Below are 60,948 nucleotides of genomic sequence, written 5' to 3'. Positions count from 1 at the left end.
GTTTTTTCATGCCTCACAACAGCACATATCGCACATCCTTTCTCCTCCGCTAATTTTATTCCTCCCTAATATTACTCACGTGATCGTCCAGATTATCAAGCTACTTAAGTCTCTCTTCGCACAACGTTAGATTGCAATCGCTTTACATGGAATGTTATTGGCAGCCATTGTGTATCAACGCTTTTAGAACTTGCACTGAATAGTCCTTAACCAGTGAAACTGGTTCGTTACACCCTACTTTACGTAATGTACAAAAAGGGCTTTCTCAATGATATTGTGAAAATGTGACATTTAAAAGTTGCCTTCTTTAAACGCAATTTGCATGCAACTATTTATTGTAAGCTCCAGAGGAATACATGCCAAACAAGAAGCTGTTGAGGTTTGGACATTCCTGTGCGGGAACCGAAACGTCAAGAATTTTTCTCCTTTGATTAGTGTTCCCTTCCCCTTCATATCAATCCGCGTTCAGGCAGGTATCCGCCATGCCTTCGATTTCAATTATGTACAGGATTCAAGTTTAGAACAGGAGTAAGAGAGGGGTCCGGCTGCCCTACTTAATATTAACGGAATGAGGTCTCCGCCTCCGCCAGCAGTCTCGTGGCGGAGACGGAGCGGTTGCTTCAGGGTGCCTGGTGTGGGGAAGAAGTTCGCCCTCGATCCTCTCTTGTTGAGTGAGGACGAATGTGATGATAGGTCCAAAAAAAGCAGAATTTTTTTCCAACTCATTCGGTTGGCATTGAAAAGGTGCTCGGGACAGTCAGCATGCAAGAGTTTCCCGCCTGACATGAGCACGATGGCAAAATATAACTCTCGCAACCAAAGGCTACAACGAGCAAGAAGCACCGTTATATTTTTACGTTCGCCAGCCAACAGAGGTGATGATCTCTAACAGCTCGAAGCAGGCGTACTGTACACGTACAAGGAAGAACTTTCATAAAACAGCCTACACAATATGCAGGCATACCTTTTTCGCACTGGCATAATTGTGTTCGAAATGCGGAAAATGCGATTCACGTATGCGGTCTCGCATTTTATACCATCGTCCTACTGAACCAGGTCCGCACCAACGTGAATATTGCTGCCATCTCTGTGCAATTCCGTTTCAAGCCTCCTGGTCGGAAGTGTCTGAGTAGAAGCCTACATTGCAGATGGGTCTTGAGTTTTGTGAGCAGTTTTTCCATGTTGCGGCCAGGTGGCTCAGCGCGTTAGCGGCTCAGTTAGCTTGTAGAAATTTGGAACAAATTGCCGATAATAGGTGCAGAGGCGTATGAAACGAGTCAGGCTAAGTTTATCTGTTGGCACAGAGAACGCGCCAACAGCGGCCGTATTTTTGTGGTCTAAGCTAACGCCTGAACCCTCACGGTGTGGCCTAAAAAGTTTAGGATTTAAATGTAAAGTGACACTCTAAAGACGTAAGATAATGACCGGCTAAAAAGGTCTGCCTCAGAGACAGCTCGCAATTGTTTCAGTTGCTCTTGAAATGTATGGGGAAACCCACGACTTCGTTGAGATCGAAGCAAGACTGCCGTTTTAGGTCAGTAGCATGGTGTCCATCATGCATTATAATATCCCAGTGACTGAACAGGGGCAGACGAAAGCACCAAAAACTCTTACAAACCGTCCTGAGTTACAAGGCGATCTCCTCGTGGTCGCGTTTGTCTGCGTCCATTTGAAAATAACCACTGCCTAGCCGAGTGAAGAAGAGTAGGTGGCGTGGATTAGCTGGTGGACTGACTCATCAGTGCACGGGTGTGAACACACACCCTATTTTAGTGACGTTGTTGTGGCGTCTACGCAAAGCCGTAGGTGCGACCTCTCTTTACGACGCGAACTGGCGATGCCAGGAACCTCTGGACGTTTTATGACGTCGTCCTGCTAATTGGCGGCGGATAGCTTCATGCTCCTTCAAGTAAGCGCGAAAATGAGGTTGACATAGTCGTATTTGGTCGTTTTCAACTATAATTCAGTGCTTAGCGTCGCCTGGCGGTCGTCATTATACGGCTTGCCAAGAAGCGTTTCTGACAGGTTCACGTCGCTTTTACGGCTACAGAAGTCGTCTATCTCGACACAAATTTGCCGAGCGACTAGCAGCAATATGTTGGCTTTAACAATGCCATGAGTGCCGGAGCTGTTATTCCACTCCACAGTGAAATATAAAAATTGCTGATGGCCTATCTCTGTTAAGCATGGATATACATAGCTAAAGCGCGGCGACTTCTGCATCGGAAGAATTAATATACGAAACCCGTGCAGTCACTATATGTGCCTTTATTCATGATTAAATTATGAGAGGTCGTGGCAGAGTGGTAGCGACTCCGCCTAAAACGCCAAAGGTCCTGTTCTATACCTAGCTTCGACACAGGCTTTTTTTTTAATTCAGGGAGTGTGCGGGGGTTTCAGGGGCTCCCATAGGTGCCACCACCGAATACGTTGGTCAACGCTTAAGGGCGGGTAAGGGTAAGGGCGGCGAGGCGCGCGGAGTGACGTCATGCGCCGCGCCCGGCATCCGCCCAGCTGCGGTGGTTGCTGAACAACGACTCAAGGTCTGTCTCTGTGATCAAGGCTTCCGTATGGAAGCCGAAACGTCTTCGTTTTAAACAACAACCTTTTGGTCGGCGTTCCTTTTACTTCATTCATGCTTCATCTGACCGCCGCCGCAGTGAAATCGCAAGTTCGTGGCAGTATAGCTTGGCTATAAAACTGGCTTGCTCTTGCTGGCGTCTGACTAACGCGCAACTTTGCTCTGCGCCGCTTGGTGCCAGTATCGAAAGCTCGCTGGGTTAACCACGATGTGCCACGTAGTTGTGACGGCAGTCCAGCAAGCAGGAAGACAGCGCAAAGGCTTCCAAAAAAACTTTATTCGGCGGACCTGCACCCACAATGAAAGCATGCTCGGCAGTCGTTGAAAAAATGCCTGAAGTTCTTGGCCGGGCTTAATTTAACGCTGACAATCAACCTCCGAAACAGGAAACCAGATGCAACTACAGCAATCTGGGAAAATGTGGAAGCTGTTTCGCGTGGCCACAATCAATAGAGATAAGTCTGGTCGCATCTTGAGTCGCAAAAAAAATAAAGCGTGAAAGAACAAACAGCATAAAGACGCGCGGCAATATCATGTACCACCATCAGCACGATTAACACGAACGCTCGAGCGCGCGTCTTCCATTGACAATAGGGCTGCTGGGGCTGGCCTGAGACAATATTAGGGTGGAAGCACGGCTGTCTCCAATCGCCACAAACACGCCTTGCAGCATGGTCTCGCACTCGCCGCCCAGTGTTGAGGGGTTGTTATATCAGGGTAGGACTCGAACATGAGCGTTCGTGTTGAGTGTGCTGACGGCGGTATTCTTGAAGGTCGATGATCGTACCAAAATCTGTAAGGAAGTCCATGCCGAGAATCGCATCTCTGGAGCGCCCACGTAACACAGAAAACGACACCGCGAATTTATGCGCATATTCCACAGTTGCAAATGTCAGTCAGCGGCGCCGTATGTCCACTGCCTGTGAGAATATGCGGTCCAGACAAAGATACCAGAACCTTTCTGAGGGTCGTGGCTAGCTGGCTGCTCATGACAGAAACATCAGCGCTGATATGAAGTGCAATCACGTCGTAGCTGCCGGCAGTGACTAGAATTTCGGCGAAAACTAGTTTTTCACCGCACGTCGGTGAGGTCGTCGGAGGGGATGACCTGATTGACGTAGCTCCGGAGTCGGAGTCGGCAAGTTAGCGGTACTCCTAATTGTGTTGTGGTCTCTCACAGTGGCGGGTAGAGGTGCGCCCAATCAAAATCCTCTTCAACCCATCCCCAGAATGAGCAATAGCGAAGGAGATGGCCTGGCTCCTCTCAGATGTAGAAGAGCGGCCAATTGGTTGACGTGTGCCACGCGCGCTGTGCTTATATTGACACCGACAAACGTAGCAAGAAGCCGGAAACACAGCCGTTTACTAGGGCGAGGCTTGCCGAACCGCCGCACTCATTCGAGACAGAAAAAGACGTTCGGACACGCGCTGGGAAACAGGTTCGGCCACCATGTGGCGCCGGCAGATTGTCAGCAGTGTGGCATTGCCCCCCTCCCTTTCAAGAGGCATCAACTCGATGCCGCACGCGAGGGGGAAAAAAACGTAAGGCGGAAGGTACCAGCACAAGTGTCTTCTCGGAAAGGAGCTAACGGGAGTAATATGGCTTCATTCGCGCCACGTGCACTATACTTCGGACGTCGGTTGTCGAGACGACCGGACAGTTCCTTGAGGGAACACATCGTAGGTCACCGCGCTGAGGCGACGTAAAACCTGGTATGGACCAAAGTAACGGCGAAGAACCTTCTCAGAGTGCCCTCGCGAACGGATTGGGCTCCATACCCAGACTTGGTCACCGGGTGTATAAATCACCTCCATGCGACGGAGGTTGTAGCGCTCGGCGTCGCGTTGTTGTTGGCACCGGATTCGCTGTCGAGCAACTTGGCGAGCGGCTTCGGCGTCACGAACAAATTGTTCAGCGTTCACGACAAAAGAGGGAGTAGGATCCGGAAGAAGCATGGCGTCCTGCATGGTCAAAGCTTCGCGACCGTGCACCAAATAGAACGGAGTGAAGCGTGTCGTTTCGCGGAGCGCAGTGTTGTATGCGAGCGTGATGTAAGGCAGTATCCGGTCCCAGTTCGTATGGTCTTCGTCGAAATACATAGCAAGCATGTCGGCAATTGTCTTGTTAACCCGCTCAGTGAGTCCATTTGTTTGCGCATGGTAAGCTGTAGTCTTGCGATGGCTGGTGCCACTGAGTCGAAGTACCTCGCTCGTAAGTGCCGACGTAAACACGGTGCCCTTGTCAGTTAATACGCCTGTTGGGGCTCCGTGACGAAGCACAATGTTGTGAAAGAAAAATTGTGCAACTTTGGCGGCGGTGCCACGGTGAAGGGCCTTGGTCTCACAGTATAGCGGCTGAGATAGTCAGTGGCAACAGCAATATATCGGTTACCCATGGAAGACTTCGGAAATGGACCCAGTAAGTCCATGCCGACCTGTTGAAATGGGAGGCGCGGGGGATCGATAGGCTCCAGGAGCCCGGCTGGTTTAGTCGGCGGCGTCTTCCGGCGCTGACACTCACGACAGGTTCGCACGTAGCGGTGGACAACCGCAACAAGCCTGGGCCAGTAGTACTTGTGGCGTATGCGCGCTAACGTGCGGGAAAACCCGAGGTGGCCCGGGGGAAGGTCGTCGTGGCACGCACGTAGAACTTCGTCACGAAGCGTTGTAGGCACTACAAGCAGATAGACAGTGTGTTTCTTTTTGTAGAGGACACCATCGCGCAAGCACAACGATGAAAGTCCGCGCTTTAAGAGTCGAGGTGGTGATGGAGCGGTTCCCTCGAGGTACTCGATGAGGGGCAGCAGCTCGGAGTCGTCCCTCTGTTGGTGGCCAAGGGTGGGTGTGGTGAGAGCTCCGAAAAAAGCGGAATCGTCGTCGGACTCGTCCGTGGGGCCGGGAATAGGAGCGCGCGAGAGACAGTCAGCATCACTGTGTTTCTGGCCGGACTTCTGCACGATGGTGACATCAAATTCTTGTAACCGAAGGCTCCATCGAGCAAGCCGCTCCGAGGGATCTTTCAGGTTCGCCAGCCAACACAGTGAATGATGGTCGCTCACGACCCGAAACGAGCGGCCATACAAGTACGGTCGAAATTTCGTAACTGCCCACAGCACAGTCAGACATTCCTTTTCCGTGGTTGAATAATTGACTTCGGAACGGGATAAAGTGCGACTGGCGTAAGCAATCACGCGTTCAAGACCATCCTGTCGCTGAACAAGGACCGCACCGAGACCAACGTTACTGGCATCAGTGTTCAGTTCCGTGTCGGCCTCTTCGTCGAAGTGACCAAGCACAGGCGCACATTGGAGACGGGACCTGAGTTTTGTGAAGGCTCTATCCTGGTCCTCGCCCCAGAAGAAGGATTAAGCGTCTTTCGTCAGGCGGGTCAGATGCTCTGCTAGCTTGAAGAAATTGTAAACAAACCGGCGATAGTACTCGCAGAGGCCCAAGAAACGACGTAGGCTCCGTTTGTCTGTTGGCTTGGGGAAAGCAGCTACGGCGGCCGTCTTTTCGGGGTCCGGACTAACACCTCGAGCGCTCACAATGCGACCAAGAAACTTTAACTCGTGAAACGCAAATTGACATTTTCCTGGCTTGAGAGAGAGACCAGAGGAAAGTATGGCCTCGAAAACAGCACGCAAACGTTTCAGATGCCTATCGAATGTGTCAGAGAAGATCACAACATCGTCGAGATATACCAGGCACGACTGCCATTTCAGGCCAGATAGCACAGTGCCCATCATTCGTTGGAATGTGGCAGGGGCAGAGCACAAGCCAAAAGGGAGCGCCTTAAACACGTACAAACCGTCGGGAGTAATAAAGGCGGTCTTCTCTCGGTCGCGTTCTTCGACCTCTCTTTGCCAATACCCACTGCGGAGATCAAGGGATGAAAAGTAGGTGGCATGGCGCAGGCGGTCTAGGGAGTCATCAACGCGTGGCAGAGGATACACATCCTTTTTCGCGACGTTATTGAGGCGTCTGTAATCCACACAGAACCTGAGGGTGCCACCTTTCTTCGTGACGAGGACAACAGGTGATGCCCAAGGGCTCGTGGATGGTTGTATGATGTCCTGAAGCATTTGAGTAACCTGACGCCGGATGGCGTCACGTTCTTTTAAAGTCACGCGATAAGGGCGCTGGCATAGTGGTCTTTGGTCCTCAGCAACAATAATTCGGTGCTTGGTAAGCGGCGTTTGTCGTACCTTGGAAGTCGATGCAAAACACACGGAAGGAAGAGATGAGGTTTTCCACACAGCGTTTCTGACTGGCCGAGAGGGGCGGGTTTACGTCGGTCTGAATGGCTTTAGCCGTCGTCTCGTCGAAGTCTGACGTGGTGGACAAAGAGCACTGCCTGGTATACTCTCCAAGTTCGTCAAAATAAGCGATGACCACTGTCTTCGTTAAATGCCGTGGTTCACGGGTAAAGTTGATTAAGATCTCGGTGCGACCGTTGTCAATTTCTACTAGGCCTTGAGCGACACAAACTTGCCGAGCGAGTAGCAGCGACACGTTCGCTTCAGCGATGCCAAGAGCGCCGGTGCTGTCATTACACTCGACTGTGATGAACTTGCAGGCTCGCGGAGGGATCGTTATGTGGTCGTCACAGACACGCAACGTTAATTTGGTGGGCATGGTGTTGTTGTCAACGGCTCGCTGTGCGGAAAAAGATACCATGAGCTCCCGAAGGCCGATGACCGCGCCATACTCTTGAAGGAAATCTATGCCCAGAATGAGGTTTTTCGAACAGTCACTTAATACGGCAAAGGAACCAGTGAAAGTAAGACCGCGGATCTGGAAGCGACAGGCGCAGACGCCAATCGCCGTCACTACATGGCCACCAGCGGTGCGGATCACGGGTCCACACCAAGGCGTCAGACCCTTACGGAGGGTTGTGGCGAGCTGCCTGCTCATCACAGAAAAATCAGCGCCGGTATGAACGAGTGCGGTCACTTCATGACTGTCGGCGGTTACACAAAGTTCAGCAGCAACTAATCGTTCGCAGCACGTCGGATCGGGTTGTCGCCGCTCGGGCCGTCGCGTCAAATCGTCGGGTGGAGGCTGTTGACTCTGTGCAGTGGCGGCGGCCCTACCCTCGGAGGACGCCGTCTTCAGTTTTCCCGGCAAGGGGACGTGCCTCTGAACTGACCAGAGGATGAGGGATGACTGGGCGAAGCAAAGCGCCTTGGGGACGGCGATCGCGATTGGCGCCTCTGCGACGTCGGGGGCAGCACCTGAGTAGTCAGGTACTCCTCTATGTCCTGCGATCTTTCACCATAGCGTGGTCGACGTGCGTCTGGTGGGAATCCTCTCAAACCCAGCCGCCGGTACGGATAATTTCGCAGAATATGGCCATGCTCCCAGCAGTGGTAGCAGAGCGGGCGATTGTTGGATGTTCGCCATACGTGCGCTTTGCTGAAAGGAGGGCACAGGTCCTGCTGCTGCTCGACGGGACGCAGGTAACGATGGGGTGGTCGTGGTTCGGCAATGGGGCGAAACGCTTGCGGCGCGGGGGCAGCTCGGCGGAGGGCATCGCTGTAGGACATCACGTGCAGCTCCAATAGTGGTGCTGGTGGTGGCTGCGCCGCCCGCCGAATTTCATCATGGAGGACATCGCCTGTAGAATGTGTGCTTGCCGACGGAGCATCCAAGTGGAGCTGTCGCAGTTCTTCGCGGACAATGCTCCGCACAAGCTCTCGCTGCGCCTCATCCCCGGAACCTGGTAAGGACGTGCAGTAGTGAGCGGCCGCTACATTTGCCTGACGGCCGTATTCGGCACTCCGTTCCTGCAATGAACGCTCCATGGTCGTAGCTTCCTTAGCGAAGGCGGCGACGGTTCTCGAAGGGTCGCGCATGAGGCCAGCAAACAGCTGCTCCTTTACCCCACGCATTAGGTGCCGCACCTTTGTAGCTTCGGGCATGGTCGGGTCGGCCCGATTGAAGAGGTGGGTCGTGTCCTCAATAAACATGGCCACACTCTCGTTGGACTGTTGTGACCTGGAGCAAAGGGCAATTTCAGCATTTTCCTTTCGCTCGTTCGAACTGAATGTAGCGAGCAGCTCACGGCGAAAAGCTGCCCAGTTGGAAAGGGATGCCTCGTGGCTCTCGAACCACGTTTTCGCCGAGTCTTGCAGTGCGAAATAAACATTCATCAGCTTCCGCTCGTCGTCCCATTGGTTGAAAGCAGCAACCCGGTCAAAACTGGCCAACCAATCTTCAACATCCTCGAACCGGTCGCCGTGGAAGGATGGTGGCGACCGAGTGGCGAGAAGGACGAACTGCGGGGCACTGCCAGAGTACTGACCTGTCTGGCTACCAGAGGTGGAAGTCATAGCTCGCACAGGCCTTGTCACTGGCTTGAACTCAGGTTGCAGGCCTCGTAGGCGATGGCTGCCTTTGTGAACAGGTGTGGCGTCCGCACGTCGGGGAGAAGCGTCAAGGATTTCGACGGGGTCAGCGTACATGGGATGTTACCGAGCAAGGCTCCACCAAATGTCACCGACAAACGTAGCAAGAAGCGGGAAACACCACCGTTTACTAGGGCGAGGCTTGCCGAACCGCCGCACTCATTCGAGACAGAAGAAGACGTTCGGCCACGTGCTGGGAGACAGGTTCGGCCACCAGGGGGCGCCGGCAAAATGTCAGCAGTGTGGCAATATAAAGCAAGACGTTGGTTACTCTTAGAGGCGGAGTGCAGGTACCACTGGGAGAATTCGTATGGACTGCAGGTCGGAATGCTTGCTGCACGAGCGCTAGGCTGCGTAACGTGTCGTGTATCTATAAATCATGATACAAGGCTCTGGCTGGTATGCTGGCGGTAGATGCTTCGCTCCCTGGATATCGCGACGGACGACATCGGCTAAAGCAGCAGTGCTTGCCGGCGGAGATTTAAAGCGGAGTTTTTGCAATTCTTCACTTACAATAAAGCGCAGAAGCTCTCGAAGCCCCTCGTCCCATATGGCTGGCACTAAAGCTCAGTAGTGAGTGCCCACTTAATATCCTTCAATGGCTGTACTGTGCACTCCGTTCCACCAACGAAAGTTTCGTGGTCGTGGCTTCTTCGCCTTCATCGGCGGCAGCTATTGGAAGATCTTTGTTGAGGCTTGAGGTGGCGAGCCTTCTTGGAGAACCTTCTTCGTCGCGGGCATGGCAGGTTCGGCCCAACTTAATAATCTTGTCATGTCCTCTATAAACAAGGCGATGCTCTCGCTCGACTGCTATAATCAGGAGTGAAGGAAATTTCACTCTTTCCCTTTCGCTTGGTCGTGCTCAATATGGGTATCAACTAAGAACAGAAAGCTACCTGGTTGGTGAAATAAGCTTCATGGTTTTCTATCCATGTCGTGATCGAGTTCTACGGCGCAAGACAAACTTCCCTCAGCTTACTCTTGTCGTCCTCATGGTTGAACCCGGGCACGGGGTGAAAACTGGCAAACCAGTATTCCAGATCCGCCAACCTAGCGCTATGTAAAGTTGGCGGCGAACGAGGCGGGAAGAGTACAAACGGCAGGACACTTCTGAGGTGCTGAAATGCCCAACTTGCTGTTATGGACGTCATGGCCCGTACCGCCGTTGTCATTTGCTCAAAGTCGGCTTCCAGGGTTCTCAGGCCTCGCGCTATGGCGGCTCGCCTTGTGGACAGTGTTTTGTCCATGCGTCAGGATTATTGTCGAAGTAGTCTTCGGGGTCAGCGTTCATGAGATTATACGGTGCGCTTCCACCAAATATGTAACCGAAAAACGTAACACTCAGCATGAGGGGCGTTTACTCGCAAGACATTGCCGCATAACAGCTCGCTCCAATGAAGAAGACGGCACTACGCAACGCGCCAAGTCTTACAAATCTGCCGAACAATGTTCCCGGCAGATTGTCAGCAGAGTAAAAATACGCCTCCTTTTGTAATGGGCTGAGATTTGGTTCCTTGGGCGATGCTTCTTAAGAGGAGGAAAGCCCAGATAACTCGCGAAGGAGGTCTTTACCGAACGAGCACGAAAGTATTCTTTCACTGAACTACTAAAAGCAACTAGTGTCGCAGTATTCATTACTGCGTGACACAGATGTCAAACATTCGACGTCTGCACAGCATTAAAATTATACTTTTGAGAGCTGTAAATACATGTGGCCCGTTCAGTAGTCAGTGGACTCCGAGTGGTCATAGACCACTCTGGGGACCGATATTCCACACCTTACGTGTCACATGGCCTCAGCAAAGCACTCAGTTCATCACCGGTGATGACGGCGTCTTGAAAATGCGCTCAGGCAAGAAAATGGTTGTTTTCAACGCGCCCTAACGATACAGAATTGATCTGGCGCCAACGGCTATGAATATTTTGCTGTTTCCTGACTCCATTCCGCTCTGTACCAAACAGAGCATGTGCGTCTGCCCGCCCTTTGCGCAGACGGCCGTCCGAAAGGCATCCGCTGTGTCGTGGCTGGACAAAATAACCCGACGGAATGCGGCCGAGAAGATCAGGAGCGTTCGCACCGTGCTGTGGCCAGCCAAGAAGTTCCTCACGGCGCAGGGTCTCGAAGAGGCGTACGCCAACTTCACAGACAATGCCTCTTCTTTCGCCAGCTTCTGGATCGAGACACGACGAAGCCTGCGCGCTCTCGTCAGTACTGACGCCGGTTTGCAAGAACTGCTAATCGGAGACAGCATCGCTCAGCCCTATGCCCAGTACGAGCACGTGATGAACCGGCTGTCCCTGTCCCTGGGAGCTCTGGTCCCGCCACTCTACTACAAGTCCGGCACAAGAGCCATGCAGTACGGAGGTTTGGGCTACTTCTACGCCAAGGAGCTGGTCGGAGCCGTGGACACCGAAGGTGTAAAGGTACGCCTTATGCTGGCATGAAAATACCGTTATCGTATCGCAACCACGAGGAGCTGGAACAAGACAGGTCACAGAAAAAATCAATGCTTATTCTCGGGGCACAGCGAAAGAACCTTAGGGGATTTCGATGAATGAAGTTTGTCAAATGCCATCAGAAGACAAAATCCTTGCCATAGGTGTGTACGTAGCTATTGAAGGAACCTCCAAGAAACCAACTTCAAAACATCTGCTTCGGCACCTTTTGAATTAAGAATTATAGCCCAAGTACCCCAGAACTTATCACAATTTCCAACTTGTGTTTATGATACATCATATCCCTTTACATTTGCGCTTGTCCGTTTACTCAGTCTAGTGTTCTCGAATGGCTGAAATACATAAAATACTGCCTGCCGATTTGCCGGAAACATACTGTATATTATGTGGTTTCAATGACCCGATCCGACACATGTGCTATGAGGGACGGAGTAGTGGAGTGCGTCAGAATAGATTAGAACGGCTGGGGTTCTCTAAAGTGCGGTGACATCACAGAGCAGACGCCCGCTTTGTATTTCGTATTTCATTTTTGTATTTCGTATTTCGCCTGCATCAAAACATGGCTGTCGGCTACGGGATTCAATTTCGTGACTTTGGGCTCAGCAGCCGAACGCTAACGCCCCTAAGTACGTAAGCTAGTATAGGTTGCGAACTGCACCAATATGAACGGTTGGCACTCACCTGGATAATGATTGGCTAGTATATGAGTGGAGGAAAATATTTTTCAAATACGGTTATCAGTAAAAGCACACAGCTAAGCAGGTTCGCGAATTTTGCTAATATTAAACGGGGTTCTAGCGTGATGAGACGACCGAAAAATGTACAATAGGGTCCAAGGCTTATGCTAATTTTGTTCCGTGCTCTAAACCTTTCTACTCACCAGGCAGCGCCACCTTTCTACTCACCAGGCAGCGCAGTACACGCCATGTGCACTAAACCAATCCCAGGACTAGAAGATAGCAAACAAAGAAACAGCAAAAGATCTCTCGTTTTCTCTTTGTCGCTTAAATTTTTCCCCTATCTCACAAGCCTGCAGTGCATGGTTAGCAGTAAGTAAACGATTTTTTTCCTTCGGTACTTCAACAGCAGGATCATTGACGTAGTTATCTCTTTCGCCGGAGATCAAAAATACGTCAATATTTTTCAGGCTTCTCCGCTCACCGAACCTACGCTACATGCGTGTGCGGTCAAAAAGGGGCTTGCAAGATGGCTCGTGCATGCAGCGGTGCAGTGGTCAGCCATAATGCCTTCTCCAGTCATCAAATGTAGTAGACTGCAATGCTCTCACAAGAGCTCAATATTGCAGCATTCTATCTGGTTGAAGGATTTGCCACGGAAGAGTGGAATGCTGTGTGCAACACTGACCTCATAGGCAACGAGTGGCGTGGATTGCATTTACTGTGCTGGCAGGCCTTCTATGGGCATCATTTATCAGGATGCACATGCGTGACAGCTTACTCGATAATTAGAATGCAACAGGGACGCCACAGTGTCTGTAAATCATACAGAAGCTGTGAGACTGCTGATACCAAGAAGACACTGGGATCGGTCGTGGCTGTGAACGTGCGCTTTCTCTCTGCTTGCTACGCTCACCGTAGTTTTCACAACTCTGGCTTTCCATCGCCGGCGTCACTCTAGAGATCGAACAAAAGTTTGCTGCGATCCTTCTACTCCCTAGAAAAATGGTTCGCGCGCGTTTTTCACTTCCATACCAACTCCTGATTGTCTGCTAGTTGCCCGAGCGCTGCCAGCCCAAAATCTTCTTGGCGGCTCTGGCCTCGGGCAGCCCGAAACCACCCAAACACATTCCAGCACCTAGCGCCGCGCTTTAGCAACTCGAACTCGCAGGCAGCCCGCAGGCAACCGGTGGAGGGGAGGGGGTGATAATCAAAGAAGCCAAATTTGAAATTCTGAGCTGGTGACGTACCTGGGCACACACAAGCTGCGTAATCGCACCGAGGCAGTAGATGAGCTGTTGACAGTAGGGGTGGGCTCACTTTTCGAATGTCACATCACAGCAAGGGTGGTCTCACTTTTGGAATATCACATCACAGTTCATGGCTACGGGCACCAAATCGAAGGATGCAGTTTTCAAAGACTCAGTGACTGAAGTCTTGGGAAGAACTAGCAGCTAAGGAGCAGCAGTGTGCAGTTGAGGTGGCAGCGAGGCAAGGGAACAACATGAGAGAGACGACATGCTTGTGCTTTTTTCTTGATTTAATTGTACGCGACTACGATGTCGTATCTTGGCCTCGCATTATATGCGTTGCCCAAGACTACTCCCTTGCTAAGTTTACCTCGGAAATTTTCAGCGAAAAAAAATATACGCATGCCTTACGCATAAAATAGCTCAAGAATGATGCGGGCCACCGATGTCATATTTTATATTAAAGTTTAAACCGACGCTGGAATCTAGGGACAGAATCCATTCGCGAACACGATAAGTGCTAGCTGGAGGCCAAAGATGCTATTCTTCATTAAAACCGTTCACTGAAATTGCCCACAGTGGATAACTGATTACGCCCAGTAAACTTAAATAAACTTCTGACTTATAATTCTTTGTTTTTCTTAAAGGTTACCAGCATGGAGTACTAAATTAATTTCCTCACGCCGCAAATTTTAGATTTCAATTAGAAAATTTTTACCTCGGCTTAACACAGATTCAACTTTTAGGGCTCATCGCACTCACAAATTCAGATCACTTGATCAGCTGCAGTTTGCTGCTGTTCACACACTGTCCCCCACACACACACTTTCTTTACACCATTACAAACTTTCCACATATATGACTCATGTTTCGAGGCTTCTCCAGGGGCAAAAAACTCTGGCTATAATTTCGGTTTCAACTGCTTTACAGCCCCTGAAGAAAGGAGGAGGCATGATGGTTAAAAATTAATCATTCGCGCACTAGCCGCGCACATGAAGCTGAGGCAGTGCCTGAATAGGTTGATGCTTCGAAAAACGACGCTACCTTGTTTTCTCCATCTGTCGTTCGAGTCCCACTTGGAGATGGTTTCTTTTTGTTCAGGATAACGTCGCCATGAAAGCGGCACGACGGTTCAAGTTGCTTTCCACCTAACGCTAGGGGAGTAATTGGCGCTGGCGGCTGCACTGGCTGGACAATGGCATATACCGAGTCTCTAAGGGAAGGTTTAAAGTTATCCTAAAATAAGGCGGCTGTAACGGTTAGGTAAATCGTTCTAAGTAGTAAGCTGGTTAAGTAATTTATAGGCGCCTATTGGCATTTAGAGATTTATAGCCGGTCATGAGCCATATTAGCCACATCGGCTTTTAAAATTTCGAAAACGCGATTGTCGTGGGCACTGTGGTTCGACAAAATCTGGCTGCATCGAGGCAAAATACTTGCGCTTTTGAAAAGCATGCAGGCAGTACAGGCTTTCCAGTGCCCGAAACCAGTCGAAAAGCCAAATTTAATAGAGCCACAGCGCCAAGGCTAATCACGTTTTAGAAATTTTAGAAACTGAAACGGCTATTACTAACGACCGGCTATAAATCTGTAATTGAAACTAGGTGCCTAACTCTACTAGTTAAGAAGTTTCATATTCAAAATGAGTTAGCCAGCCTACAACTTCACACGAGTCACCGGCATTCTGGTGTCTACCAAAACTATGCTGAAAAAGCGATATTTCCACTTCAAAGAACCTCTTTGTGAGAATTACTCCAAAGCCTTCTCTGAAACAACTGGCATAGCAAATTTCCTACACCCGGCTTCTGTACCAGCTCGTTTGAGCCTTCCGCTGTGTGTTTTCAAGCGACAGCTTCAAGGCTTCTGTTCAGCGCAAAAGACGGCGTCAACGTTATGGCGAAAAACCCACGTCACGAATGGATCTTTGGAATGAAAATAATTGCAAAGCGAACTTCTGATGGGAATTACAGTTCAAGGCAGGCCTCAAAGAAGAAAACTACAGCAAGAACTTCGTTTTACCCACAGAAAACAGTTCCTATAAAGTTAAGTCGTGATTAGAACCCATGACTACCATTTCTCCAGGAAAGCGCGCTACCATGTAGGCTAAGCAAGCACCGTAGTTGTTCCAGGCAAATACTGGGTTTTATAAGTATGCGGTGTTGCATTTCATGTAAAGTATCTTCGAGTGTGCGCTAATGAGTAAGTGTATAATTAGAGAAGTTCTAGCTACCGAGATAGTAATTAAGCGACTAGCATTGAGTATTTGGCGTTTCATATCGGCTTTGCCAGCGCCTCCTATTAGTATAGAGGCGGCGCTGGCTCTGCTTGAAGTGGCCTAGAAGCGCCCACGTGCGGCGACCACCAGAAGAGACTTGTGATCTGATGTACACCACTGCCTCAGCAGATGGCGATAGCAGTAAAAAGTTTTCTCATTCCGGACCTTGCGTTTGGGTGGAGCGCTTCTTCGTAACCATGTGATTGTGTGTGTAGCGCAGTAAGTACTAATCAATGTGTGTATATGTAGAAGCAGCATTGTGCTGAAAAGGCACCATGCAAGAGTTCAAATACATAACATGGTAACTATAGTGATAAGTGTTTGAATGTGAACAAAGAACAGTGTCTGTGTGTGAAACCAATCCGCTGAAGAAAGGAATTAATTTTAATTGCCTTTTATTTCCATCAATATACAATCCATTGTGGATTTAAGCAAAAAGTTTCCCAGAGCAACTTGACGGGCCTTAAACCCTGTTTAGGGCCAGTAGGGGCAGGCACAGCGCTAATACCTAAACAAAGCACAGAGTTGGCTCAAACTTAAGCTATCAAACCGAAATTCACTATAAGCTAGGAAATACAGTTTACACATGGGCCACAAAACTAGCAATAGAAGCATTTGCGAGGTAAATCCTCAGGAATAAATAATATTGAATATACAATTTACAGAGGCGAATACCCAACAGAAATATCATTCATCAATAGGAATCTGCCTCGAAAGCAGTCACAATGATACAGAAAAAAATGAAGAAATAACCTAGCTCCTATTCAAATATCACAGAAATATTCGTACAGTCGTGAAACGGGACAACAAGGCGTATCTATGTTATTGCGCATGAAGTTGTTTAACAGGCGTAATAAGCGGTGATGTAAAATTTGAAAAGTGTAGCCAGCGCGAGGATGTGGCACGCAAATGTGGCATATATATCCATTATAAAAATGGCTTATAGATTTTCTATACACTTTTTATAGACTGCACTGCCTTCCTAGAGATATTTCCTTTTGTCTATTCATAACCTGTAGGCTCCCTAAAGACAAAAGTCTACTAAAAGTGTACGGCCATAAATATTCTTATAAGACAATCTCTAACCTTTCGGATGCCTATATATTGTCTATAGAACTTATTAACAAAAGTCTATGAACGGCCTGTAGACTTGCTGTCTAAAGAAATATCTGTAATGGTACGAAGGAATCCAGCAGTCGCCGAACGCAACGCGCTTAGGAGAATGTGTCTTCTTTAATTTCTGGTGTGCATCAAAGTTAAATTAATACTGTAATCATTTTATCATTTTATCTCTGGACGAACACTGATTAGAAAGCTGAAGAAAAATTTAATGTGGATTAGCTCATCTAGTCCAGGAAATACAAAGCGAAAGCGGTCGGTGTTCATTGTGTTCATTGTCGTTGGCGTTGACACAGTACAAGACGGCAATGATTTTCAGGAAAGGAAGGGCGCATATCTGACTCCCTGGGTCAGTGGACGCCTCTTTCGCGCTTTGATGTACGTGGCGGTGGTCAGGGAGAGATGTGGGCTGCATGCATTAGCGCTGACAACGTTGTGGCTGACACGCGGCACTGCAGCAATAAGCCGCAGCGTTCATATTGGGGGACCAACCACCTCTCGCGATCTACCATTAACTGCCACACGCAAGGATGGCAGGGCAGGTGCGCTGCGTATCCAGTGTGCGGAACGCAATCAAAGGAGGTGTTTGCAGTTGTGCACCAACACCACGTGCATGAAAGCGAGATTGAGGCTCTAATCACGCACACAACCTGGACACTTTTCTTATTGTGTAAAAAGTTCTTGTATATTACCTCTCCCCCTATCCTCTCTTACTGTCCCCTCACCTCTTTCACTTCATTTCTTCATTCTGCCTGCTATATATTTTTTCCACTGCCCCAGCTCAGGTGCTTAAGTATCGATGGCAGATGCCGGGCCTAGCAAAACTCTTTTCCTTCCTTTCCGTTATTATTTTAATAGAACCACTACTACTTACCATCGACCCACGGAGCCAGTTGTGTGCCTTTCTTTTGGTGAAAATGAACGGCCTCTGCAACGTTGTAAACGCCAATGTACTCAGTAAGCGCCGGCGGCACTCTTCCCACTCCTTGCAAAGGGCTGGGGAAGGCCAACGAGCGGGTACTCCTGCGCCTGCTCACCAACACGATGCTGTACCCGGCAACTCTAAAGCATTTCAATCCTCAATTAGACGGACGGTGCTCACACTGTGGGGAGGTGTCTGACACCTACCACATGGTGTGGGCCTGCCAGCAGAACCCATCCCTACCCCCTATCCCAAACCCCACCCGAGAGGACTGGGAGGCGACCCTGTCCGGCTGCTGCACCCTCCAGGCCCAAAGGGCCTTAATGCAGCGTGCCCGGGCTGCGGCAACCGCCAATGGGGTGCCTGACTAGGCATCCCCACCTAGTGGTTGTAAGGGCGTGACCCTTCAGGTCACGGACACCAACACCTCTCTCTATAATTAATAAATGTTTTTACCACCACCCACTTCTTTTGTTTTGTTTTTGAGAAAAGGAAATGGCACAGTAACTGTCTCACATATCTCCGTGGTCACCCGAACAGCGCTGTAAGGGAAGGGATAAAGGAGGCAGGGAAAGAAGGAAGGAATGAAGAGAAAATTTGAAATTTAAAATTAGATTTTGAGGAAAGGCGCGGCGCGGCGCAGCGGCGGTACACCTGTGGCTAGGTGCAACTAGTGGCGCCCGCACTCTAGTGACTGGAGCCGCTTACCCGAAATGCGCCGCTGACTAGCCTACTGTAGCTTTCGCTACAAAAACAAGCACATGCCGCCGGTGGGCATGTGGGCGACGACAACCGATTTAGAAAGGTACCCTACGCACAAAACAGTGTGATGACCCCCATAATGCGCAGGTCCACACGGGACGGAGAGGCAAAGAGACACCGTATGGCTCAGTTTAAACAAACAGGTATATTCAATAATTACACATGATTAAGGTTACACATCAGAGGCTGGGGCGTCCGAGCTTACGTGCCGACGACTTCATGGGGGCGATGGAGTGGCTCCGGAGTTGGGCTCGAGCGGTTGCTGGCAGATGTCGATGACGGCAGAGCAGAGCTCTTCAAGGTTGTGAGAGATGCAGAGCTGGCAGAAGCTGCACGCCGTCGGGCTTCGGCGCTGAAGGTCCTCTTGGCGACCGATGTCGTCCTCAGCTCTATGCAGTAGAATTTCAATAGTCGTCCGTTTCTTCGAGGATGGTTCACAAACCCTTCCTCTAGTGTCGTTCGGCTTGGAAGATGAACAGGAGGCGAGCTTGTAGATGATGACAGCAGAGCATATTTTACAACATACATATGCAGAGAGTTAAACTGGAAAAAGCAGAACTGAATTTACAAAAGAACAAACTTTGCACTACTTTACTCATCGACCGGGCAGGTTAGTGCCTAAGTAGCATCACATTACATGCTAAGCATGGAGCCCCAGCTCAGACTGGACTGCATCCGTTTACATGTGCTTTTAAGCACTTGATTAACAAAGGACTAAGGGCGGTCATTTCCAGTGGCCCGCCCAAAGCATCAATTCTCCAATCCAAAATAACATGCGAGATGGGGACAACCTCCTTGGGTTGGGCTTAGCCTCGAACCCAGAGTCTGTTAACAATACAAACTAAATAAACAACAAAAACGCCACCACTCTCTCTCAAGTGAGAGTATACACAGGCTCTCTCTTCGGAGCTAATTCACTAGCGCCTGTCTTTCCACATTCTTGGCGAGTACTGCCTGTCCGCCATGACAGGTGTCCGTCACGGCCCTTCTGGGAAGCTGTGGGTGCCTTCCCGGCGATAGCCCACGACAAAGGGGGGGGGGGAGGGAAAGAATGTTGTCCCAGTGGCCCGGAAATTGGGGAGGATAAAGCCTGTTTCCCCGGGGCGGCGGCAGGTCCGGTTTTTCTGGTCGTCACTCAAAGAGCATGGCTGGGTAATTGATGATGCCGCTGTCACGGGTCTCCGTCTACGCCGCGCCGTCGAACGTGGATCCTCGTAGCATACACGGAATGTCACACTCGCTCACCCTCCAGAAGAATGTTCTCCGAACATTTGAGTCCACGCAGCTCCCCTTGTCTTTCTGAATCGCCTCGCACAGTGCGTCCGACAAAACACTTTTCGCTGCACTCAACACCACTGCACAACACCATATGCCTCCGCTGTCAATACTGGCGTCTCCAGGGGCAGCACTGATCTTCTTTTACAGATAAACATGAAACTCAGCACCCAAGCCTCTCCTTTCTAGTCCAAACTGGACGAAATAAATTTACCACAGTTACAAAGGAGCTCCCACTTCTAGCACGATCACGGCACAGACAAAAATATAGATAACGAAAGGAAGTAGGGCAGGTTCTGCATGCGCTCCGCATGCTCTCCTGTGCAGGTGTTACTTAATGACAGAAAGGTTTAACTACCAACTCCGATAACTTAACACATAAGCACATAGCAATGTTATGAGCTGCGGCATCACACAATTCTAACCAGTTCACAACTCCGCTCTGTTTACGCCATTAGTCCGACTTAGCTTTCCGATTTCGCAGCGGATATCGGCCTTCATGAGTCATACTAAGTAAGTCTGTGCCCCTTTGTCTGCTTTGGGACTCGCGAGGGCTCGTGGCAGGAGCCTCTCCTGGCGTTATCTGCGCGGCAACCTCGCGCGCTTCTTCTTCTAGCAATGCATGAAGTAAATCCGGTGGCATTCCGGCCGTCACCTCGGGCGCCTGCCGAACAAATGCAGGAGAGGGCGTTTCTTGCGAACTATCTGCGCGCTCCGCTTCACTTCTGTCCCCATCAAAATCCGCGCTTTCCCTTTCCTCATTTCGTGAATACTGAACCGGTGCCGACTTGAGGCGATTTGCGTGTATCCTTATCAAACGCCGGTTCACGTCTCGGACTCTGAAGTTTACCGGAGAAAGCTTCTCGACAACCTTGCACGGTCCTCTCCACTTCGTCTGGAACTTACGAGCTAGCCCAATCTGCCTTTGGCAGTTTTCAATGTACACGCTGTCCCCCACATCAAACGGCGCGTCTCTAGCACTGCGATCGTGCACCTCCTTCCTGCGCTTCGCCGCTTTCTTTAAGGACTCCTTTGCGATGTCCCTCGCCACTTGCAAGCGCGATTCTAGCTCAACCTTATAGTCGTCCAGTGAAGCGTATGGGACACGACGGGGGCCCTCTGGCACTTCACTAGGCTGGTCCGGGTCTCGGCCGTAGAGAAGAAAGAATGGCGATTCGCCCGTGCTCTCGTGTGCTGCGGAATTGTAGGCAAACATTGCATACGGGAGCCACAAGTCCCAGTCCCGCTGGTCGCGCGAAACAAAATGCGACAGGAACCCGGCCACGGTTTGGTTCAGTCGCTCCACCGCGCCGTTGCAAGCCGGATGGTACGGTGTTGTCTGCTTCTTAGCGATCTTAAGCAGCTCGCAAACTCTCCTCATTAGCTGCGACACGAAGTTCGTTCCCCGATCTGTCAAGAGTTGCCTCGGGGGTCCATGTCGGAGCACGATCTGTTCGACAAATGCTCTTGCAACCGTGTCTGCCTTCTGATCTGGGAGTGCTACCGCTTCCGCGTATTTTGAAAGGTGGTCGACAAATACTAAAATGTACTTGTTTCCGGAAGTGGTCGTGGGCAATGGGCCCATTATGTCCATACCTGTCCGCTCGAAGGGAGCCGAAACCTCAGGGAACGGCTGAATTGGAGCTGGTCTTCGTCCCTTGGGTGTTTTTCTTTCGAGACAGGAATGACACTTCGCACAGTAGTCTCTAACATCCTGTCGCATGCCACTCCAAAAGTACAAACGCTCCACACGCCTGCGTGTCTTCGCTACGCCAAAATGACCGGCGCATGGCGCATCGTGAAACGCGCGAAGAACCCTTTCTGTCCACGACCGAGGTATGACGACTCTCTCCCAAGCGGTTTTCTCTGGTCTCCCTTTCCTGGTTGGCCTCGTGCGCCGACACAGGGTGCCGTCTTTGTCAATGAAATAACCTAGCTGTTCGGGATGAGACGGTGCGCCCTCTAAGCTTTCGATTATTCGCTTCAGGTCAGGATCTTTGCACTGCTCTGTGCGTAATTCGGCGGGGTCGACTACGGGGACAAACTCTTCTATAGCTGCCACGGCAGCTGTGCGGCTGAGTGCATCAGCATTCAGATGTGTCTTTCCTGACTTGTGCTCAACTTCAAAGCAGTATTCCTGCAGGTGTAGATTCCATCTAGCGAGTCGCGAGCTAGGGTCCCTGACACTCATCACCCATTTCAGAGGATGGCAGTCTGTGACTAGCTTGAATTTGCGGCCGTAAAGGTAGCATCTGAAGTGCTTTACTGCCCAGACAACGGCGAGGCACTCCCTTTCCGTAGCTCCGTACTTTTGCTCTGTGGGGCTCAACTGTCGGCTAGCAAAAGCAACGGGATGTTCTTTGCCCTCGATAACCTGAGATAGCACGGCACCAACTGCGAACTTTGACGCATCTGTGGCCATAACGAAGGGCAAACAAGAATCCGGGTGGCGTAACAGCGGTGCACTCATTAGCTTCCTTTTCAGGGCCCCAAAAGCATTCTCCGCGTTTTCGTCCCAACGAAAGGCGACATTTTTGGCTGTTAAGGCGGTGAGCGGCTTAGCGAGCTTGGCGAACTCCTCTATGTGCCTTCGGTAGTAACCGATCAGGCCGAGAAACTGCCGGACCTGGCGGACGCTAGTCGGGGATGGAAAATCCGAGACACACCTTAGTTTCTCAGGGTCCGGTCGCACGCCGTCAGCTGAAACAACGTGCCCGAGGTATTTCACCTCGTTTTTGAGGAATTGGCACTTAGAGGGCTTCAGTTTGACACCCGCTGCTCTTAGTCGCACCAAAACCTGCTCAATATCGCGCAAATGGTTATCAAAACTGCCACTGTATATGATAATGTCATCCATATACACGAAGCACAGCCTCCCCAGAAGACCTGCCAGGATAACATCAGCGGTTCTCTGCCAGACAGCAGGGCTGTTGGCCAGACCCATCGGCATTCTTTTCCATTCATAGTGCCCTGAGGGCGTGTTGAATGCCGTTTTCTCGGCATCTGCCGGATCCATTGCTATCTGCCAGAATCCCGCCGCCATGTCCACTACCGTGAAGTACCTGGCAGAGCCCAGCTGAGAAAGCGTCTCCTGTATATTGGGGATGGGGTATGGATCGATGCGAGTTACGGCATTTAGTTTGCGGTAGTCCACTACCAATCGATACGAGCCATCTGGCTTTTCCACCAATAGTGCTGGTGCTCCCCAGGGTGACTTTGAGTGTTCGACAATGCCGCGATCAATCAGGTCCTGCACCTGCCGCTCCATCTCCTCACGTTGGGAGTAAGGAATCCTGTACGCACGCTGGTAAACGGGCGATGAAGTGCCGGTTTCTATCCTGTGCTTTATAACGCCACAGCAGCCCAAATCCAGGTTGGACGCGGCGAATACCTCCGAGTAGTCGTTCAGCAAACCAGCCAGAGCCTCCCTCTCCCTGGATTTTACGTGAGAAAGATCGAACGACACCTTTGGAGCAGCCGAAGGACTAGCATGCTCTACAGTTGCGAGTACCGTATCGGTGGGCTCACGTTGCTCTATCGCAGAGGTGAAGAAAGCCAATGTTTTGTTCTTGGGAAGGCTCAGTGGCTGCTGGCTACAGTTAACCACCCGTAGGGGCACTCTGTGGGCGTCATTAACTGTCACGAGGCACGCGGCTGCCTTCAGGCCATTGCTGAGAGAGTCGACCGGCTCAAGCACTCCCACGGCGCCGCTCTCTACATCTGAAGGCACAAACGCGTACAAAATGTGCTCCGACCAAGGAAGGACGACCGCCTCCTCGACCAGCCGGACGGCAACCCGCGAATATACCTTCTCCAATGATCCCACTGTTTGACGGGTGTCAATATCGGTAATGCGAATCTCAGCCCCTCTCCTGTTCAAAAACGGAACTTTTGAGCCGCCTGCATTAACCTCTTCCTCAGAGAATGAGGCTACTACCTTCCCTTTTCTCAAAAAATCCTGCCCTAATATACCTGACACTCCGTTTGGCAGAGACACCGTGTCCGGGCATACGTAGCAGGGGTGCTCCAATTCAATTCCGCCGAGAGAGAAGTGTAACCGGTAGAGTCCACTTATGCCAAGAGGATCCCCCGTTATGCCTACAAATTTGGTTGCCATACCACCATACGCTTCCAACACCTCGCGGTCCCCCTTCCTTCGAAGCGTGTTAAAACTGCTCTCCTTAAGCAATGTCACCTTTGACCCCGTATCTATCAACAATTCCATACAACAACCATTTAATTTGCAACGCACAACAGGGCATGCCTCGTCGGCCACACAAACTACCACCACCTCATCATCTACTGCTCCCTCCCCACGCTCCTCAGGCTGGGGAGGACTAACTAGTTTTTTGACTCGGTATCTGGAGCCCCGCTGTAGGCTTGCTTAGGGCTTGTCTCGCCTGCTTCTCTTTGTGGCTCCCCACGGCGCACGTTTTGGCAGAACCTGGCGATGTGTCCGCGACCCTGGCAAGCGAAGCATACGATTTCTTCAAAATCTCGCATACCGCGCCTGTAGCTTTGTGGCGGTCTCCGGTTTCCAGCGAATGGGCGCTGTTGAGCGCGCGCTTCAACCTGGCATTCTACCTGCTGAGATAGCAGCCGTTCTAAGCGATCTAACCGCTCTGTCAAGAGAGCAACCTCAGGGTTGAGCACCGCTCTCTCTATGACGCGTACTCTCGCTGCGGCTGTCGTTAACGCCTCATTTTGTTCCTCATCCAATGCGGCCTCCACGGCTTGGTCGAAATTGCTCGGCTTGCGCGAGAGCACGAACCGGCGCACGGGGTCTTGCAGACCAGCCACGAACAAAGCGGTCATTTCCTCTTTAAGTATATCCTCCGCGTATTTCTTCTTAAGCTGGTCTCCTTCCTCCTCCCTCCTTAACGTATCGCGCGCTAAGCGCTGAAGCCGCGACGCAAACGTTCGCACGTCCTCCCCTACCATCTGTCCGGCGTCACGGAACCTCTGTACTCGCACGTGACGTGGTTCAGTGTCAAAATGCTCAAACGCGAGCTTCTTAAATTCCGCAAATGATTTTGTGGATTTTACTTTTTCGTCTCGCCATGCAAAATCATGAGCAGCTCCTGCCATCTTACACCTCGCCATTCCCAGCATTTGAGCATCGGACCATTCCCCCATTTTCCCAATCTCTTCTAGCATGGAAAAGAAATCGCAGATTGGAACCCCTGTCTTATCTCCCGTAAACGTCGGAATGACGCTTCCTAATGCCAGCATGCTTGCTCCGAGCGACGGCTGTGGAGTGGGAGCTCCCTCAGATACAGTCATTTTTTTTTTCAAGCCCTCCAGTGCCTCAAGCCTCTCAAATGGGGGTAAAAGTCCCACAATCAGTCCCGTGATTCCCTTTTGATTACAATTTTGAAGTCATGAATGTCACAGCATTCAGAGGACATTTGCTTTTGAGACCCCACTTCTGACACCAGTGTGATGACCCCCATAATGCGCAGGTCCACACGGGACGGAGAGGCAAAGAGACACCGCATGGCTCAGTTTAAACAAACAGGTATATTCAATAATTACACATGATTAAGGTTACACATCAGAGGCTGGGGCGTCCGAGCTTACGTGCCGACGACTTCATGGGGGCGATGGAGTGGCTCCGGAGTTGGGCTCGAGCGGTTGCTGGCAGATGTCGATGACGGCAGAGCAGAGCTCTTCAAGGTTGTGAGAGATGCAGAGCTGGCAGAAGCTGCACGCCGTCGGGCTTCGGCGCTGAAGGTCCTCTTGGCGACCGATGTCGTCCTCAGCTCTATGCAGTAGAATTTCAATAGTCGTCCGTTTCTTCGAGGATGGTTCACAAACCCTTCCTCTAGTGTCGTTCGGCTTGGAAGATGAACAGGAGGCGAGCTTGTAGATGATGACAGCAGAGCATATTTTACAACATACATATGCAGAGAGTTAAACTGGAAAAAGCAGAACTGAATTTACAAAAGAACAAACTTTGCACTACTTTACTCATCGACCGGGCAGGTTAGTGCCTAAGTAGCATCACATTACATGCTAAGCATGGAGCCCCAGCTCAGACTGGACTGCATCCGTTTACATGTGCTTTTAAGCACTTGATTAACAAAGGACTAAGGGCGGTCATTTCCAGTGGCCCGCCCAAAGCATCAATTCTCCAATCCAAAATAACATGCGAGATGGGGACAACCTCCTTGGGTTGGGCTTAGCCTCGAACCCAGAGTCTGTTAACAATACAAACTAAATAAACAACAAAAACGCCACCACTCTCTCTCAAGTGAGAGTATACACAGGCTCTCTCTTCGGAGCTAATTCACTAGCGCCTGTCTTTCCACATTCTTGGCGAGTACTGCCTGTCCGCCATGACAGGTGTCCGTCACGGCCCTTCTGGGAAGCTGTGGGTGCCTTCCCGGCGATAGCCCACGACAAAGGGGGGGGAGGGAAAGAATGTTGTCCCAGTGGCCCGGAAATTGGGGAGGATAAAGCCTGTTTCCCCGGGGCGGCGGCAGGTCCGGTTTTTCTGGTCGTCACTCAAAGAGCATGGCTGGGTAATTGATGATGCCGCTGTCACGGGTCTCCGTCTACGCCGCGCCGTCGAACGTGGATCCTCGTAGCATACACGGAATGTCACAACAGTAGGGTAGGGCGGGGTGAAACGAGACAAAACTTTCAAACTCATACTGTTTTTACTCTTTTATTTCAAAAACCGAAAACGTTGTACAGGAGCCTTCTTTGGCGTCTTAGCTAAGTGCTCAGCAAAACATAGAAACCTTGCAACATCCCAACTATGAATATTCATCTATAAAAAAGTCCCAGTTGTCTCATTTTGCCCCTACCCATGGTGCACGGGGCAAAACGAGACAGAAGGTGGGGCAAAACGAGACATTTTGACAAAACCAAACAAAATCAGTTCTTGCACTCGGAGCACTTGAAGTACAATCCATGGGGCCCTGCGCACTCTTCGCGAGCCCACTCGTGACACATCGTGCATTGGATCCACACAGAATGAGGCGCTGCGTTGCTCCATACTTATGTGCACACGAGGCACTTCCAGTCACATTTGTTGCTTGTTAATCGCTTGGCAGAACGTTTTCCTTCAGTGCGAGATCTTGGGATTGAACACTGCCAGCAATAGCCTTTTCGTCCAATTTGCCGTTTCGTTTTCTTGAGGCCATACTTGATTCTTTGGGAGATTTTGCTGCAACTAGCTTCGCCTTGTAAGGCGATGAGGTCGAAACGGTGCTTGTCTCCGACTTCCCTCTTTTCACTTTTTCTATAACAGGCACAGGAGAAAAAACTTGAAAGGCCGTGTCACTATGACCAGGTTCTTCATTGTCATCGGTAGAAGTAGGCGGGGAGCAGTTAGCGCGGGATTCTTGGCGTTGACCGCAAGACTAATGTCCCGCAGTGCTTGCCAATGGCGCTTCATCGAACATAGGATCATCCAGCGGCGCACGAGAAAATGGCCAAACACTACACTTCCGCAACCCATTGGTTATGTTATTGATGTTTCCTGATCGTTCAAAGCATTTGCTTACCAGCTCACCTACATTATCCATCGTGAGGCGATTCCCAATGTTGCGCAGCAGCCACTTCCGGCATGCGTTGCTGTAGGCAGCTTTGAAGGCTTTCAAAAAGCTTACGACAAGTGTCTGTTGCTTGTGTGTTTGATCCAAGTAACAAGACAAATACGTACCTTCTCGCGGTAGTTGACAACTACGTCGCTGCACAGGTCCAAAGAAACGGGACGTCAGAATTTTGCACCATTCGGCGGGACAGCCACTCCATGAAAGTCGCTCCAGAATTTTTTCTGGAAGTGGGCAACTAAAGATTCCCGCCGTTTTTAGCAAACATTTAGTGGACACTTAGCGACACCTAAAGGCGGTTTAGGAAGCCCATTTAATCTAAAAAAAAATGTTACGCTAGATGTCGCGAGACGAGACATGCCTCATTTTGCACCATGTCTCATTTTACCCCGCCCTACCCTATAACGCGGAACTTAACGTCAATTGCCCAGTCCTCTAAAGTTTGAGTGCCAACAAGCCAGCGAGTTGCCTTAGACTATTTTTGGTTGATTTCCTCTGAGCGCGGGCAGCAATCAGTAGTACGCCCATTTCTCGGGGTAACTTGTTTTCGTAACCTTCTTACGCAACGCCTTAAATATTGCTTCTGGAGATACTTTAATAGAGACCAACTGAGATCAGATTGTTAAACGAAATGCAGTAGGTGTCTGATAATTTTTTTTGCTGGGTTATCTTTTAACAGCACTGCCATATAACGTAGTCACTTAACAATTGGGTTAGCGTTAATTAAAAATATTCTCAATTTTTTACTAGTAATCGCATGGTCGTGAGAGCGATAGTTGTAGGTTGCAACAAACGCAACAAACGCAGGATAAACGCAGCACACGCGAGACCATCATCCTCGTTTTGTGCTGAAGATAAAAAAAATTAATGAACTGATCCACTAGTGTAACCAGTCAGACCTGTTGGCTTTGTTTAGTACGCAGGATGACCACAACTTTTGGGTCGCGGATTGAGTGAATTCGGCCCGAAGCCAACGAAACGACACACAACTGTCAAGCTGCCATTTTGTTTTAATAACGCGCAGCAAAAAAAACGAGAGGGAGAAAACAGGTGTGGCTTCGAAAAAGTGAAATGGAGACGACGCAGGATGGATGGATGGATGGATACGGCTGAACCCTTTACATCGGGCGGTGGCTCAAGCCACCTAGCCATGTCTTGTGAAATTTTACTCCTGTCTTGCTTTTAGCCACCAATCAGATAACCTTCGCTTGGTTACTTCTAACCTCTTAAAATCCACTTTCCCTTCACTATCCCTAAACCCCAATGCCTTGGGTAAGTCAGCCCCGCTGCCTTCCACTGTAGGGTGAAGCCCTTTACAGAAAAGTATCAAGTGTTCAGCCGTTTCCTCCTCCTCTCCGCACGCAATGCACAAAGTGTCTATCTCCTGGTACCTGACTCTATACTTCTTAGTCCGCAAAACTCCAGTCCTGGCCTCAAACAACAAAGAACTTCCCCTACAATTATCATAGATATTTTCTTTGACAATTTCCTGTTTAAAGGTCCGGTATGTTTCTAGTGCCGATTTCGTCAGCATCCCTGTTTTCCACAAAGCTCTCTCTGTTCCTTTAACCTTTTTCTTAACCGATAATTGCTGATTTGCCCCCTTACTGCTGTCCAGATATTTGCTTGTCAATTTTCTAGTTCGCTTTCTCCATTTCGTGTCAACATTCTTTATATACAGGTATCTGAAAACTTTCCTAGCCCACCGCTTTTCCTCCATCCTTCTCAATCGTTCCTCAAATGCTATCTTACTGCTAGCCTCTCTGCTCTCGAAAGACGCCCATCCCATATCACCCTGTACCCCCTGATTTGGTGTATTGCCATGTGCTCCCAAAGCTAACCTCCCTACTCCCCGTTGCCTAATTTCCAGCCTTGCTTGAACATCTGGCCTCATACACAGGACCGCATTCCCGAAGGTCAGGCTAGGGACCATCACCCCTTTCCAGATCCCTCTTACCACCTCATACCTATTGTAATTCCACAGTGCCCTATTTTTCATGACAGCTGCATTCCTACTAGCTTTATTCATTACATATTTTTCATGCTCTGTCAGATACTCAACACTGTTATTTATCCACACCCCAAGGTACTTGTACTCATTCACTACCTTTAGCACGAACTCCTGTATTCTATGCTCGCCGCCCTCTTCATTAAATGTCATGACTGCAGATTTTTCCTTACTATACTTGAAGCCTAATCTATCTCCCTCTGTACTGCATATGTCTAACAACTTCTGCAGGTCTTCCTTGTTGTCAGCCATTATCACTATATCGTCCGCATATATTAGTCCCGGTAATGTCTGTTTAATCAATTCCCCTTGCTTGAGAAAAGATAGGTTGAAACCTAGTCCGCTCCCCTCTAGCTTGGCCTCCAAACCTTGCAGGTACAACATGAACAACAAAGGGGACAGAGGACATCCTTGTCTAAGCCCCCGCTGTATCTCTACAGGCCCTGATACATTTTTTTCCCATTTTATGAGCACTCTGTTACCTCTATATATATCTTTTAAAAGATTAATTACTCCATTTTCCACATCCAATGTGCCCAATATGTCCCACAAATGCTCCTGAGTAACGTTGTCATAGGCTCCCCTAATATCCAGAAATGCTAGCAATAAGGGCCTATGTTCCTTTTCCGCAATTTCTATACACTGTGTCAATGAAAATAGATTGTCCTCCAACCTCCTTTGTTTCCGGAACCCATTCTGTAGTTCCCCTAGCACCCCCTCGTTCTCCACCCAAGCCTGCAGTCTATCCTTTATAATTTGCATCACCACCCTGTAAACCACAGACGTCACTGTTATGGGGCGATAGTTACTTACGTCTGCTTTGTCCCCCTTTCCCTTATATATCATGTTCATTCTACTTAATCGCCATTCATCGGGGACTTTCTCATCCACTATCATTTTGTTCACTACCTGTATTAATGTTTGCTTGGATTTTGGTCCTAACTTCTTTATCAACATAATCGGGATACCATCTGGTCCTGTTGATGTGCCACTAGGAACCTTCTTCTCTGCCCTTTCCCACTCTCCTTGCTCAAGTGAAGCTATTGCTGTAACCGGTCTGTCCTCCTTCGATATATTATGTACCACGTGCTTTGCTGAAAATTTTTCCGTCATCCTTATTCCTATGTGTTTTATTGCTTCATCCCCTTCTAGTCGAATACCCTCATCTGTAACAATAAACCTTTGTTCTAGCCTAGTTTTATTACTCATTGCATTTAGATGTTTCCAGAATTTTTGGGCTGTTTTTCTATCCTTTTTATTTACTTTTGACATCCATTGGGCACCCTTTCTTCTAATTTTCTCATTAATCAAATAGGATGCGTCCCTTCTACACTTTATGAAGGTATCCCATTTTCTGTCTACTTCGGGTTTTGGTTCCCCCCTCTTCTTGGAATATCTGTGTTCCCTGGATGCTTCCTTGCGCTTTTCTATTGCCCTCTTGACCTCCTCATCCCACCAACTCTTGGGTTTGCATCTTTTCCCTTTTAGCTTTACTCCCACCTTAGCTAGCTCTAGCTCCAGTAATCAAGTTAATTTGGTATAAGTCCATTCTGTTTCAGTATCCTCAAAAATTACTTTCTCGATTTGTTTGGCTGCTACTTCCAATTGCTTTTCTGAGTAAAAATTTCCCCCTGATTGTTTATCTTGATTCAGTCCTACATTGCTTTTTCTTCTGAAGCTCAACTTGATACGCTTGTGGTCACTACCTAGACTTCTGGAACCATCTTCATCTATGCTCATTACCCCTAATCTGTTATACATCCTCTGTGACATTAGTGCATAATCTATCGTCGAGTGCAGACTCCCCGCCTCCCATGTTATGAGCCCTTCACACTTCTCGGTGCTGTTGCATACAACTAAATCATGCCTGTCACACATGTCCTGCAGCATGCTTCCTGTCGAATCCGTGTACCCATCCAGGTCTTCTATGTGTGCATTCATGTCGCCTAATATAATTATCTCGCCCTGTCCTCCTAGCTCATCAATGTCGCTTGCAATACATTCTAACATTTTCCTGTTTTCCTCTTTGGCATTAACCCCTGTCCACAGGTATACAAAGCCAAGGAGTGTTTGCTTGCCTGCCACTGTTCCTTTTAGCCATAAATGTTCCCTGCATCCCAGTCTAACCCTTTGAAAATTCATACTTTTATGAATGAATGCCCCAATTCCACCTCCCTTTCTGCTGCCCTCTGTTCTATTGCAATATTCCCATGCGTAGTCTGGGTTACAGGGTGGTTGCTCCATGTCTCTAAGATGTGTTTCCGCTAAACCATATACCATTAATTCCTCCTGTCTTAACTGTTCTTCTATTTCCTCCCATTTCAGTCTATTCCTGCCACCTTGCATGTTAATGAAACCTATATCTGAATTAACTTGGCCCTGGCGCTTGCGTCTCTTTCTTCCCCTATGGTTCCATTGTCCGTTTGATCTTAATTCTTCCTTCTCTACACTGGTTCCTTCAGAGCTCTGGGTCCCCCCAAAAAAGCTGTTGCCTGGCGACCTATCCTACTACCCACCTTCTTGCCAGTGGCACCACCGTAGTGGATGCCATCCTGTGCAAAAGGGTGGGGCCTAACCTCGTACACTTCCCTGTTGACCTCCATCACCTCGTATCTTAGTCGTCGACTCAATAGCCTAATTACCCGATTAGTCTCCACGACCCTCCTTTCCGTTTCGCGAGCCTGCCTCTGGACCTCTGGGATTGTGCATATGGTCACATGCACACTCTCAGAGGCCTCTCTAAGCCTACGCATCCCCACCTCCAACTGCGTCTCAAGATTCTGGCTCCTCCCCTGCAGTACATCATTGAGACCAGCATGGATGACCACAAGGTGTTCGCCATCCATGCTACCCACCACCACCTCCCGGGCTCTGGCCATTGCATCCACCATGCACTTTCCCGACTGAGCCTCCACCTGCACCCGCCTGTCTGCCTTCACTGCCGTCAGAACGCCTCCCTCAACCCTCGCTACATTCGAGTCCCCGACCACCAGAACTCTCCTGTGCCCCAAACGTTCGCTTCCTAATTCCATCTGTTGGCCTCCGGATCGCTCTAGCTGACTCTCCTGCCGCTGTACGCTATTGTCGCGAGTTTCCATGCCCGCTTTAACCTTTTTCATTTCGTTCGCATTTTTCTCACTCAATGCTCGCTGCACTACAGCACTGTACGATCGACGAGCCTCGTCCTCCACCTGACACTTCTCCGAACTGGGGTGCCCAGCCGGCCGCGACCTGAGCGCTTCAACCTGTTTTTCTAGCTGGGTCCGCTTTTCCCGCTCTTCTTTAATCTCGCCCACCATTCGCTTCAATAGGGCGGCATTATTCTCCTCCTTTTTAATCAAATCGGCGACCTGAGCTTCCAGCTTAATCCGATCCTCTCGTTCGACCTGCCGGTCCGCATTAAGTGCATTAAACCCAGCTTCCCATTCCCCTTTTAACGCATGAACGGCGTCCCCAAACCGCTTGCACATCTTACACACGAAGCTAGCCTCACCCGCCTCGGCTAAGCTCCCGAACCCTGTCTCATCTAAGTAACACCAACGGTCGCACTCCTGGCACTGTACTAACTCCCCGTCCTTGTCCTCCTTAACTTTCCTAGCTTGCCGACCCATCGTCCGACCGACTACGCCTTGTGAAAGCCCGCCAAAATTCCTATGCGTAAAAACCCGCCAAGAATATTACACAAAACTTCGGCACTACGCAACGTAAAAGCCCGCCAAAATTCCTAGAGAAGAAACCTTCGGCACTAGTCAACGTAAGAGCCCGCTAAAACTCCTGCACAAAACTTCGGCACTACGCAACGTAAAAGCCCGCCAAAATTCCTACAGAAGAAACCTTCGGCACTAGTCAACGTAAGAGCCCGCTAAAAATCCTGCACAAACCTTCGGCACTACGCAACGTAAAAGCCCGCCAAAATTCCTAGAGAAGAAACCTTCGGCACTAGTCAACGTAAGAGCCCGCTAAAACTCCTGCACAAAACTTCGGCACTACGCAACGTAAAAGCCCGCCAAAATTCCTACAGAAGAAACCTTCGGCACTAGTCAACGTAAGAGCCCGCTAAAAATCCTGCACAAAACTTCGGCACTACGCAACGTAAAAGCCCGCCAAAATTCCTAGAGAAGAAACCTTCGGCACTAGTCAACGTAAGAGCCCGCTAAAACTTCTGCACAAAACTTCGGCACTACGCAACGTAAAAGCCCGCCAAAATTCCTACAGAAGAAACCTTCGGCACTAGTCAACGTAAGAGCCCGCTAAAAATCCTGCACAAAAACCTTCGGCACTGCGCAACGTAAAAGCCCGCCAAAATTCCTACACAAAAAACCTTCGGCCCTACACAACGTAAAAGCCCACCAAAATTCCTACACAAAAACCTTCAGCACTACGCAACGTAAACGCCCGCCAAAAATCCTACACCAAAAACTTTCAGCAATACGCAAGGTAAAAGCCTTCCAAAGTTTCTACGCAAAAACCTTCGGCACACACACTTCCGCTAGCCTTTCTACCCTTAACTCGGTTTAAAACTACTGCCCGAAAGCATGTACAAGCGCAAAAACCAAAAGGCACTTAGCTTCAGACGTAGTCGCTGGAGCTCCGAAAAAAAGCGTCCGCCTCCGACGGTGTCACGACGGTGTCACCGGATACATGGCGCCGTCTCGTGGCTGGCCATTACACTACTGACACCCCTCCTTAATTGACTGTCATTGCGCCCACAATTGTGATGCGCGAACATTCACAGAGCTTGACAGTCATTTTTCTATTTATGGCCTTAATGAAGAGTTCAGCACAGTTGTTCGACGATTCGACGTACTGGAGTGGTAACTTTCTCTCTTCGACCTTTTCTCTCAGGACGTAATAATTCAGGTAAATGTGTTTGCTTTTATATGAAGTAACTTGACTTTTCTCAAGCGCAATTGCACCCTGGTTGTCAGTCATTATAATCTGTGGTTCGTGCATGAATTCGTGCGCATTAATTTTCTTCATGCAGTTTTGGAGCCACATTACCTCTTTTGTAGCGCGACACATGGGTATACCTATTCCGCTTCTTCGACTGTTGACAATGCAGTGCTTTGCTGCTTCTTACTAATCCAGGAAATCGCAGCACCAGCTAGCGGGAACACGTACCCGCTGAACGACTTCCTGTCAGCCTTGTCACTAGCCCAGTCAGCGTCACAAAAGGCTTGTATGCAATTCCTAGTTTTTTGGTAGACTAGTGCAATATTGTTTGTTTCACATAGCGAAGAATGTGTTTTATGCAATTCCAATGTTTTTCTGTGGGGTGTTCATTGAACTGGCTCTTGTAAGTAGGCGCAAAAACGAAGTCCAACGAGGTAAAGCGCTGCACCAATTGCTTGTCTGTAGTTGCGGGGCAGGCCCTCACTTGATTGGTTACTGTTGTCTCCTCTTTGGTACTTGTTTCCAGGATCCAAATGAGATGATGCTGTCTGTGCGTCTGAGATGCCAAACGTGTCCAGTATGTCGTTAGCGTAGGCCTTCTGGTCCCAGTGTTAGTTTTCCATCTTTTTATTTCTTCAGTCGTATGGAAAGAATCTCGCTAGCTTTACCCAAGTCTCTTGCTTCAAAATCTTTACCAAAGTGGCTCTTGAAGTCGGCAATCTCTCATCTTCTGCGATAATCAGCAATTCATTAACGTAGACTCCCACGATGAGGTTGTTCTTCTAGCTGACATAAACACAGGGTTCTGCTTTTGAGCTTGCCATTCCTACTCGACTTGAGCATTTTGTCCAAAGCAAGGTTGCACTCCCTTCCAGACTGTCGTAGCCCGTAAAGGCTCTTCTTCAGAAGGCGACTTCATCCTTCTTACAGTCATACAAAGGCTGCGGTTCTATGTAGACGGCCTCCTTCAGAACACCATTTAAGTATGCTACCGTGATGTCCATCGTTTGGATCTTCCAATTCCTCTCAACTGCTATTGCCAGCAGTGTCCTGACGGACTTCAGCTTCACTACGGAAGAGAAAGTTTTCTAGTAATCGGTGCCTTTCGCTTGTGAGTATCCGCATGCAACCAACCGTGCCATATATCGCTCTAGGTCACCATTTTCGCCGTACTTCTTGCGGAACACCCGCCTGCATTTCACCAATTGTCTGTCTTTCGGTCGTGGCACTAGCTCCCATGTATTGGAAGCTTCGACGCTGTCCAGTTCACTCTGTATAGCTGCTTTACATTCTGTCTTGTCTGGTGCAAATATGGCTTCGTGTAGAGTTTCTGGATATCTTTGGCTGTTTTGCCTGGCTATGCAGCAGCCGTGACATTCACTTTGACGTGGTTTCTTGTTTGCTAGTCTTTCCTACCGTCCTAGTGCCTGTGTACCACAATCTGTCACGTTGAACAGTCGCTGCGTAGCTCCTTTGTCCTGTGTACTTGCCTCGTCTTCATCGGCTGATGAGCCTACTTATTCAACATAGTGGCATACAATACCATTGCGATCTGAACTACCAACATCATGTGGATCGCTCAAGCTGTCTTCAACTTGTAACGTGATGGTGCAATAAGTGTCGCTATGCGCTTCAGTCTTGCTACTTGCATCTTGGGTAAGCTAGCACAGGAAGGACATTTTTCAAAGGTAACGTCACGACTTACAAGGAAACGATCCACAGCTTGTACCCCTTCACTCCTTCTGGGTAGCCGACCAGTATGGACTCTTCTTCTTTCGGGTGCAACTTGCTACCCTTGCACCGTCTATTTCGTACACTCCATGCTCTGCACCCAAACACTTTTAGGTAGTCCAGTTTCACTTCTCCCACTGTCCACAGAGTTTCTGGTGACTCTACCAACCGCCTTCGAAGGGCATTTGTTTCTGATGTGACTTGCAGTGACAACGGCATCATCCCTGAGCCTTTTGGCGACACCTGATTCGATGATAAGGCACCTCGTCATGTCAAGCAATGTTTGGTTCATTCTCTCTGCGACTCCATTCTGCTCAGGCGTGCCAGGAATGGTCAGCTGGTGCATTATGCCATGCTTGGCAAGCTACTCGTTTAACTCTTTGCTTGTGTACCCTCCTCGTTTTCTCACTGCGTAAGGTATTCACCTTCGTGTTGTGCAGATTTTCTGTCATGCGTCTCTACTTGTCAAACTTCTGAAGCACTTCGCATTTCGCTTTCATGGGGTACACCCCAGTATATCTTGAGTAGTCGTCTGTGAAGGCTACAAAGTAACTGGTCGTTGGTGTGATCTTTCCAACCACATCTGAATGCACCAGCTCCAGTGGAATCTTAGCCCATGTTGCCTCACCCTTTGGGAAACTGCTTCGCCTTGGTTTTCCCAGACATGTGTCACATCTGTCCTTCACGGGGTGTTCTCTAGCTCCACAGAGGCGTCGAACAGCATCCTGGTGAAGGTGGCCTAGTCGTCTGTGCCACAAAGCTGTGTTTTTTGTTTTTGCTATCTTCGTCGACATTATTTCTTCTTTGACGGAGACAGTTTTCCTTCTCCAGTTGCCGTAAGGATCAGGTCACCGGTGTCCTTTGTAACTTCGGCTTTTCCCCCGGCGAACGTCACGTGCAAACCTCGCTCTTAATTCTTCCGAGTGATAGTAGGTCGTCGTTCAAGTCGGGCACATAAAGGACATCTTCTAGTGTGATGAATGACCCACCGCACTCTTCAGATAGTTGAATCTGAACTCTTCCTTTCCTAATAAAACTCATGGACTCTTTTTTTGCAGTTTCTACTCTTGACACGCATGGCTTGAAGTCAGTGACTTTCGCCTTGTGCGATGTTATGTGATCTGTAGCACCGCTATCAAGATGCCACACATGAGGTGGCGGTGTTTTAAAATTTTTGGCACAAGCCATCTGTGTTGCAATCTTTGCCTGTGATGAGTCTCTCCTGGTCATCTCCTCCGTGTTAAAACTGGTCACAATAATTGGCTATAGGACTAATTTGGACGCAAGCAAATCATCGCACCTTCTTCTTTTCTATACTTGAGGCACATTGATGAACCTTCTCGTCCTTCTTGACAGTGAGTTGACGATGCACCTTCTCATTGGGTTGCTTCCTTTAGTGATCAGGGCTCTTGTCTGACTCTCTTCGTCGCTTAACCGATCGTCGTCACGACGCAGCTTTCTCTTTTCTTCGAACAGCAGCCTTGTCTTCACTGCTTTGGTCGTGAGGGTTTGTTCGTCTTTCTCCGAATTCAAAATGAGCGGTTCGTATGTGTCAGGAAGCCCATAAGCATCACTAATGCAACCTCTCTGTATGTAAATGCATAGCCCGCATTTGACTTCCTATGCAGCACCAGCAATCTTCCTATGTAACCTTGCATTGACTTGTCTCTCTTCATTTTTACGTTGAAAAAAATCTCGCATCACCTAGAGTATGTGCACGAGTCCAAACTTTGAATACATTTCCTGCCGCGTATTCCAGGCGTCTTTTGAGTTCTGCAAGTGTTGATGTCATCCAGGTAGTTGTCCTCGACAATAAGGAACAGAAAGGTCAGGGCCTTGTTGTCAGTCTGCGTTTCTCGACCGTTCATGTCTCTATTCGAGAATCCAGGGTCGATAGCTTCCCAGCATCCCTTCTGTACGAGAGCTGCTCTTGTCTTTATCGACCATGTGCGAAAGTTATCTGGTGACAACTTCGTTAGTCTAAACTCGTCTAATGCCGACATGTTTGCTGATCTTCGAACGAAAGAGACAATGCACTTCTTTTTCGGAGCTATTTCTCAATTAGAGTACTCGAAAACGATTTGTCTGTCACTTCTTCCCGAAACATCTCGCCACTAACATCCACTGAAAGGTTTTGCCAGTCGACTCTTCCTGACAGTTTTGCCGTACTCACGCCAGACGTGTGTAAGCTTCTTCCGTACAAATCCAACATGGAGCCTGCAGCAACGCCAATGTCGCGTGTGGGTACGTCTTTCATACAAAAAAAGATACTTCTCATTTTTCTTCACGGGCACACACCGCTTGTCAGTCACTTCTTCCCGGCAGTTTCACGATTCTCACGCCTGTCTAAACTTCTGAAAACATCGGCACGACGCAGTGAAGGCGGTGTAGAATGACTTTTTATGCTTCAACGTGGCCGCACCTTTTCATCACTCATCCAAGGCAATCCGTCTCATTTCTTCCAAAAAAGTGGTCGATGCGTCAACCTGAGCCCATAACCTGTTAGTTTTGTTGAGTACGCATGGTGACCACATCTTTCGGGGTCGCGGATTGCGTGCGTATTGCACGAAGCCAACGAAACGACACACACTGTCAAGCTGCCAGTTTGTTGTAATAACAAGGAGCAAAAATAAACGAGAGAGAGAAAAGGTGAAACTGCGACGGCGCCCCAACGGATACATGACGCCATTTCGTGCCTGGGCATTACACTGCTGAGAAGATCTGCGCATTCCTCTGCTACGGCTCTTTTGATGACGCGTAAGTCTCAACTAGAACTCCAAATTATTAATACTTGCGCATACAAGGGCTACACAGATATGAGTGTGGAACCGATGCACCAAATCAGCCGTTTCCCATTCGTGGCGCCATTCGTCCATCGCCTTTTTGGCGTTATTGCTGTATTGCTGGTATTCCAGACTCGCTCTTATCTTCCGTTATCCTGGTAGGTGTGCCGGTATGGATAGTAGTGATGGTTGGAGTTTTCTGAATGCTGAGCGAAAATGCGAAAAATTGTAATTCCTATCATGGTACAATCACCATCATCATCAGCAGCAGCAGCAGCAGCCTGACTACGCCCACTGCAGGACTAAAGACCTCTTCCCTGTCTCTCCAATTAACCCTGTCGTTTGCCAGCTGCGACCAAATGCATATTTTGAAATACCGAATGAAAATTTGTGTCCTTTTTTTCTGAGGAACAACTAAAAAGGTAAATTTTGCCTGCACAAAACAGTGGATCACAGCAGGGCTAGAAAGTGAGCAAGTTGAAATTGCGTTGTACTTATAATGTGCATGGCATCAAATTTCCTGGATGAACATGAACTGCAAAACAGCGAGTGCTAGCAAACTATGCAAAAACTTTATCTCCAATAAGACAGCGTTAAGTAGAGCAAATACTGAACAAACGAATTCATACCACATTTCGGCTCTCTGCTTGCTATAAGATGTTGAGAATCAAAGGTCCTACGAGCCTTTACCTTTCCTTTCTCGCCATCGTCTGTTCGCGCTTCGGTTTAACTATAAACTTGTTAACGTAATGGCGAATGGGCTTTTATGAATGTAAATTCTTGGGTTCAGCGCAAGGGAAAGTTTATGCTATGGTGCATTGAAGGAGACGTGCAGCCAACACCCGCATGCTTGCGGCAAAAGCGCATTCCCTCGATTCATGCCAACACCGCAGTGGCCGCTACACCGCTGTGGTCAGCACTTCGGTCTGCACCGGCGTTATCTGCAGACATAAAGACGAGACCTGGAGGCTCATTTACGGGGCCTACAATATAGAAAGCCCAAATGAGGCATGCATCAGTAGCCTGTCAATAGTGCTTATCTTAATCAGTGACCGTAATTCTTCCCGAGTGCTTGGTGCGTGGTCCCCTTTTTTCTTGTTATTGCTCTTATTTTGCTTGTCAGGTGGCCTTGATTTGCTGCTTCAAATTTCGAAATCCATCATTTTCGTTGCTAACCAGCGCGTCACTCTCTGTCCCGTCTTGAAAAAGCGCTGATGCTTCTTTTACATTAATATTGTCACGGTGTTGGTGACAAGACAGGGACCCGGCAAGAGAGGGCTCGGCTCCACGTCCTTCGGTGGGAGAAAACGGCGAACTTCAAATTCCTTCAATCCGCGCGCCAACAGCGTCAACGTCTATTTGCTTCGGCGCCACCTGGCATTCCTCCCCTCCTAAAAAACGCGTGCAGATGAGCGCGCGAACACAAGCACACACAAGCACACTGTACCACACAAGAAAGGCTCGAAGTATCGGAGGGGTCACCGTGCAAAATACGGCTTCATGCGTAGAACATGGACGATCTCTAGACGAGGTAGTCGACGGCTTCTCTCTGTGAAAGTGCCGAGTCTGGTAGTACCTCCTAATTAACGTCGCTGACGCGCTGCAAGACTTTATAAGGACCGAGTTAATAATAATAATAGTAATTGGCTTTTTGAGGAAAGGAAATGGCGCAGTATCTGTCTCATATATCTTTGGACACCTGAACCGCGCCGTAAGGGAAGGGATAAAGGAGGGAGTGAAAGAAGAAAGGAAGAATAGGTGCCGTAGTGGAGGGCTCCGGAATAATTTCGACCACCTGGGGATCTTGAACGTGCACTGACATCGCACAGCACACGGGCGCCTTAGCGTTTTTCCTCCATAAAAACGCAGCCGCCGCGGTCGGGTTCGAACCCGGGAACTCCGGATCAGTAGTCGAGCGCCCTAACCACTGAGCCACCGCGGCGGGTGACCGAAATTGCGGCAAATGAGTTTTTCGGACAAGCCTCGCCGTCGAACAGGTATCCATACCCAAACCTGGTCGCCGGGATATTAGAAGACTTGCCTGTGCCGGAGGTTGTATCGGTGTGAGTCTTTATCTTGTCGCTGTGTGATGTGAAGACGTGCTAGCTGACGAGCCTGCTCGGCTTCGTGGGCAAACTCCTCAGCGACAGCAGAAAGTTGGCCAACAGTTGCGGAAGGGAGCATTGCGTCGAGCATCGTCTGAACCTCCCTGCCGTAGAGGAGGCTGAAGGGTGTGAAACGGGTCGTCTCTTGAACTGCCGTGTTATAGGCGAATGTCACGTACGGTATGATCATGTCCCAAGTCCTGTGTTGCACATCGACGTACATCGCCAGCATGTCCGCCATGGTCTTGTTAAGCCGCTCTGTCAGCCCATTTGCCTGCGGGCGGTAAGCAGTAGTTTTACGGTGGGTCGTACCGCTTAGCTGAAAAATTTCGGCCGTCAGCTGGGAATTAAAGGAGGTCCCTCGGTCGGTAATGACGTAGGTCGAGGCGCTGTGCCGAAGGACGATCTGTTTCATGAAGAAATCCGCAACCTCGGACGCTGTGCCGCGAAGTAAGGCTTTGGCCTCGGCGCATCGAGTGAGGTAGTCTGTGGCAATGATGATGTACCGGTTGCCACCCGAGGACAAAGGGAAAGGTCCTAGAAGGTCCATGCCGACCTGATCGAAAGGGGCACGTGGTGGTGCAATAGGTTGGAGGAACCCCGGAGGCTTGGCGGCCGGGGCCTTACGGCGCTGACATTGCCGACAGCTCTGCACATAGCGTTTCACAACAGGGGCAAGTTTGGGCCATTAGAACCACTTGCGTATTCTGGAAAGCGTGCGAGAGTATCCCAAATGGCCAGAGCATGGTTCGTCGTGGCACGCAGAAAGTATTTCATCTTGAAGTGTCGTCGGCACGACGAGGAGGTACGCTCGCGAACTGGAGCCAGGGTTCTTCTTATAGAGCACGCCTCGTTGCAGGAAAAAGGACGACAAGTGTCAAGAAAAACACTTAGGAACGGTGGCCGACTGACCTTGCAGATAATCAAAGAGGGGTCGTAACACTGGATCGGCGAGCTGCTGAGTCTACAGATCAGAAGAATGGATCGCCCCAAGGATAGTTGCAGCCCAAATAATGGCGAGGCATTCTTTTTCTGTCGTGGAATAGTTAATCTCTGCACGCGACAGAGCGCGGCTTACATAAGCGATGACTCGTTCAACGCCATCCTGGCGCTGCACGAGAACCGCGCCGAGGTCGATGTTGCTGGCGTCGGTGTGTATTTCAGTGTCACCCCGCTCATCAAAATGGCCAAGAGCGGGCGGCGTTTGAAGACGCAGGCGGAGCTCGCCGAAAGCCACGTCTTGCTCGTGGTACCAAACAAAAGGTGAGGCGTCGCGGGTTAGGCGAGTCAGCGGTTCTGCGAGGTCAGCGAAATTTTCGATAAAACGCCTGTAGAAATTGCAGAGACCCAGAAAACGCCGAACAGCTTTCTTGTCACGTGGGGGTGGAAATTCTGCAATCGCTGCACGATTGTGGGGGTCGGGCTTCACGCCGGCGGCGCTGACGACATGGCTGAGAAATTTCAGTTCCTGGTAACCGAAATGGCACATCTGGGGCTTCAATGTGAGGTTAGCTGGACGAAGGGCTTCGAGGACCATCCATAGGCGCTCAAGATTTTCACTAAACGAGTCGGCGAAAACCGCCACGTCGTCGAGATAGACTAGGCAACACTGCCATTTAAGACCGGCAAGGACAGTGTCCATCATCCGCTGAAAGGCGGCAGGCGCAGAACAAAGGCCGAAATGTAGAACCTTAAATTCATAAAGGCCGTCTGAAGGGACAAAGGCCGTCTTCTCACGATCCCGTTCATCGACCTCGATTTGCCAGTAGCCACTTTTTAGGTTGATGGACGAAAAATACTGAGCGCGCCGAAGGCGGTCGAGAGAGTCGTCAATACGTGGTAATGGGTAAACGTCTTTCTTCGTGACTGCGTTCAGCTTCCGGTAGTCGACGCAAAAACGCAGAGTGCCGTCTTTCTTTTTAACGAGGAGGACCGGCAAGGGCCATAGGCTGTTGGAAGGCTGGATAACGTCATCTTCGAGCATCTCCTTAAATTGGAATTAATGACTTCGCGCTGTGTAGACGATATACGATAGGGGTGTTGACGGATTGGGTGTACGTCATCGTATGTCACGATGCGGTGCTTGGCTATGGTAGGAGGCGAAACGCTCTCTGAATTCGAGCAATAGTGTACACAGCTATTTCCGTTGGGTGGTTGACAGCGCGGAGTTGACATCGAGGCTCTCGAGGGAGAAAGGAGGCTGCACTGGTTCTGAGGAGAAGCACTCGGAAACATAGGAGATGCGTTCGACAAAGGCTACGAAAGTGCCGCGAAAAAGACGCCGATGCTCGTGCGTAAAATTGGTAGCAAGTACCTGTGACTGGCCACTATTAAGATGGATCAAACTGCGGGCCACGCACATGCCTCGATGGCGATGGCGTCACAGTCCTGAAATGATTCGCACTCTACCGTAATGAAGACGCTGGTTCGAGGCGGCAGGGTGAGTGTCCGTAGAAATTCGAAGCGTCTGGCTTGGTCGCGGTGCACTGGTGAGGGCGACAGCATTTTCAGTTGAAAACGTGACCTTGTTATCGCGTAGGGCAATAAACGCGCATATTAACGCAGAAAATCAACACCTAAGTTGCGATCGCGCGAACAGTTATGCAGAACAAGACAGCAGACGACAAATGTGGACCCCTGGATTTGAACTCAGGCGGTACACATGCCGAGAGGTGCAACTAGATGACCGCCGGCAGTGCGAACGTGTGTGCCAGCCCATTGCATGAGAACCTTTTTGAGAATGGTGGCGAGCTGGCTGCTTAGAATCGAATAATCAGCACCAGTATCTAATAACGCTCGGACGTGGCGACTATCCAGTATCACAGGTATGTCTAAAGAAAGAAGCGAGCTGGAGGCTCCGGGGGGGGGGGGGGGGGGGCACAGGCGTCGTTGTCTGCAAACTTTGGCACCACGAATTCTTCGGCGTGGTGTGTGCTTTCTAATGGCGTCAGTGCGTTGGAGGGACCGCAGAGAGCAGGCGTCGTAATCGTCGAGGCGCCGTCATGTGTACCAGTCGATGTGTCGAAGCGAGCGGGTACTGCGGACCTCGAAACTGTCGAAGCGTCGTTGTGTCGAGGATGCGTCGCTGTGTCGGAGTGAACGGTGACTGAGCACTTAGGAACCGTCGAGGCGTCGGCATGTCGTGTCAGCGTCGATGGGGTGGTCGCACGCACAACGATGTCCAGCGAGCCCACACCCTAAGGTCGCTGGCTGCAGTTTTCCCGCCGTGGACTAGGCGACGGGCCTTGCGCCGCCCGAAAAAAAAACTCGCGGTAGATGGTGAAGGACGACCCCTGGGGGATAGAGATCGCGGCTGCTGGCGACGAGACTGAAGCCAATGTTGGTCTTCAAGGAAATCTGTGATGGCCCGGCGTCGTTCGCCACAGCGGGGTCGAGGAGAATTGGCGGGAAAGCCTTCGAGGCCCAGGCGGCGGCAGGGGCAGTGCCGATACAGGTGACCTGGTTCGCCGCAGCGAAAGCATAGCGGGCGTTGGTCGCATGTGAGCCACACGTCGGCTTTGCGCGCGGATGGTCGGGAAGCTTCCACGTACTGCAGCACGGAGCCGGAACGAAGGACGCCGAAGCCGGAGCAGGGCACCGCAGGGCTTGGGCGTAGGTGAGACGGTCAGGCGAGACAGGAGGAGGGTATGGTCGAGGCTCATCGGCAGGAAAGGACGGCCGGAGCGCTTGCTGCACCTCCTCGCGGGCAAAGGTCGCTATGGAGCTTGGAGCTGTGGGAGAGGCCCCGTACAGCTGGCGGAGTTCGTCGCGCACAATCGAACGTATGAGATCGCGTAGCGGGGAGGCGTCGGTGCCGTGGAATGATAACTCGCCGGAAACGGAGGCGGCGGACACGGGTCGATCGTACGCGGATGCTCTTTGCTGAAGAACCCTTTCAATTGTGGAAGACTCGGTGAGTAACTCGGCGACAGTCTTCGGAGGGCTGCGGACAAGGCCAGCAAAACGTTGCTCTTTGACACCACGCATGAGATGGCGTACCTTTTGGTCCTCGGGCATTGCAGGGTCCGCGCGCCTGAAGGGGCGCGTCATGTCCTCTACATACGTTGCAACGTTTTCATTTGGAAGCTGAACGCGAGATTGCAATGCGCGTTCTGCCCGTTCTCGACGATCCGAGCTGCCGTATGTTTCTAGGAGACGACGCCGCAACTCACTCAAAGAGGACAACTGATCTTCACGGTTTTCGAACCAGGTCTGAGCGCCATCGTCTAGACTGTAGTAGACGTTTCCGAGGTGGGCGGCGTCGTCCCACTGGTTGAATTCGGCAACCAGTCTTCCACGTCCTCAGAGGTCACCGTGGAAGGACTTCGGATGCGGGGGTTCTGGAGCGTAAACTACGGAGCGGGCACCCCAGGCACTGCGGTGGTCGCGGCAGGCATTGGGGTGCGCCAAGTTGCTGCCAGGACATACCCGATAAGTCAGGCTCGGGTGGAAAGCCTCGAATCCGGCGGCAAGCACGTTGGACGGGCGCCTTGACTGGTATACGACTGGAGCGCCGGCTAACCATTGGGGTGCGGGACATCAGATCGATTCCATCTCCACCAGATTTGTCACGGTGTTGGTGACGAGACAGGGACCCGGCAAGAGAGGGCGCGGCAGCACGTCCTTCGGTGGGAGAAAACGGCGAACTTCAACTTCCTTCAATCCGCGCGGCGTCAACGTCTTATTGCTTCGGCGCCACCTAGCAATATGTAGAACCGACCAGTCCGTATTATCCCTCTTCTGAGTCAAAACTGTGCAATACTGTGTAATACTGCGCAAATCGACGCTGTGTTTGCAAGTGACTTTCATGTGCAATTCTTTGATAGCGTGCTCGCTGCTTGTGGTTACAAATGGAAATTTTGCACCCAGTTCGCCTGGTTGCAGTTACCTGGCCGAGCGCTACATCGGCTGCCTTCTGCGCTGGTAAAGTGAGTGACAACGCTGGGTGAATAAATTAAAGCGATAAAGAGCGAAGTATAGAGAGCAACTAATCGTCTACATTTCCAAACTTTTAGGCAGATACAGCATACCCGACTTTTTGTGCAACGAGAAGCAGAAATGGACGACGCGAAGTAGCTTTTTCGCAGGACGAACCTCGTATCCGTGGGATCAGTTCAGTCCGGAAAACGTGCAAAATTACTCGACGCTAATTTCATACAATTACTTTGCATACGGCGAATGCGATTTTTATGTTCTTTGGATTTTGCTGCAGCGGCAGCGAATTTAACTTGTTCATTTGATATGACGAAACAGATAATTGTGGCAGGAGCACATGTCTCATTCTAGCGGTAAATCCGCAACGGTAGTCTCTTTGTGCTCTATTGGGTTTGGAGAGCTGTACAAACTCAAACATAGACGTTTTCCTCAAACTTGAAATGAAAATTACATTCACTAGCTGAGCTAAATATTTCTGAATAAATATTTCAATTCAATCTTCTTCCTTTAAAATTAGCGTTCAGATGCGCGCCTTTTGCTTAATTGGGGTATTTTTTGTTGTATTTGCTGTGTTCGCCAGGTTCTGAGCCGCCTGCAGAGGGAAAAATTCAGATAATATGGCAAATAAAATTGCGTGTTTGCGAGACTCTGGCGATGATTAACTGCTTCTTAGGACATATGTTGAAATGAGACACTTCTTAAAGCTGCCGAAAATGAAATAAGGAAAAAACTACACGTCGTGCTACCACCCAAGTCCGGTAACGCTTCAGACAACGCTCTTACCCGCTGGATTTGAAAGCGAAGGGAGACTGGCAGCAGGTGTTTTGTCTTTTGGGTGCGAAGGGATCCTCGGCACGCACTTCGGGTGACTGGCACCTGAAAACGCCCCTCCACGCATTCAACTTACGGTATCATATACGCGAAACTTCGCGTCTAAGCTTCTCATGTTGAGCGAACATTAGGACGCGAACGAACTGCGGGCGTTGATTGATTCAGTTCTCGCGGCGCCACCTGAGAGCAGCTACGTTGATTGAGAGATGGCAACTGATCAGGTTTCCATACAGAAATTATTGCTAGCCGCGAAGGCGATCGGCCGCCGCTCTTCTCCGTGCTCCACAGCCATTGCCCATTAGTGTCCTCCTTTCTGGTGACAAAAAACACGTGGAAATTTATTCCGTTTCTATTCTTTTGCCTAGTGGCTCAACGAACGACACCACAATTGGTCGGCATATCGAGAATAATCTTCTAATGCGTACGGTCCCGCCTTTTGCCTAGACAACGGAAGTCAGTGCTGACTCTAGCTCCGCCACATTTCCATGACGTCATAGCCTGATGCTTCTCCATATGACCAAGGAAGACATCTTCTTGCTTGGTTAATTTGGTGGACGACGGTACATTGAAAGTGTTTGAAGGTGGCTGCAAAATCGTTGCACAGCTAAAGTTATGGGGCAGGTATTGATATACACGGTTTTTCGTCTATGACTTTCCGCAATTTTTAAAAATATGCTTTTTGAGTTAGCAAAATGATTTTTCTGGAATAGCATTGTACGCGGTGCAGTACACCAGAATAATGCTAAGACGTCATGACTAGCAGCAGAATAGTTAACATTTAACTGTTAGTTTTGGTCTTCATAATTTTTAAGAGCCGTGCCGCTTACCGTAAAATCCATGTCAGTTTTTATAATTTCGAAAAAGCTTTTAGCCTCGGAGTTGTGACCCCAAAAAATTTTGGCTGGTTGGAACGAAGCACGTGCTGAGGAGAGGTTGCTTTTCCTCCATGCCTCTCGAAAGCGCATGTATTTTTTCTCGATGGAACAAAAATCGGTTGGACCACAGCGCTGGGGGTAACCGCATTTTCGAAATTCTAGAAAATTATGTGGATATTACTTACGGTTGGTTACGTGCCTCTCAATAATTAAGGAGCCTAACAGTAATGGCTTAAAAATTATTAATATCACTAAACATACTATTAGTAACTGGCATCTACTGTTGTGAACTGCAACACAGTCAAATATTTCATAGCACATGTTAATCGCCTTGCTCTAACATCATTACCGCCGTGGTGCCTCTGTGATGATGGATTGTTAATTTGCGTTTAGTGGTGCCTGCCTGTTTTCGTTGTTCAATTTGCTTTTGTCATTTTTTCTACATTGTATCTAATCCAGCATGGTCCCTTCAGTAGTGTGCAGTGTTTGTAAATAATTAAAAAAACACAACCTGCTAATTGGGACGTCTTAGATGTACCCTGATGTATTATACCGCTGACAATGCTACCCGAAAAGGTGCTGTTTTAACTGAAAAAACATTTTTAAAAATTGCAGAATGCTTTAGGTGAAACACCCTGTATATTTTGTGCTCGTATAGCCTCTCGGTTCAGACAGCGGCCCGTGTGCTCATGTAAAAGGAAAAATAAATAAAAAACAAACTCGCCCTAAACAATAACCAAGCCTTTTTTGTTTCCCCATAACATCCGGAATCCGCCAGCAGTCAAGTTTTCCAACATTAATCTCGTACACATAAATTTTATTTTTATCCATTTTAAGTTCGCTGAGCACCGCTGCGAATTCTCCTCGTAGCTTCATTTATCTGATCCTACAGCGCCCCGAAGGAGACTGCCCCTCAAAACTTGTCATTAATACTTTCACTGTGCGTTTCACTTGTCAGATCGTGAAGTGTTTTGGAGAGCAGCGAGACCTACATATGAGAAAAATTACTTGAGAAATCTCCACGATAAGCGTGCTAAGAGGCCAGTCTTCAACTGTCGACTTTAAGCCATAAAGTCTTACGTCTCTTTCCTAAGGCTTCCATAGGTGAAGCGCCTGTTATTCTAGCAGGACCGCTCTTCCGTTGCCTTTCACAATAAAATACGATGATATAATAAGAACAACCAGCAGAGATGCACCATAAGCGAAACGCGCTCCCCCTAAATGATGATATCAAGTAAACTGACATCGACACATCACTGCACCCTACCGGAGAGGGATACGAGGGATAAGGTTGGAAAATGAGCCTTCGCTACGCCGCATCAACAAGTGGGACGGCATTAACTGTAAACAGTAGCCGGTGAAATCTAACATGAATGGTATACAGGACAAAGTGAATAGATATACCACCTTACCGATATACCACCCTCGCATGTAATGCGAAGGCAAGATAGCCGCTAGTCCTTAACGGTAACTGAATCTATTCCAAAAAAAGGCAAGCGTATCAAGGGCCTGGAGAAAGTTACGTAGGCGGATAAGGTTAAGAACTTTGCAGGCATACAGCGGGTGCAGCTGTCAAAGCACAGGGTTAACTGAAGAGAGATGGGAGAGGCCTTTGCCCTGCAGTGGGTATAGTCAGTCTGATGTCAATGGTGGTGTCCGCTCCACCGCCCGCCTTTTTTCAGTGTGTTGTTAGGGCATGGACCGCTCACTTGCGATGTGCCGTTGTTGTTGCTCGCAGCCGAAAGAGTTGAAAGAGTACATGTCACCTGATTTTATCCCGCTGGTCGACCCGCGCGGCCATATTGTGTCCTCCTGGCTTAGCGACGGTGGGAACACTGTCTTCGAGAAGCGTGTGCTCGGCTGCCTGATCAGCAGCAAATCCAGTGTATTCCCCGAGGTGCAGGCGATCGAGGTGGCGTACGCTGCCTTTAAGAAAGACCTCGCCGATAATAATCTGCAGCTATCTACTGTAGGTAGCGTGAAAACTAAGGCGCGTAAAACGAGGCGCCTTACTCTCTTTGTGGCTGCATCCACAACGGCACTGAGGCGCATTGCTTCAAGCGTTGTAGTAGTGAAATTCCTGAAGCAGCGGCGACAAGCTTGCAGAATCAAAGCTTTCGGCCAGAGTGCAGACTTCACTTGAATAATTCTTTTTTTACATGAAGTTTAACAGTGAGTTTAGGGTATTTTTATTTTTCACTTATCTAACGATGAGCTGAATGGGACGCGCCTTAGTAACCCCTACTGTACTGATGACACTGAGTTGCTAAATATATTGGGGAATTAACATTACAGGCGAACAAAGCGAAATGTTGCTTAAATATTATTGAATTTTTTTTAAGTCTCAGTAAAAAACTTCAATGATTATCTCGTCGTCGAAAGTAGATGTAAGCAAGAAATGCACTCCAGCAACTGTACTCTAGGAGGCTCATACATCCATAGCCGCAAAAAATCTAGCCTTGGTACACTGTAGCCTTGGGGAGTGTCCCCCGCCAGCCATTTTTATTTCCTTTAGGACTTCTTCACCAGCGACCGCTTGCCCGGCTTTCTTTGCAAGGGGGGGGGGGGGGGGGGGGCGACGCATGCAACCAATGCTCGCCATGTGCTGAAGAAGGATTGCGCCAGCACTTGCTACACGGAAGGCTGGGACATTGGCCGCGGCTAGAACAATTTGGTTATAATTTTATTATAGTCTCCTTGGGCTGGAAGGATGGATGGCTGAAAGATAGGAGAGTCCACTTTGAGACGAGGTGGTAGCGGTTGCCACAATGCTCACCCTGTTTGTATTTTTCATTCATTGCTTTTTCATTATATTGCTATAACTGTGTTTTAAATTGCCTATACATTCGCCATTTTCTTGTCGTCGCCACCGACCCCGCCGGCCACCACATCGAACTAAAAATTCGTGTTGGTTACTGGCCGTACCGACAGATGGCACCACGGAACCTGCGGTCTAGGGTTGGGTGCAAAACGTAATTTATTTTATTATTTATTTTACAGGTACTGCCAGCCTTATTATCAGGCCTTAGGCAGGAGTGGACAACACAAATCAACAAATTCAGAAACAGCAAAATCAGCAAACAAGATACAGGACGCTGAATGATAAATCAGAACAAAAACAAACACACAAGATAGTATTTACAACATGAGTGTCATTTTGATGAGGGGGAGCCACATGTCACTCAGGACTTACGCGCAAGTGCGCAGAGGAATGAGGAAACCGTTGGGCAGTCAACTGTGTCGGCGGATAATGCATTCCAATCGCAAATAGTGCGCGGAAAATAGGAATTTTTAAATGCGTCCGTCCTGCACGAAAAATCCAGGACTTTTTTGGTGTGATATGAGCGCGTAGATCGGCGGTTAGCTGGCAGAATGTATGAACTTTTGTCTATTCCCAATTGGTTATGATAGAGTAAATAGAAAAATTTCATCCTATCCCGGTAACGTCTGAATGTGAGACTTTCCAGTTCTGCAGCTTCTAGAAGTAATGATGGGGACGTGCGCCAGCTGTATGAGTTAAAGATGAACCTAGCTGATTTTCTTTGAACTTTCTCAAGTTTGGTAATATTAGACTGTGTATGTGGATCCCATAATGACGGCAACTCTCGCGGTGCTGTCGTCCAGATTCTCCAGTGTGTCTCCAGGACGGCGCTTGCGCCTATCGGGCTCCAGGGCAAAACTTGGGCTCCATCGCCCCACGCGATAGCTTCGCCCACCACGGGACCACGAAGTCTTTTTGACACATGCGCTGCTCCAACGGCAGCGCAGCATATAGCGCCAGGCGTACTGAAAGCCTTGTCATGGTTGTTTAGGTTCACCTCCGTGTTTTTCTCAGTTCAGGCTCCGAGCTTTCCCGCGGCGCGCCGACAACGGGAGCTAAAAACATTTAGTGCTTAAGGTTATTTTACGATAGGTAGCTAGGTACATGTAGTAGCAATATAATGCCTCTATTAAACCAGGGCAGTGACTCCAGAGCGGAACCAAGAGAACAAAATTGCAAGCAAAATCAGGGTAGGTAAGAATGCATTCGGCTACCATTGTAGAAATAAAACACATGTTCACCGATATCACTCAGAGAATCACCAAATGCGTAACAACTGATCAGAAACCCATTGAATTGGTCGACATCTGAGTCGAATGCTTGTTTGGTCCGTAGTAAATCGCCCGTAATCGCAGGCAATTCATTGAAAGGATTGTAGAGGCAAAAATTTTCATTCGTATTTTCTTCATTCACATGATGCGCATGATATTAGGAAACAAATTTTCCCGCATTATTCTCTAAATAATTTATAACTGAATTTCTTCTTGGTGCTATTCGGGCTTCGGCTTCAAGAACTTAACTATAATTACTGTGGCACATACGGAATCTTAGATTACGTGAGGCATAAAAAAGTGGAATAAAATTGAAGAAATAGTGTATTATTTAAGTGAAACTCTTAACCCATATATTCCGAAACTTCAAGCGTTTGAAAAATTCAAGTACTTTTCATAAAATGTTCTTTTCATTTAAGAATGCAGATTCATTCGCTTAATGGTCGAAACATTTTTTCACAACACCGAGTTTCTAGCCATCCTAAAATATAGGGCACTACACAAATACGCTCCCTGTAACGTGTGGTAATTGTTGAAAAAATTGACATCGACTTTAAAATCACATTTCTATTCCAGCCGGTAGATTTATTATGCCAACGCGTATATATATATATATATATATATATATATATATATATATATATATATATATATATATATATATATATATATATATATATATATATATATATATATATATATATATATATATATATATATATATATGTATATATATATATATATATATATATATATATATATATATATAATTCAGAGAGACTTCTTGGCACGGTCAGTAGTAGTGAATAAACAGAGACCAACGCTTGAAACAATGTAATTTGACGTTTCGGCCGTGAAACGGCCTTCATTAGAATATATATATATATATATATGAAGAGCTACGACGCAGTCAAAGGGGTCCAATCTGAAATATTACGCCCAAAGAATAGTGGCGGATCTTTCCGTATGCACAAAACGCACACATCTAAAGGCATGAACATCATCTTTGCACAGGAATAACTTGGAACCTCTTAAAGCTATGCTCGTGGGCAGTAGCTTTAACACAAACGCTTGCGCCCACTTTACACCGTACACCGCTTACAGAAAGCGTGGTCGTACATGTAGGACGCTATTGAGCAAACAAAGGACATACCCAGCAATTCTGGACAAAAACATTTATGAGCGGGAAACCGTTTATGAACGCAATATCTCCATATAATGTAAGATTTCACTATAACAATCAACATATGTTCAGATGAAACCGACGGCACTCTTGCATTTTTTTTTCAATTAACATTCTTGTTATCGTTTAAAGCGTTGCCCATTGGGTTGCCATGGCAATCATAACTCTTCGATACGATCGATGGAAACATTGTAAACAAAAGAATTGGCTACATAATAGAATAATGGACCATTACCTTCAATACTGTCATAACAGGTTGTTAAAATTTTCTAATTTTCAAAAATTTTGCCCGAGGCAGCTGGACATATATTTGAGGGGCTCGTTTTGACAAAAACGGTTTGCTTCATATACATGTAGGATGCTAGGCCTATATTTTTTAAGCCAGCCTGTTTCTAGTGTTGCGGAAAACGAAGAACCTATCAGCGGTTATATGTTAGTTTTTCTTTCCTCACGCGACCTAACCACTTCTGACTCGTCCCAGTGATGATAGGACCAACACACTGAGAGAACAAATGTAACTATTTAGGGGTCGTAGGTGAACTGCACATTCTGATTCATACATTGCACGGAGAAGATAACATTATACTATAATTAGATCTGTATAGTACTTTAACAGTTCTACGCCTATATTAATGACATGGTGGGCTTCAAGCGACTAGAGCAGGACTGATCGAATTGCGTGGTATGGAACAGCTCTGCGAAGCTGTATACGCTGCCAGGCTGTCTACGGCGGCCGCGGAGCATATATAGTGGACAGCTGTTTTTACGCTATTGATGCTTTGTAGGATGTGTCAAAACGGCGCGCTAAGCCAATTATAGCACTAAAGAGCACGACACATTTCTCGCGGTCGAAGAAAGCATATGATTTGTTTCTGGAGCATTTCAGAAAGAGCACATTATCGAAACAGTGCTTCCACCGCCTGTTGCAGGAGTTGACAGAAGAGAAGGTCTTCTTCATCACCGCGTGCCTGATCAGCTGCTCCAAGACAGCCGCCGACAACCTGTACGGCGGCGAATGTAACAAGGCGGTGGCCAACTTTGCGCCATTCGCGGAAGCCTTCCACTGTCCCGCGTTCTCGAACATGAACCCGGCGACAAAGTGTACCTTCTTCGACTGACCACCTTCCGTCCTCGAGGCTCCTGTGCTTGTCTGTTTCTTTTTCGTGCGTTGTTCAAGCTACGCTCCGAAGTTCGACGCGTAATGTTGGTTATGTGCCGAGTTTGACTGAGTGCAGAGTTTTCCAAATACGGCCGTCTCCAATCAGACCGATTTTCTGACGCAAATGTATGCATACGCTGAGCGGAATTTCATTAAGGAGAGCAATGCGACACCCATGGTCTTCGATGCTGAAGAAAAGGGCTTTGCAAGGACTTTGCGTGCATTGAATGAACTTTTTTAGTACTTATATCGTTTTACCGCCATTGCTATTTGTCACATACTAAATGCGGAATTTTGCCTTTGCGGTATTTTTTTGTTAACCCCCCAAGGATAGCGATTTTTCCGGCTGTATGAAAATTGTTAGCCTTTAAATGCTCCGAGAGTACAAGTAAACATTACTTATCGAAATATAAAGTGTCGAGGATGTCCTGGGCCAGGGTCACTGAAGCGAACTCATCCCTCGGCTAGTCTGAGGCCCGCCAAGGGCTCCGTGTTGGCCTAGAAGGCTATGGATACTTGGGCGTCTGAATGGCATCGGGGCAGGAGAAAATGGAGGCACAACAATCGGTACAGTGCTCAAATAGCACACAGGATTCAGGACTGTGGCGCCACCTCGTAGCGACACGCGCAAACAGGAGGAAGAACGCGAAGCGCGTGAAGTGCGAGCCGAGGAGAACGCTCGGGACTTTCGCCATGGCCGGACACTGCCGCCGCCGCTCCACAAGCATCTCCTCTCCGGCAGCCCTCAATAAATGAGGCCGCGGTCGCCTTCATGGGTGACGTCCACAGGACAATTGGGGCAGCAGGGCGTGATGAAATCACGGCTGGCTTTTATGAATTGTAAGGAGGGGGGACCTGCGGATGCGCAAAATGCAAGCGCTAACTTTTTGTTACATTCGCCGTTTACGCATTTACAGTCCATCAGCCGGTCGTGCTATATTTGGGGCAAAAAATAAGGCATTAAACCTTGTAGCTGCGTACAGTTCCGTGAAAGAAACCGAACATTTTTAGCTAAAGCAGGTGTTTTAAAACATTATCATATCACCACTTCCGCAGATCATAACACTCCAGAATTTAAGGGTAGTGAAGCATCCAGCGGTGTTTCTGTAACACCCACTGTACTCCTGGTAGTGATCTAGCGTTGGAGAAGTAAATGAAGGAAATGAACGTAATCCTAGTGTGAAGATAACGCGGTCCATTCAATGGCCAGGTAGTTAAAATCAGCAGTAAACAGCATTAGTCAGTTAGGATGTTTAATTGCTATCTGCTGTTCTGTAGCTAAATGCCTGTGCTGTTCTGTGAGTGAGGGGTTGTTTTGTTATCGTGCTCTCTTTCTAGCCCTTCTGTTTTCTTCTAGCTTTGTTTTTTTATGAGCTATTTGATGTCTCCTCTTCTGCGTCTGTGTTTATTTTCCTGTACTGTTATGACGTGTGCTGTATCGCCTGCGCTGTTCGTTTTGGTGCCGTTGTAGTGGTTGCGTAAATAGTAGTAAAAACATTTCGTCAATTTGCTTGCCGCACTTTTTTTTTTTTGAACTCTATCACTGTTTATGCAGAGTGATGCAGTCAGCACGCGGTACCTATAGGCAAATTGCAGCACGCGGGAGGCGCTTGCAATGTTTCTGTGCTCCCCTAAAAGCCGCTGCCGTCAGTCGCTTCGATTGAGATAAACGTGGGGCACATTCTGAACGACTAGTTGATTAGAGGCGCATGTTTCACCGAAGAAATTCCTCGCCTAGTTACTCCACACGTAGCCCAGTTACGTTGCTTAAAATAAACCGTTTGGATATCCCGTGTCAATTACTTCCGTGTTGAATTTTTTCGTGTTTTTTAAACCACCACCGATTCCAGTAATGCCATGAGTGCAATATGGTAGCCAAACTTAATATTCCTTGCCGGCAACGGACAGTGAGCTGACAGGGATGCTGACGAAATCGGCACTAGAAACATACCGGACCTTTAAACAGGAAATTGTCAAAGAAAATATCTATGATAATTGTAGGGGAAGTTCTTTGTTGTTTGAGGCCAGGACTGGAGTTTTGCGGACTAAGAAGTATAGAGTCAGGTACCAGGAGATAGACACTTTGTGCATTGCGTGCGGAGAGGAGGAGGAAACGGCTGAACACTTGATACTTTTCTGTAAAGGGCTTCACCCTACAGTGGAAGGCAGCGGGGCTGACTTACCCAAGGCATTGGGGTTTAGGGATAGTGAAGGGAAAGTGGATTTTAAGAGGTTAGAAGTAACCAAGCGAAGGTTATCTGATTGGTGGCTAAAAGCAAGACAGGAGTAAAATTTCACAAGACATGGCTAGGTGGCTTGAGCCACCGCCCGATGTAAAGGGTTCAGCCGTATCCATCCATCCATCCATCCATAGGCCGTCGTCGTTCATTGTGTCCATTGGCGTGTGCGTTTACAACGTTCTAGACTCCGATGATTTTGAGGAATGGAAGGGCGCATAACTGGCTTCCTCGGTCAGTGGACGCCTCAATCGCGCTTTATGGTACGCGGCGGCGGTGACAGAGAGATTTGGGCTGAATGCGTTAGCGATGACAACTTTATGGCAGACACGCGGCACTGCAGCAATGGGCCGCAGCGTTCATTGGCTGATCAACCTCTAGCGATCAACCATTAATTTAACTGCCACAGGTGACAGGGAGGGCGCGCTGCCTATTCAGTGTGCAGAACGCACACAGGCGAAAAGCCGTGTCTACTTGCCCGATACACCACAGCTTTCGCTCTCTAACCAGGTTCAGCATAGCTAAACCGCAGCAAATTTTTTTTCTGCATTACTAACTCTCCTTTCCACTCTTGCCTTTTCATACAGTTTGGTCGGTTTTTAAAGGTTACGTGAAAAAGAGAGGTAAACAGCTTATTGCCTACTTCAAATGAATAAACCTGCTTCGCATGTATGAATTATTACTTTTTCTTTTTTCGTTTGCTCATGTTCATCTATATTGTTTTTCTAATTCATGCAAAATGCTGGGCACAAATGTTTTGGGTTGGTTTTTTATGCTTTCTTTTTCGAGAACATTCCCCCCCCCCCCCCTTCTACTTTATCTGATGCCCTGCGGGGAGCTTACTTATGGTATTCTGAATTAAACATAAAGAAAAAGATGATCACGATGCCCACTATTTTCACCCCATGCATTAAAGGTAATTCAAACATTTCATTGTTCTTCAACCGTGTTTTTTGCATGAAATGTAAGCCTCTTCACTCCTGGTTTCGATCTTCTCGTGACCGAAGATCGCCGACACACCCCTCCTAATAACTTATTCGGCAGCACCGGTGTCTTTTATTTCTTTTTATTTAGTATATACTGCCGACCTTGTGAGGGTCCAGGCAGGACAGGCATGCATTGATAACAGTATTTCAGAAAGATGCAGAACACAATAAAGAGAAATATGCATAAGAAAACAGTGACAAGAGATACTGAATTTAAAAACAATGCCATATAGCATGATTCCAATCGGATGCTGTTCGCGTAATAACGAATATTTAAAACGTACAGTTTTCGCCAAATACGATGCAAGTGAGTGGATGTGATGATGCCATGTATGTCGGGTGTACAAAGGATGAAAGCACTGAGCAGGGTCCAAAGCTAACTTCTGTTTAAGTAAAGAATAAAGAAAGTCAACACGGTGTTTCTTCGCGTTTCAAGGGATTCAATATTAGCCGCCACAGGCTGAGTGGCGGAGTCAGTGATTTTATACTTTGCATAAATAAATTGAACAGCTTTTCTCTAAACTCTTTGTATTTTGTAAAAGTGAAGTTTATTGAATGGATCCCATACTAACGAAGTATATTCAAGCTTTGGCCTAACGTATGCGTCATATGTCAATAGTTTTACGTTGGGAGGATGATTTCTATTTTTATCCTAGAGAAAACAGCCCTCTAAACGCAGAACAAAGCTTATCTATGTGAGAATTACAAGAATGATTGCTAGTTATGGTTACACCTTGATATTTGTAGCAACTTATTTATTTATATATTTACTTATGAATACTGAAATCCCACAAATTATTTAAGCAGGGTAGGTACATGAATAGAAAAAAAAACGAAAATAACAAGCGCAAGTGTCAAAAACTCAGGCAAAAAGCTCAAATATAAAAGTCACGATAATGAACAACCGCTCTTGGGCAATAAACAGCAAATAATACGTAAGATAGGACTCAAAATTTATTAACCTGCTTTAGTTAAGTTCCAAGATTATACACGTGGTTTAGTCGGTTCTTTTACGCGTTATTTTGAGCTAAACAGTTTTTCCAGTGTTAACAACCATGGCAAGCTCACTGCACAAATCAAGAACATTTTTTAGACACCGATAGTAATGTTGTTGGTCCGCTTGCATTGTTTATCTTTCTTGCACCAGGGGTGTCCTGTCAGTGACGGTTGATTTCACTGACTGAAGGTTTTCTTCGCAGGAGGGGTGCTCCGTTAAAGACAGTCTTGCGACGAATAAGATGCAGGTATTAAGAAATTACGACTTGAAGTTTTACATACAAAAATTTACGTACAACTTGATCCACAACAGACAATTTAAGCGGCAAAAAAGTTAAAGAACAAAAGGTGGAACTGGTAAACATTAAGGATGCCTCTACTCAGTATCGCCGAAGTTTCATTACATCTGCTCGAGGCCCAGAACCCTTCTTCCGGCTCCGGGGCCCGGTTTAAGGACCTCGGAGCCTCGCCCACATTTTGCACCACCCAATCTTATCACACTAACACCTGGTTGGTTTAGTAACTGCATGACACGTACCCCTTCCAGTTTCTGCAACATTCAAAACCCTCTTCCTAAAATACACAACACGAATAGGTGCCGTAGTGGAGGGCTTCGAAATTATTCCGGACCCTCCACTACGGCACCTATTCTTCCTTTCTTCTTTCACTCCCTCCTTTATCCCTTCCCTTACGGCGCGGTTCAGGTGTCCAAAGATATATGAGACAGATACTGCGCCATTTCCTTTCCCCAAAAAACCAATTATTATTATTATTAAAAGAACATCAAAGTTGCTTGAAGAAAATGGCATTGCGGGAATGGGCCCTCAAAATAATTGGCCCACTAGGTTTAGGTTTCGCGCCCCATACTTCAACAGCATTACTCAAACTCTCTCCTTCACAACGTATAAAGAGAAACGCACAAAAACACATAAAAAACACGTGTCGCAGGCTTTCAGAAAACTCGTGACCCTGGAGGCTCCCCGCATTAGGGAAATTATCGGTCTCAACCGAGCCGCTACTGCCGCGAGGAACAAACGGGACCGTTGAACCGTGCTCCTACCTGCTCGTCTTCGCGACAATTGTTGAATTTCGTCCCCCAAATCTGGAAAGTGACGCCAACCATGCTTTTGCTGCCTTTCGTTTCTCCAGCCCACTTCTCGAGGGCTGTCGTCATACACCGTCTTCGGGCGTCACCCCAGCCGCGGTGCCTGCTAGCCGCGTCCGCGCGGACAGTACGTCACGCTTAATTGCTCCGAGTCAAAAGCGAGCGTCCGAACCCGTCGCGCCCGTTGGCCCTTGTAAAACCCTTTGGACCCGTTGGCCCTTGAAAAAAAAAAAGCTCTGCCGACCTTCCAACCTAGACCGCCTTGGCTAGGGCAAGGGGGGCGGTTAGCGTATGGCGTTTTCGACAGGGTCACTGCTCGTGTCTCCGCGCGCTGCCGCATCGTCGCCGCAAAACGGGGACCTCGAGGGGTTCTGGGAAAACGTTCCCTCTCCTTCCCTCTAGCTTTGTTGTGGCCCTCGCTGGTCAACGTCCGTCTGCCTCGCCTTGCCCGCTTCTTGCCGACACACCGACGCGGATTAGTGAAGAGAAATCGCCGCTGTACCGCGCCGGGCGAGCAACAAAAGGACACATGTTTCCAGCAAAGCCACGGGGCACCCACAGATCCCTTACACGCCCTTCCCAAGATTCTACCAGTACCCAAGTGGCACCTGTAGAATTATAACAAACAAGGGATCGTGTTCGCCCACGCGTGTTTCCAAAGACTGCAAGCTGCAGCAGCGGAAGTTCCGGTTACGTTGCAATAAAACAATATACTAAGAAAACAATGTTAAGCCGCTTAAGTTTGTTAAAACATATGGGAAATTATATATAAACTAAAAGGCATTGTTCTGAAAATAGTTTGTTAGAATAAAACTTACTCCCAGCCATCACTTTCTACAACGGCTTAAAGCCCCTTGATAATATAAGGTACCCACTTTTTCCTCCGCCCGCCGCTTTCCTCCTCGTTTGTCATCGCGCACCGGCTCCCACGCTGCACACGGCACACTTTTTCGCCCAGGCGCCCGCAGGCCATCAGCAGCATTGAATGCTGGGGCGTGTTTTGGGGCTGGCTGGGGGCCTCACTGAGCCAGTCTCATAGATGGTGGTATAGTGTTCTAGAAGGGGGTAGTGGGTTCAGCAGCCGGCGCGCCCCATGCATTGCGACGAGGCGGCTAGTGCGGATGGAACCCGGATGTTAGCGGTGGCGCCGCATTCGCGCGGGCTGGCTGTTGGTGGTGCCCATGTGCTGCCTCTCGCACGTTTGTTCACGCATTGTTTTGGGCTTTGGCTGTTCTCCGTTTCTTCAGCACATCATTTTAGTTTGTTTCGCCGGCTGCCTTTTTCATTAGTAAAAAGTAGGAATGTCTAACCGTCAACGGCAGCGACACTGCTTTGCTTCCAGGTGTCAAACCGCCTACAAGTGGACTAAAGGAAAACAGCCGTCGTTGTATAACGTGCCGAAAGATGCGGAAAGACGCCGTATTTGGGTGCGCGACTTTCACCGCCAGGACAAGAAACTCGACGAAACCTGTGCGGTTTGCGAACTTCATTTCGAACCATCATGGATTTTGCGTTACTATGTCCACATTATAAATGGTAAAGTTCGTATTGCACGCGGAAAGCCGGTGTTGCTGCCCGATGCCGTGACGACGCTGCTGCCAAATGTCCCACGTCACTTGTTGAAAAACCGACTTAGCCAAGACCACCCAATAAGCGCATCAGCACAGAGGTCATAGCTGCAGAGGCCCAAAGAACTAAAGTGTGCGTTGATGAGCAATGCGACTCTTCTCGCGCGGAAACAT

The 60,948-nt window shown here is 48.7% G+C and overlaps 2 protein-coding genes across 2 annotated transcripts; one reads left to right on the top strand and one right to left on the bottom strand.

Annotated features, from left to right (window-relative positions):
- Positions 1-7,692: 7,692 nt before the first annotated feature.
- Positions 7,693-8,550, bottom strand: LOC144133862 (uncharacterized). The gene is made up of 2 exons (XM_077666934.1): positions 8,347-8,550; positions 7,693-7,992 (listed from the first exon to the last, which is right to left on the bottom strand). Exons 1-2 carry the CDS (start codon positions 8,548-8,550, stop codon positions 7,693-7,695), a joined length of 504 nt encoding a protein of 167 aa, XP_077523060.1.
- A 2,403-nt stretch (positions 8,551-10,953) lies between these two features.
- LOC144133861 (endothelin-converting enzyme 1-like) lies at positions 10,954-53,841 on the top strand. The gene is made up of 3 exons (XM_077666933.1): positions 10,954-11,412; positions 49,205-49,417; positions 53,653-53,841. The coding sequence occupies exons 1-3, from the start codon at positions 10,954-10,956 to the stop codon at positions 53,839-53,841; spliced, it is 861 nt and encodes a 286-aa protein (XP_077523059.1).
- The last annotated feature ends 7,107 nt before the right edge of the window (positions 53,842-60,948 follow it).

Source organism: Amblyomma americanum, chromosome 5 (assembly GCF_052857255.1).
Source record: "Amblyomma americanum isolate KBUSLIRL-KWMA chromosome 5, ASM5285725v1, whole genome shotgun sequence".
Taxonomy (NCBI): domain Eukaryota; kingdom Metazoa; phylum Arthropoda; class Arachnida; order Ixodida; family Ixodidae; genus Amblyomma; species Amblyomma americanum.
The sequence above is the reverse complement of the archived record's forward strand: the minus strand, read 5'-3'. Positions and strand labels throughout refer to the sequence as shown.

Bases quoted from the DNA above. Each gene is read 5' to 3' on its own strand.
- LOC144133862 (XM_077666934.1), bottom strand. From the start codon at position 8,550: ATGTTTATTGAGGACACGACCCACCTCTTCAATCGGGCCGACCCGACC. The intron at 7,993-8,346 runs CGTCAGGCAAAT...CCTTTCAGCAAA, and splicing joins AACGGAGTGCCGAATACGGC to GCGCACGTATGGCGAACATC.
- LOC144133861 (XM_077666933.1), top strand. From the start codon at position 10,954: ATGTGCGTCTGCCCGCCCTTTGCGCAGACGGCCGTCCGAAAGGCATCC. The intron at 11,413-49,204 runs GTACGCCTTATG...GAGTTGAAAGAG, and splicing joins TGGACACCGAAGGTGTAAAG to TACATGTCACCTGATTTTAT. The intron at 49,418-53,652 runs GTAGGTAGCGTG...CGCCTGTTGCAG, and splicing joins ATAATCTGCAGCTATCTACT to GAGTTGACAGAAGAGAAGGT.